The 64,410-nt window shown below is 48.8% G+C and overlaps 5 protein-coding genes and 1 long non-coding RNA gene across 26 annotated transcripts in view; 1 reads left to right on the top strand and 5 right to left on the bottom strand.

Moving 5' to 3' along the window:
- Positions 1-5,905: 5,905 nt before the first annotated feature.
- On the bottom strand, positions 5,906-21,248 carry LPAR5 (lysophosphatidic acid receptor 5). Of its 5 annotated transcripts, none has more exons than XR_003914730.1 (3): positions 20,839-21,090; positions 10,468-11,851; positions 5,906-6,661 (listed from the first exon to the last, which is right to left on the bottom strand). XR_003914730.1 is itself a non-coding variant. In XM_029955378.1 (3 exons), the coding sequence occupies exon 3, from the start codon at positions 11,640-11,642 to the stop codon at positions 10,542-10,544; it is 1,101 nt and encodes a 366-aa protein (XP_029811238.1). In that variant the 5' UTR covers positions 11,643-11,851; positions 20,322-20,457; positions 20,839-21,090; the 3' UTR covers positions 8,256-10,541. The 5 variants fall into 5 exon arrangements, 4 of the variants coding, with proteins under 4 accessions (XP_029811238.1, XP_029811239.1, XP_029811236.1 ...); XM_029955378.1 differs by lacking the exon at positions 5,906-6,661 and adding an exon at positions 20,322-20,457 and having other exon boundaries at positions 8,256-11,851; XM_029955379.1 differs by lacking the exons at positions 5,906-6,661; positions 20,839-21,090 and adding an exon at positions 21,198-21,248 and having other exon boundaries at positions 8,256-11,851.
- Positions 21,249-22,466: 1,218 nt separating this feature from the next.
- Positions 22,467-31,622, bottom strand: ACRBP (acrosin binding protein). Of its 3 annotated transcripts, none has more exons than XM_029953968.1 (10): positions 31,029-31,622; positions 30,198-30,416; positions 29,940-30,034; positions 29,337-29,454; positions 28,238-28,706; positions 27,619-27,751; positions 24,888-25,067; positions 24,595-24,762; positions 23,372-23,455; positions 22,467-22,798 (listed from the first exon to the last, which is right to left on the bottom strand). In XM_029953968.1, exons 2-10 carry the CDS (start codon positions 30,265-30,267, stop codon positions 22,676-22,678), a joined length of 1,440 nt encoding a protein of 479 aa, XP_029809828.1. In that variant the 5' UTR covers positions 30,268-30,416; positions 31,029-31,622; the 3' UTR covers positions 22,467-22,675. The 3 variants fall into 3 exon arrangements, with proteins under 3 accessions (XP_029809828.1, XP_029809826.1, XP_029809827.1); XM_029953966.1 differs by lacking the exon at positions 31,029-31,622 and adding an exon at positions 30,730-30,851; XM_029953967.1 differs by lacking the exons at positions 24,888-25,067; positions 31,029-31,622 and adding an exon at positions 30,730-30,852.
- On the top strand, positions 30,923-39,155 carry LOC115304005. Of its 3 annotated transcripts, none has more exons than XR_003914298.1 (5): positions 30,923-31,045; positions 34,298-34,384; positions 34,546-34,740; positions 35,019-35,169; positions 37,895-39,155. It is a non-coding gene; the product is annotated as an uncharacterized LOC115304005 (long non-coding RNA). The 3 variants fall into 3 exon arrangements; XR_003914300.1 differs by having other exon boundaries at positions 30,923-31,127; XR_003914299.1 differs by lacking the exon at positions 37,895-39,155 and adding an exon at positions 35,436-35,667.
- Positions 31,737-38,518, bottom strand: ING4 (inhibitor of growth family member 4). Of its 5 annotated transcripts, none has more exons than XM_029953969.1 (8): positions 38,415-38,518; positions 35,673-35,744; positions 33,770-33,936; positions 33,476-33,590; positions 33,202-33,310; positions 32,811-32,958; positions 32,495-32,556; positions 31,737-32,387 (listed from the first exon to the last, which is right to left on the bottom strand). In XM_029953969.1, exons 1-8 carry the CDS (start codon positions 38,449-38,451, stop codon positions 32,348-32,350), a joined length of 750 nt encoding a protein of 249 aa, XP_029809829.1. In that variant the 5' UTR covers positions 38,452-38,518; the 3' UTR covers positions 31,737-32,347. The 5 variants fall into 5 exon arrangements, with proteins under 5 accessions (XP_029809829.1, XP_029809830.1, XP_029809831.1 ...); XM_029953970.1 differs by having other exon boundaries at positions 33,202-33,307; XM_029953971.1 differs by having other exon boundaries at positions 33,485-33,590.
- A 1,720-nt stretch (positions 39,156-40,875) lies between the features above and the next one.
- ZNF384 (zinc finger protein 384) lies at positions 40,876-60,146 on the bottom strand. Of its 7 annotated transcripts, none has more exons than XM_029954392.1 (12): positions 60,020-60,145; positions 58,823-58,882; positions 52,719-52,789; positions 52,194-52,431; positions 51,911-51,958; positions 51,373-51,706; positions 50,455-50,547; positions 46,506-46,730; positions 45,621-45,803; positions 44,028-44,106; positions 42,905-43,063; positions 40,876-42,240 (listed from the first exon to the last, which is right to left on the bottom strand). In XM_029954392.1, the coding sequence occupies exons 3-12, from the start codon at positions 52,782-52,784 to the stop codon at positions 41,854-41,856; spliced, it is 1,812 nt and encodes a 603-aa protein (XP_029810252.1). In that variant the 5' UTR covers positions 52,785-52,789; positions 58,823-58,882; positions 60,020-60,145; the 3' UTR covers positions 40,876-41,853. The 7 variants fall into 7 exon arrangements, with proteins under 7 accessions (XP_029810252.1, XP_029810257.1, XP_029810258.1 ...); XM_029954397.1 differs by lacking the exon at positions 60,020-60,145 and adding an exon at positions 59,753-60,008; XM_029954398.1 differs by lacking the exon at positions 60,020-60,145 and adding an exon at positions 59,359-59,490.
- A 2,318-nt stretch (positions 60,147-62,464) lies between these two features.
- The window catches only part of PIANP (PILR alpha associated neural protein), a 7,756-nt gene continuing 5,810 nt past the window's right edge, over positions 62,465-64,410 (bottom strand). For 2 of the 3 annotated variants that reach the window (XM_029955331.1, XM_029955333.1), the window contains exon 6: positions 64,060-64,410. This exon is cut by the window's right edge and continues 938 nt beyond it. Coding sequence is in view for 1 of the 3 variants with exons in the window: in XM_029955334.1 (XP_029811194.1) it covers positions 62,686-62,707 (22 nt within the window). In the remaining 2 variants the exon portion in view is untranslated. Of the gene's footprint in view, positions 62,708-64,059 lie in introns of those variants that run through there. The other variant, XM_029955334.1, reaches the window with a different exon arrangement.

Below are 64,410 nucleotides of genomic sequence, written 5' to 3'. Positions count from 1 at the left end.
CCCCCCCCCCCACACACACACACACAGCCCCCCACACACCCACTCTATACACCTATATGCCAAGACTGTTGACATCTCATAATATTGCAGATCTTTTGCAACTAACGCTTTCCCCACCTCAGACATCCCATAATAGCCATCCTTTGCCAACTTCTTCACTCTTGGCCCTAATGCTGACATCCCATAATAATTCGTCACCTCTCCCTCTCATGGCCATCCCATAATAAGCACCCCTCCCAGCACTTCAGCCGCACATCCCATAATACTCATCCCCATCCCCCACAGACATCCCATAATAACCACTCTTCATCCACCCCCAGTTTGATATCCCATAATAGTCAGAAACTCACCCCCCCACTACATTACAACAACGGACACTTCGGCCTCCTCCCACACACATCCCGTAATAATCAGTTTCCTACTTTCTATACTGGCATCCCATAATAACTAACCCCCTAGCCTGCAGGGGCTGAGAGCAGCTCAGGCTAGGGTCTAGATCCTCACACCAGCACCCTGAGCCTTCACACATTGATTCTAACTCCACAGCTCATGATAACCACTTCTCTGTCAAAGAGAGATTCCATAATGATCAGCACCCTACAGAGATGGTCATCTAGTCTCCTTTCCTCTAACACTGGAAAGATATCCCATAATTGTATTCCTCCTCCAACCCTGATATCCCATAATAATGACAAGGAGCCTGTGGTCCACCAGACATACTCTAATACTCCCAGCCTCACATCCCATAATGCTTCATCTCTAGCCACCACCCCTATACCTTTCCAGCCAGGCATCCCATAATATTCATATTCATACCTCCCCCACCTCCACTGGCTGTCAGTCTAACACCCAGAGCCACAAGGGTGAAGCAGGCTACCCACACTGCCCTGTGCCCGCCCCAACTTGTACACACCTTCATCCCTTTCTGGGCCAAAGCAGTGTCCTGGCATAAAGCCTCTTGCTGTCTAGGACAAACCCTACCTTCCCTCATCCCACCATTTCCAGACACTCAGGAACTGAGAGGACTAGGGTCCCACCCAATCCCACCAAAATCCAGTTATTCTCCAGATACTTACCACCAGCTCTTAAGTTTTGAGTAAAACCAATCAAATACCATGCTGGCCAGATGAGCCATTTACATAAAGTTTAATTCACCCCACAGCATCCCATAATAATTATAAACTCCTATCTTTAGAAAGGAGTCTTTAGACTATTTCTCAACATTCCAGCAGTCCTCCTCCCACCTCACCCTGCTTCCCCCAGGTCAAGTGGTCCATTCATCAACACACATGGGTCACTCCTATGGATGGACATTCCACCAAGATGTGAAATGAGGATCCTGCTATATAGATACCAAGAGCCAAGACCTGCTTTGCCTCTACTCTCACTCACTGCTACTCGTGTTCATCCAACAGACGTTGACACAGTACCTAGTAAGGCACCCAGCTGGGCACCATGGGGAATGCAAGGACCCCAGATGCCTCCCTTCAAGAAGCATAAACAATCCATCAATCTATGAGACAATATAGAATGTCTGGTGTCCAGGAAGAACTACTGAGTGCTATTTCCCAATTTCCTGTTACAGAGAATAAAGCAAATCACAACTGATCTCAGGAGAGATTAGATCCCAGAGCACCTAGGTGGCTCAGTCAGTTAAACATCCAACTCTCATTTCAACTCGGTTAGTGATTTTGTGGTTCATGAGTTCAAGCCCCAAATCAGGCTCTGCACGCACAGAGCCTGCTTGGGATTCTCTCTCTGTGCCTCTCTCCTGCTTGCATGCTCTCTCTCTCAAAATAAATACATAAAAAGTGAGAGAGAAGAGATCATATCCCAGTAGAGGTTCTTGATAGTCCTTCTAGAGGGTGGAAGGTATTCCAAAAGGATTTATAATAGATGGGTCACCAAAATATCTCCTATCTGTTCCCAGATAGGTGAACTATCTAAGAGATTTTGATTGGAAAGCAATGTTCATCTATCCAGTGTTTCTAGTACTGAAATCCTATAATATCATATGCCTCCTTTTGTTTAAAAAGTTTATTTTTATTTATTTTGAGAAAGATACACAGAGCAAGCAGGGGAAGGGCAGAGAGAGAGGGAAAGAGAGAGAATCCCAAGCAGGCTCCACGCTCAGCACAGAGCTGGATGAAAGGCTTGAACTTATGAACCATGAGATTGTGATCCGAGCCGAAATCAAGAGGGGGACGTTAACCGACTGAGTCACCCAGGTGCCCCAACTGCCTCCTCTTGAGATGCTCTTCAACATGCCAGAATTATCTCTATTCTTGAACACCAAATTCTGCCTACCATTCATGTTCTGTATTTTTTGGCCACTTTCTTGTTTATATCTTGAAGTCTCAAACTTCCAACTGTCCCCATCCTCATCTTGTTGTGGCCCCATTCTCCATCCAAACAAACAAACAAATCCCTTTGATGTATCATATTCACCATCTTCCCTCCTCCCAGTACAAGTCAGCATTCCAGAATGCCTTCTTCATTCAATTATGCCACAAGGTAGCCTTCCGACATATGCCTTCGCCTTCCCTAACTGGGCCTATCCTGCAGATACCTTGGGGACCCAGCCCTAGAAAGTCCAAGAGCCCACTCTTAAAACCCTTTAGCTCTCAGAGAACCTGAACTCATAAACCTGTCACTTTGTCCTCTTTCTGATCCCCAGGGAACCAGGATCCAATTGAAAACGAGTGTCTCATCACCACTGCCTGGCTGCCCCGAACCCCAAAGCCAGAGAGCATGTCTGTCTTTGCTCTCATGTGCCCTTTTTACATCCTTGCATTCCCCAGAGTGCCCAGCTGGGTGCCTTACTAGGCACTGAGCCAACAAATCCAAAACCTATGGCAGTGGGACAGGTTGAAGAGAAACTTGAACTTCCTCCTAGGAGGGACCTTCCTGATCAAAAGGGAGTAGGATCAACCTTATACCATCTCTGTGTTGCCCTTCAAATCTCAACTTTCCTAGAGAAAGGGCCTGGCCAGAGGACTCTGCCCTCCCCTGGAACCCAGGGCTGGAGATCTGGCAAGGAGAAGTAAGTTCAGGAGAGGCAAGAGCTTGCTTTAGGACCTCACCATCCCTTTGCTTCCAAGCAGAGCACAAGTGATGCTGATACATCTTTCCACCAACTCCTGCCTGACTTAACTCCCTGGACAATCCTTTTGCCACATTCATGTGGTGTGCAGACCTTTCCCCCATTCTGCAAGGCTGCCACAGTCTTCCTCATTCAATTCTCATGACACCGAGATTGGGCCCCATTCATTTGTGCATATCCTCCCCCATCATTGTTCTGAGTACTAAAGATGAACCTTGTACTCCTCATTGAGGGAAGAAGAGACAGCTCTTTTAAGATACCATAATGTGGGTATACCTTCTTTTAACTCCTTTGTATACAGAGCTGCCAGATACCTACTGTGCCCTCCTCTCTCCCCTTTTGTCTAGGGGATCCAGCCTGCCTCTTGGCCTCAAATTCCCTTCTGGAATATCTCCATCTGCCCCACAGCCTTTTCATTTCATATATATACCACATTACTACAGTGATTCGTAATATAAACCAGGAAGACAGTTTTATAATTGGGTAGTCACAGCTTTGTGCCTGATATAAACACTGATAGCTTTTGCACCCCCCCCACCACAGCCCTCTCTGCCCCATCCCTGCAAGTTCTACCCATTTATCCCCTTGTCATTTTATTCCCTGCCACTACCAACAAGGAAAATGTTAGAATCCCTTTCTCTCTTCTTGAATTCCAGAGAGGGCTAGGATGTGTGTGTTTATATGTTGCTTTTGTGACCTTTATGCTTCTATGCTCCCCCACTCCCTACCCTGGCCCCATGCTACCCTTTCAGATAAATTATAAATAAACCACTAGCATGATTGGCCTACAGAGACTAAGGGTGGGATAATCTCCTGATTAATGCACCCAGGGGGCCAGCCTCTCTAGCTGGTTACCTTAGAGTTCTGTTTCCATCCCATGGTACAGGAGAACCTAGAATAACACTCAGAGTGGGCTGTTCATGGAGTTCCCAGTACATCTCAGTTCTCTGCACATAAGAGGTCTAAGGGACCAGTGTTCTCCTGCTGTATCAGAAAAGGAGTTTGGAAAGACAACATAGGGAAGAAAAGCCACAGTGACAGTGCATTCTGATGGCTAGACAGGATGCAGGTCGCGCAGGGCTTGGGGGTCGTGGGGAAGGGGGGAGCGGTAGTGGCAGGCTAGGCATTTGTCCCTCAGGAGCCAACAGAGCCTCTGTTCCTGGGTATAGCTGCAAGGTTGCAAAGCCTCCCTGACCCCCCTTACCTGAGCTAAGGCTCAAATCCAGGAAGGCAAAGGGGCAGGAGAGTACTTGGGTACTGTATTCACCCAGGAGCACCACTCCTTCTGATGTGCCACACAGCCAGAACCCCAGAACGCTGGCATTCTCACTACCAGCCCAGTTCTGCTGGCCCTGGACTCAGCGGCCATGCAGCTCACAAGCTGCAAAAGGACCCAGGTGTCCAGGGTTCAAATTTGACCAGCTCTAGCCTGCCCCAGGGGCCCCTAGAAACATCTGTCACAGAAGAACCTCTCCAGCCAGTTACTCTTGCCAGGCCTCAGGTCTGGCTCCAGGGCTCACTCCACCCTCCATAGCTCCTTTCCCTCCCTCTTCCTTCCTTTCCTTCCCCCCCCCACCGCTTCCACCTCCCCAGAGCTTCACCTACTCAGGACAGCCCCACCCAACTGTGCAGGGCACATCCCATAATAATCCTTCTCCTTGCTAGCCCCCACCCCCCCAAAAGAGAGGCGGCCATCCCATAATAGCCACCCACAAGAGACATTCCGCCGTGACCGCCCCCTCCCTGCAGAGCTGCCGGGAGCAGCCATCCCATAATAGCTGGCCGCCTGTTTTACTGGTTACGGCTGTGGAGGGAGCTGGAGAGGAAATGGAGGGGAGGGGGGAGGGGAAGAGGATCCAGGGCCCCCACTTTGTGGAGGAAGAAGAGGGAGGAGAGTGGCCCAAGGGGATAGGGAGCCAAGGGGACACCGTGCAAGTGGGAGGTGTGGTCCACTGGTCACGACAGCCCTGCTTTGGGGCCTTCTTCCCATTCCTCAGGGGCAGCCTTTCCCCCTGGGCACCCAGGAGGTGTCTGCTAGTCAGAGGAGATGCCTAGGGTGGGTTGAGGTGCTCAAAGTGTGTGGGGGGGGGGGCGGGAGGGTGGATTTCAGGTGTTCTCCTTGGGCCGTTTAAGAGAGAAGGCAGACCTTAGAGAGGATGGAAAGAGAGTAAGGGGTGGGGGGACTGGAGAAGAGCTCCTCAGGCCCTCCCCATTCTGCACCAACATCCCATAATAATCCCCCCAGCCCCACTCCCCCTCCCACACACGACATCCCATAATATCTTCTGGAGAAGCAGTCCTCGCAGTAGGTACAAAGAGCTATCCCATAATATGCTCCCCCACCCCCACTCGCCACCCCCCCAACTTGGCCCCCCCCTCAGTCACATGCAGCCGGTGCCATCCCCCGCTGCTCCCCCCTCTGGCCACCGAAGGCCTTGCCAGCCCATAATACTCTTGCCTCTGGTCGCAGGAGGCCTCCAGCCCATAATATTCCCTTCCACCACCACCCCCCCCTTCCCGCCCCGCACCCCTTACTCCCGCCTCCAGTTGGATCCGGGCCTCACCAGCCCATAATATTCCCCAGTCTCCTAAGACTGTTCCAGCCCATAATACTCTCTCTGTCTCCTAAGGCCTCTCCATCCCATAATACTGCCAGACGCCTGACCTGTGGGCCAAACCCCAGCCCGTTCCACACATCGAGGCTGTGTCAGCGCCGCTGGTCTCCCTCCCTGTCCCTCCCTCCTCCCTCCTCGTCGCTTTCCCTCCCAGGCTCTCTCCTGCCCTCCTGCCCTAGGCCCCTCTCCGGGCCCCACCCTGTGCCTGCCTGGGCCCTTACTTCCCCTCCAGCCTTCTCTCTTGCCCTCTCTCCTTTGCGTGGTTCTTCATCCCATGCCCCCTCTCCTCTCTCTTTCAGGAACTTTTCTACCCACTTCTCTGTCTGTGGGATGGACATTAGGGCTAGTGGGGAGAGAGTGCCCCCAGAGGGCAACAGGCCAGTCACTGCCCCTGAAAACTGTCTACTTGACCTAGCACCAAGGAAATGCGAGTGCTGACCTAGCACTTGCCCAGCCTGCCTTGCCCACGTAACCCCTGGCCCTGGTTCCAATTGTTGGCAGAGCTCTGTCTTGGTGAGGATTCACCCTGGAACCCTTGCTGTCTTCCAGAAACACACCCCCTGGGCATCACAAACAGCCTTCATCAATAGCATCTCCTGCCCACACACCTGTTAAAAAGAGAGCTCCCCCTTATGGGATTTCTCTCAGGTGCCTTTCAAAGGTGATCTCCTTGATCTCACAACCCAACAGGTAGATACTATGACCTCCATTTCACAGAGGAGAAAACAGAGGTTCAGAGAGTTGAAGTGTCTTGCTAAAGTCACATTGCCAAGAAGTGACAGAGCGGAAATTAGTACCTGCCCAGATTGGTTCGATTCTGAAGCTCCGAGAGCCTTTGTGTTCCCCAAGGCCTGTGTAAGAAACTGGACTTTGCAGTGCTGTCTCCTCTGGAAAGGATATGGCATCCTGAGAGCTACCTAGACTCCCTCTGTCTCAGGATCTCCTAAAAAAATGAAGAAGGAAGGCCCTGCTGTGAGATTAACCTCCCTCTCCCATTTCCTCCATGGGACCCCAGGTGGCAACCCATTAGGAATTTTCCTCAAGGTGGTTCAAGACTAAGAGAGAAGCATCTCTGCCCCTTTGACCCCTTACCTTGGCTGTGATTCTCCTGAATTTGTTTTATTTCAAGACCAAGGCTTGTGTGTCTACTCCCAGCTACTCTCCTCATGTGGAGGGGCCATACAACAGAGGAGGCAGACTTTGAGGAGAACGGGGGTCCCTCTTCAGCCTTGTTGGTGGGCAGTCAAAAGTGCTGCCTTGTACATGTTGGGTACCTGCTGGCTGGGGGAGGGGAATCATGGCTAACTACACAAAGGCTGAGCCATCCCGCCTGGGTGTTCCACTAGCGTACTACTCCCTTCTGAAGCCTCGACTCGGTGTATCTCAGGGCTCAACACAACTGAAGCCTCAAATGAGTCCAGTTCTCTGCACTGACACAGCTGCATTGTGTTCTGCACAGGAATCCGAGGCGAGTGGAGGGGGAAGGGGAAGGTGTGCTGGAGGGTGAGTGGGTTAGGTGCATGAAGGAAGTGGTGGCAAGAGGGAGCAGGAAGGCACAGCAGGTTCAGGGTGAGAGAATCATTAAGAGGGGTGGCCTGCATGAGGAGGGAAGGAGTAAGGAACCCAGGGAGGGTGGATGTGATAGAGCCATAAGAAGGTGGGAATCCCAAGGAAGGGGAGACGCAATGGGATGTACTGCAAAGAGTAGGAGTTTGGGAGCCACATGGATACTGTGCCTCTTCCTGGTTGCGTGACCTTCAGACCAAAGCTTCTTTAGGGTGTTTTATTTGTAAAATGGGGATAATAATTGTCCCTAACTCAGAGGGTTATTATAATTCTCAGTCACTAAATAATATAATAATAAGCACTACATTGAGATCCTTGCAAGTATTTTTAAAACTTGTTAATGCTCTTCTCCCTCCACCTAGGATGTTCTCATTTTCCTCATTTGGATTTTCCTAAACCTCAATTAGGGTGACTCCAGGACATGGGACGAGGGCTTTGGATTTCCCCACATCTCACCTCCATCCTACTGTGTACTCGGTAATTGGAGAATTCTGTGAAAATGGCATCAGCCACAGGTGTTCTTAAACTTCCCCAGCCTGTTACTTGTCAGGTTTTTCTGTTCATTCCTCCTCTGCCTGTCACATCTCCTTAATCTAGTCTTTCCTCTCCATACTCATGATGGAGACTCCTTGGGTGTGCTGAATCTGGGGAAACAGTCCACCAGAACTTAGACACCAGAGATTTCACACTGGAGAGGACCCACTTCCATCGACCTCCACAGGCTATGGTCACACTTCTCCTTGACAGTTTTAACAGCAGTCTGACCAGTTTTCCTTTCCCTTTAGATTCCCCTCCTCACTTCCCTACAGTGTATCCCACACTGTTTGCCAGAGTGAGCAAAACCTCACTCAAGAACCTCTAGGGACTTCCCACTGCCCGCTAAATTAACACCTTACTCCGCATTCTTAAATCTTGCGTCTTGAATGGTAGTTGTTGACTAGTAACAGATAGTAAACTACTCCACACCAAAATTAACTGTTTATCATTCAACAAATATTTATTGAGCACTTCTTTTGTGCTAGGAGCTGTTCTAGATGCTGGAGATACATCAAAGAACCAAACAAAAATCCCTGCCTGGAGGACTTTACATCATATCTGGGGGGAAGGGGTGGAGAAACAGACAAGAAATTATAAAAATTATAAAAATAAATTAAATTATATAGTATATTAGAAGATGCTTGCTGGGTGAGTTTTTGTTACTTTGGAATCCATTCACATATCAGAATAGAAAAATACTCAGTAATTTTTAAAAATTGTGTCCAATTCAGTTCGGTTGGATAAGGCAAAGTTCTGAGATTTTGGACTACCATCACGTTTGATGCTCCCAGGGCTGGAAGGGCATGGGGTCTTGAACCCCAAGTATGAAGCAAGATGGAGCAGGTGCTAACCATCAGGCCTTTTCTAGAGCAACCAGAGGGCCTGGCCCAGGGCTCTACCCTCCCACCTGATGGTGGAAGACTCTACTTGAAAGCGATCACTGAGGAATCTGGGTCATTTCTCTGCTTTGGCCACCAGGGGTCATTTTACCCTTGTAAATCACCATCTGAAGCTATCTCTTAAAGACACGCAAAAGGGCTATTCCAAATCAAAACACACAGAGACACACACAGGAAAATTCTGACACTGTCTCAATCTTGTTCAATCTCTCTCACTTTCTCCCTCTCTCTCTCTCTCTCTTTCTCTCTCTCTCTCTCTCTCACACACACACACACACACACACACACACACATCACTGAAACACATAGACAAAAATGCATACAGGACACATGCATGGCAGCAACTTCGTCAGTTCCACAGAGTCTCAAGATGCCAACTCTACAGCCCCTCCCAGCCCAACTCCTGTAAAGAGGGAAGGAAACAGTAGGTAGCCCAGTAACCAGTCTTCCATTTCCCTTGCTTCCAGCTTGCGAAGAACAGCCAGCCTAGTCCTGTCCTCCCATTGTACTCTTATTTACCTGGAAATGTCTTTCCTGGCTGTGGCAATAGTCCCCTTTTCCCTTCCGAGGGAGAGAGAAGCCCCACCCGTCCTCCGAGTGATGTGTGACTAGTTCACCCGCTCCTCAGGGCTGCTGCTCCAGGAAGCCCGAGGTGGTGTTGCACCAGGTGTGCAACTCCTACCTACCCGCTGCAAACCCTCAAGCCTTCAGGACTACAGCTAGCAATTGATTTGCTGAGTATTGCCCTGTCCCTGGCAATAATAAGAAACAGTGTATATGTATGCCCTGGGAAGAAGTTACACATGAACTCTAATAGTAGCTCTTTAAGGATGTCCACAAGGTCAAAGTCATTTTCAGAATACCGCTTCTCCCACCATGTCATTTGTCCTTTGTATTCTCATCTCTCACAGGTATACAATGGAGTTTTCCAGAGGCTTCGTGAAATGTGATGACATTATTGCTGTCACAGCTAATGGAATGTGTGCTTGTGTGTTTCTATTGTTAAAACTTGTGAGTTTTAATTTCTGATATGTTTAAATATCAAAAGAATAAAGTGTAAGCAAATGCTCTTTGGAATCCTTGGTTTTTAAGAGTTGTTAAAGGGTCTGAGAACAAAGTTTAAGAACTGCTACTTTAGTACAAAGAATTTTCTCCTTAATTCTAGATGAAGCACCAGAGGCAGAGAGAGAGAATTTAGGACCTAGAATGGAGGAGTTCTCAAAAGCAAGGCAGGGTGGACAGAGAAAGGTGGAAAGGGCTACAGGGACTGGATCTGGGTGAAAATGCCCTCCAACACTCAAGTTTTGTCCTGCCCCCAACCACCCCATGGTGGGTGTCAGGGCCTGATTGTTACAAGTTACTAACCCAGAAGGAAACCAATTCTTTCTGTATCCAGTAAACTCATAACCTGCCTCAGTGCTGGGCAAGGGAAGCCCAGGTGGAAACAAGGATAGATAGCATCTGTGGTCCTGAGACTACTGTGGTCGGTATAAATCTGGGACACCCATTTTCTGTCATCCAGTCATCTGCCTTTGCATTGGGAAGGCTGACAGCATCACTTCCTAGGGACTGGGAAAGGGGTAGGTCTCGTGCTCACGGTCACCACCAAATTAAAGAAGGCAATTAACACTGGCGTTCCTCCTTCCTATGTCTGTGGCTCCCCACACTCTGTTCTCTTCCTCATTTATGGGCAGGAGTTGCCACCCAGAAGTCCCGAATGCCCAACCCACTTCCCTCATGTACAGACCCTGCGAGTGTGCACGTGTGAGCGGTGCTAGAGGGTGAGAGGTGGGGGTGACTGTGCGATGGCAAGATGCGCGTTCAGAGTGCCGAGTCCTCGGGGAACTGGGTCAAGGGCGTCCCGACGTTGGAGGGCCTGAGCAGCCCCTCTTCCACGGTAGCCGGCCTGGTGATGCAACTGGTCTCAGTGGTCTGTTCGGCGAGCATCGCCTGAGCCCCGTTCGTGGCCAAGGTCCTGGCGCGGTTTGGAGTGCCTAGGCCTCGCAGTGTGTTGCGAAAACCCTCGGCGCTGAAGTAATACACCAGCGGGTCCAGCACGCAGTTAGCGCCTGCCAACAGCACCATCACCATCAACACCCGGCGCACCCGATCGCAGGCGTCGCCGTTCGCCGCCACCAGGTTGCCCCGCAGCAGCCCGTACACGGCCAGCGTGGCGTTGTAGGGCACGAAGCACAGCAGGAAGATGACGAGGTTGGCCAGCAGGAGGCGCACGGTCTTCCGCCGCCGCTGGCTCCGCGTGGCGTCGGGCCGCGCCAGGGTCCAGAAGACGCGCCCTGACGAGTAGAGCACGGCCACCAGGGGCAGCAGGAAGCCCAGCGCCTCGGCCAGCAGCACGAGCGGCAGCAGCTCGCCCTTCCACAGCCTGTCGCCGAAGCTCTCGAAGCACAGGCGCACCTGGCCGCCGCCGTAGCTGCAGGACGACGGCCTGTGCACCAGGACGGTGGGCACGGCGAACACGAGGATGAGCGCCCACACCCCCAGGCAGAGTGTCCGCGCCACGCGGGGCCGCCGCAGATGGCGCAGTCGCAGCGGGTGCACGATGGCCGCATAGCGGTCCACGTTGATGAGCGTCAGGAAAATGCAGCTGCCGTACATGTTCGTCTGAAAGACGGCGCCCGCTGTCTGGCACAGGAGGTCGGAGAAGGGCCAGTAGTGCAGGGTGTAGTAGGAGACGCGCACGGGCAGCGAGAGGGTGAAGAGGAGGTCGCTGGCCGCCAGGTTGCACATGTACACGCTCACCACGGAGTGCACGCGCAGTGCGCGCAGGAAGACCCAGAGGGCCAGCGCGTTGAGGGGAAGCCCTGCAGCCAGCACCAGGCTGTAGGCCACCATGTGCAAGCGGTGGGTGGACCGGTAGTCCGGGCACGGGGGAACAGAGCTATTGGCAGAGTTGGGCAGCATCGTACTGAAGTGTGAGGAGGAGCTAGGCTGGGGGCATCGTGAGGCACACTAGGGCCCTGGCATCATATTCATCTCCAGGGCCGGGCCTGGAGGCCGCACAGAGAGAGCCCCAAGGTAAACAGGGCATGGAATGTGGGCTATGGCTGCAGGAAACAGATGGCTGCCAGGGGTTGGATGCGTTGGGTCACAGCTTCATCAGCAGAGGAGACCTGGAATAGCAAGGCAAGCCAAAGTCAAGATTATGCAGAGACAGGGTAGAAGTCACACATGTTTATCTGGCTAACCTGGCTGGCCTCTTGAGTCTTTACTCAGCCTCAGATCTTTCCCCCACCTTCTATCCCGCCAGAATAGCTTTCTGCAGGAAGGCTGTATAGCATAGTGTTAAATGCCCAGGCTTTGGAATCAGACTGCCAGGATTTAAATCCTCGTTTTGCCAACTTGCCTAGCTTTGTCCTTAGAAAAGTGACCTAATCTCCGTGAACCTCGTTTTCCTTACCTGGAGAAAAAAGAGGGGGATCCCTTCCTTCGTGAGGTTGTTAGATTAAATGTGTGTAAAGTGCACAGGTTGCTGTTAATATCAAATAGCATCTCTCCCTTTCTTCCTTTCTGTCTTCTACAGATGTTTACTGAGACTTTAGAAGGTTCCAGACATGTCCACAGCACTGAACAAAACAAAGGCCTTGCTTGCCCCCCATCTACTTTACATTCCATTGAAGGGAGACAGATAATAAAGTGCAAGTACATAGGTATTATGTCAGATGGTGAGAAATATGATGGATGGAGCACCTCTCCTGGAACTCCCCAGCCCTGCTGACTCCTGGTTATCTAAAGAATAAAGTTCAAAGTCACTCTTGCTCCTGTGTGGGCTGGGTTTGTGGTCAGAGTAACCCGGGTTCAGCTTGTGTGACCTTTCAGTTTTTTTAATGTAAACTGGAGATTCTAACCCAAGGGCTCTCATAGGCTGATCACACATCAGCACAGTCCTGCAAGTCCGGGGAAGGTTGTACTTTTCTAGGTGCTCCTCTGGCAGATCTAACTAGGGAGCTTCCTAGACAGGGCTCTGTGATGGAGGGAGAAGCTGGGTTTTTTGTTTGTTTGTTTGTTTGTTTAGTTTAATTTTTTTTTTAAGAGAGAGCAAGCTGGGGGGGAGGGGCAGAGAGCGAGAGAGACAGAGGTCCAAAGCAGACTGTGTGCTGACCGCAGAGAGCCCAATGTGGGGCTTGAACTCATAAACTGCAAGATCATGACCTGAGCTGAAGTCAGACGCTTAACCCAACTGAGCCACACAAGTGTTTTTTTAATGAGAGGTCAGAGGGGACCCTAAGTCCAGAAAGTGTGGCAGTGAGGCGAGGAGGTACCAAGGGCATTGCCAAGGCTGCTGGAGAGAGCAGACCACGGCAGCCACAGTGCTCAGGCAAAAGCTGGCGGACAAAGGATATGGCCAGGAGGTAGAGGAGCCAGAGGGACAGGACATGGTCACAAGATCCCACCTTCCTTAATGTCCTAATGCCACAAAAGCTACTCCTCCATCTTTAATTGCCAAATGTCATTTTGTCGGGGGGGGGGGGCACTGAAATATACAGAACTCCAAATTTACCATTTTAACGGTCTTTAAATATACAATCCAGTGACATTAAGTACGCTCACAATGGTGTGTGACCATCGGTACTATTTCCAGAACTTTTTCATCATCCCAAACAACTCTATACCCATTAAATAATAACTGCCCATTTTCTCCCCACATTCTCTCCAGCCCCTGGTAAGCTCTATTCTACTTTCTGTCTCCAGGAATTTGCCTATTCTATTTGAATTAGTGTTTTCATTTTCTTTGGGTAAATACCCAGCAGTGGGATTACTAGATTATATTGTAAATTATTTTTAACTACTTGAAGAACCTCCATATTGTTTTCCACAGTGACTGGGCCAATTTACATTCCCACTAACAGTGCAAAAGGGTTCCTTTTTCTCTGCATTCTTGACAGTACTTGTTATTTCTTGTCTTTTTGATACTAGCAATTCTGACAAGTGTGAGCTGATATCTCATTGTTTTGAGATTGACTTGCATTTCCCTGATGAAGAGTGAGGTCAAGCATCTTTTCGCGTGTCTGTTGGCCATCTGTCTGTATGTCTTCTTTGGAAAGATGTCTATTCGGGTCCTCTGCCCATTTAAAAAAATAGATTATTTGGTATTTTGGTGTTGAGTTGTATAAATTGAATTTGCCTATCCCAGCTACCTCATAGGAGTGGAATCACATAATATCTGTCCTTTTCTGTCTGGCTTATTTCACTTCACATAAGGTTTTCTAAGTCTACCCTTGTTGTAGTATGTATCAGAATTACAATCTTTTTTTTTTAACATTTATTTCTGAAAGACAGAGAGAGACCAGGCATGAGCAGGGAAGGGGCAGAGTGAGAGGGAGATGCAGAATCTGAATCAGGCTCCAGGCTCTGAGCTGTTAGCACAGAGCCCGACTCGGGGCTCAAAGCCACAAGCCGTGAAATCATGACCTGAGCTGAAGTCAGTTGCTTAACCGACAACCACCCAGGTGCCCCTACAATCTTTTTTTTAATAGACGAAGAATATATGTATAAATTTTTAAATGTATTCATCTGGCAATGGTTACTTGGAGTTTTACGTGTTTTGGCTATTGTGAACATGGGGTCCTCATGCCATCTGAGGGAGCAGAGTCATCTGAAGACCCTGAGCAGTTACTCCAAGATGCTGGATTTATTCCTTTCAAAAGAAACTGTTTAGGGGCCCCTGGGTGGTTCAGTCGGTTAAGCGTTTAACTTCAGCTCAGGTCATGATCACATGGTTTGTGAGTTCGAGCCCTGTGTTGGGATCTGTGCTGACTACTCAGAGCCTGGAGACTCCTTCAGATTCTGTGTCTCCCCCTCTCTGCCCCTTCCATGCTCATGCTCTGTCTCTCTCTATCCCTAAATAATAAATAAATATTAAAAAAAACCTGCTTAAATTCTTTTATTTTTAAGATTTTGTTTTTAAGTAATCTCTGCATGCAACATGGGCTCAAACTCACAACCCCGAGATCAAGAGTGTCCTGCTCCACCAACTGAGCCACCTAGGAGCCCTAGAACTGCTTAATTTCTTACAGGAAACCAAGTTGTAAACCTGACTCTAAGAAGTTTTCTTGTGGGTTTTTTGCTCATTTGTTCTCCTCCTCAACTACAACTCCCAGCAGTTTAAGACTTGTAAGAGGTCTTGTAGAATAAAGGAGATAAAAGTTTCCTCTGCAAAATATCCATTTCAACAATGAAAATAATACTAAATGAAGCTGAAACATGCTGAAAGTCAAATGAAATGAAGACTCCTTCCCTGACACATGCCCCACCTCCCATGCTTCTTTGCTCTGGTCACACCAAGCTAAGGATAATTTGGCACATGCCTTTGCACAAGCTCTGCCTCCCATTCTCCAGCTGGCAAAGTCAATCATTTCTAGGACTCTGGAAAACCTTGCCTGACTCCCTCTCTCCCCACAGGGCAGCTGTAGGTCACTCACAGGTGCTTCCACTCTGTGCACAGGTTTACCTCAGGTGTCCCACCTGTATTATCATTAGCTGTCCTTAGTCTGCCCCTCCCACTAGACTATGAGCCCTAGGAGGGAGGGGCTGTGGACTGTGCCTTAGTCATCGCTGTAGTCCGAGCCACTACCTCCATAAATGTTGCGTGAAAAATACTGGCGATCTGACCCAGGACTGGGTCAGTTACAAGACAGAGGGGGGAATGTAAGGACGCAGGTTTGAGACAATAGAAGGGCACACATTGCCCAAGGCAAGAGGGACCACCCTTGTAATACCCTTAACATTCCTAAGGGAAGGCTAGTTATACCCTATGTGAGGGTCCTGGGTCCTGGGTCTACTCTGTGATTGGTTAACACTCTAAATGTTGTAATTGGATAACCCTGTTGTATAATAATGATTGGATCACTATACCTGTGTCACAATTTCCTGTAAGTCCCCCTTCCCAAACTCATAAAAGCCCTGCCCGCCCCCCTTTGTTCGGGGCTCTCAGCACTGATCCACCATGCCAGTAAAGTCTGTGGGCCCGAGTTTAGGCCCCGGCGAGCCTAAACCCGTAATAAAGCCCTTTGCTTTTGCATGCGTGAAAAAAAAAAAAATACTGGCGATCATTTACTGATCATTCGCCACATCCCAGGGTATTTTATGTGCATAGTCTTGATTCCTTCCAACAGTCCTTTGAGGTAGGTGTTTATACTGATTTTTACAGGAGAGGAAACAGAAGCTCTAGAGCTCAGTTGGCATTCAAACCCAGGATTCAAACCCCGCGCCAAGCTGCCCCGCGCTGCTTGCAATAAGAGTGGATGGTTGGATCTGAGGATCTGGGCACTTGGTCCCTTACAACTGCTCCTAAGAAATCTCTGCCCATAGGGGCACCCGGGGGGCTCAGTCGGTCGAGTGTCCAACTTCAGCTCAGGTCATGGTCTCAGTTTGTGGGTTTGAGCCTTGTATCAGGCTGACTGCTGTCAGCACAGAGCCCGCTTCGAAATTCTGTCCTCCTCTCTCTGCCTCTTTCCCTGCTCATGGTCTCTCTAAAAATGAATAAACATTAAAAAAAAAAAGAAGAAATCTGTGCCCACAAATAAATTGTGTTTACTTCCTTATTTGTCCAGTTGAAATATATTCTTTTTTATTCACTTTTGAGACACAGAGACAGAGCGTGAGTGGGGGAGGGGCAGAGATTGAGAGGGAGACAGAATCCGAAGCAGGTTCCAGTCTCTGAGCTGTCAGCACGGAGACCGATGAGGGGCTTGAATTCAGGGACCGTGAGATCATGAACTGAGCCGCAGTTGGATGCTCAGACTGAGCCACCCAGGAGCCCTGAAATATATACTTTTTTTTTTATGTCTTTATTTTGAAAGAGAGAGAGAGACAGAGAGTGAGTGGGGGAGGGGCGAGAGAAAGGGAGATACGGAATCCAAAGAAAGCTCCAGGCTCCAAGCTGTCAGCACAGAGCCCAACGAGGGGCTCAAACTCACAGACTGTGAGGTCATGATCTGAGCCGGTCAGATGCTTAACCCACTGAGTCACCCAGTCCCTCCAAATATATACTTTTTAATAGCCCACTTCTCTTCGAATTTCAAACACTGGTAATAGACTCCTCTTGCTTTCACACACACAAAAGTTTGCCCCTCCTTCAGATGTTCTCTTACCTACTTAAGCACTTAGTTTGCTGCCTTGAACTCCTCGGGTTGTTTTATGAGTGTTTATTTGATTCCGTTATCCCCACCTAGATGGTAAGGTTGTGAGGTGGGGCCCTATCTTCCACTGCTTTATTCCCAAGCATACTCACACTTCAGTCTCTCTGCTTAGCAGGCCCTGGTGACATTCATTGGCTGCCTGGAAGAAAATCTTTCCCCTCTCCGATGTCCATCCGTCCTGTAATCTCACTGCAATATCTCTTGTTTCAATCTATCAGCCAACTGCTTCTCAACCACCCTCCCCCCATCTTGTCCACATGTCTAACTCACTTAGTAAAAGACCATGTCCCCTAAAAGGGCTGTTTGGGAACAGCTTAGATTAAATTTCTGAAAAAAGTTTACACTCTAATTACAGTAACACTTTATCATTCTTAACCATTACTTGAAGAATCAATAGCTTCTTACAAGTGGGGGGCACATGCCAGACAATGAATGAGTGAATGAGTAATTATTTTCCAAGAATCCCAAGTAATTCTGTCAATAAAGTTACAATGTTAAAGAGACCATAAAGTACTAGGTAAGCTGCTATTTAAAGGTACAGTTAGGAACCCTTTAGTAAGGCAGATGGCAATGCATTCATTACTGGATTCCAAAGTGAAGTCCTTTCTGTCAAAAAGTCACCCCTTTGTAACAGACACACACACAATGGCCCAGCCGGGCGCTGAGAGCTGCCAGGCCCTGCCCTGGTCCCCACCCCATCTGCCTGCTTCCCTGGGTCTCCTGTCAGTGGAGCTGAATGGGCACAGTGCCAGGCCAGATGGCAAAGATGGGAAAAACTGCCAAAAAGAAGGCAAACAGGAAATGGAAGGAGGTCTCTAGCTGGGGGCGGGGGGAGGGGCAGCCTCGGGATCTCTCCCCAGTCCTGGCTTGAGAAAGAGGTCAGGTTGTGGGGGAACCGTAGGAACCAAAAAACAGCAGCTGACACAAAAAAGAGCTCTGAGGCTTCGTTTCACCAGAGAGGAGGAGGGACATGGAGGCCCACCTAATCTTAGTAACCTCAACATGCACGGATGTGGTAACAATCACACCACTATGCACATGTGCATGTGCCAAGGACACACAGAGGTATAGATACACTAAGAGATGTGCACACGAGATCCCTCATAACATACAAATCACTATATACCCACACCCTCCACCACACAAGTATGTACATGCACAGAGGCATGGACAACTGGGCCAGAGGAGAAAGAAGAGCCACAGCCTTTGCCCTAGGGACAATATTCTTAACACAGCCAGACATAAAGAGTCAGGCAGCCTCAGGAGCACATACCCACACAAAGGTTCACAGACGGATCCCAGGGCCAAGACACTGAGGGACAAAGAAAGGACCCTGCAAATGAAAGCCCTGGAGACTGGCCATTCCATGCCACCCGCCCTCCACACCACTCACACACCAGAGAATGGACGGCCACCTTCCTCCTCCCTCGGTCTCTTTCAGCTTCCCATGGGCACATCCTCGGCCCAGGTTCCTTATGTCCTCAAGTCCTCTTGGACCTGTCTGACTGCCCTCTGAGCTGGGCTGGGCACTGCTCTTTGCTGAGATAAGCCAGAGGGGCAGAGCTATTTTCTGCCAGGCAGGAAGTGAGAATGTGAGTAAAAATGGGCAGGAGGCTAGGTCATGGCCATTCCTCCCTCTCCTCCCCACAACCTGCCCGTGCTATCCACCCTTCTGATGGCTGACCAACCACGTGGAGAGGGCTGAAGAGAATGGAATAGGTGATTTGGGATGGCGATAGGGGAAGGGCAGGAAGAGAAAGAACCCCTCTTCGCCCAGCTTCCTCCTGTCCACCACACTCTCCGTGTGCACCCCTCCCCCTTCCCTCCTGCATAGCCACCAAATGCCTTGCGCTCTCTCTGTCTCCTCTTTTTAGTAATTCCCATCCTCCAGAAGTTTGAAAAGAAGGGATGTCAGATCTCATCCTCCTTGCCCCTGGGAGATCCGTTCTAGAAGAGCCCCAAACCTCATTTTAGATTCCAGAGGCCACCGCTGGGAGTCATGGCCAGCCAGTGTGTCCCACCCCTACACGTGTGCTCTGACTGTCCTGTTAGCTAAGTCTGCTTCTGCTGCTGTACCCAGGCAGCAGTGGGAGGATGCACCCTTTACCCACGGATAGGCTTGCTTGTAACTTCTACCTCTCATTACTCGAATGTTCCCGCTCCTCCAATGGGTCCAAACCACGCTGGAGCCGCCAGCAGCTGCTTAACAAAGTCTGAAGGCTTTGTGAAAATTTCTGCCCTATAGCTACTTTGCAGACACAGATGAATTCCGCTAATCAGAGGGTCTGTGGGGTGGAGCTAGTACAGGGTCATCAGGCTGAGTGGATGGCCTCTTCCTACCTGAGGGGTCACATTCTTCTCAAGGAGAAGAGCTTCTGGCACATGGCACAGGCCTGGGGGGGGGGCGCGGGGGAGGAGTTGGGTCCTCTTTCCATCATCCGTCCTCCTGTTCCAGACCTGTTCTGCTTTCTCCAGCCCAAATTCCTGCACCCCTCCCCCCTCCCGGCCCCCCAAGTCTCCACCTGAGCCTGTGTCTTCCTGCATTTCCAGTACCATTCTTAGTCCCATCTTCTCCCTCCCTGAGTATTCTCACCTCATCTCTCACATTTGTCTCTGGGAAGAAGCAGAAGGCAAAGGTGGCCTACAGCTCAGTAATTCCTTTCCCCTTATGTGTGGATGTCACCTCCCCACCTGCACATCTCCCCTCCACCCTGCTTTCAAGAGCTGGAAAAACAGGAAATAAAGTTACAATCCAGAGAAGTCACTCAGACTGGATCAGCCCTCTACAGCCCTACACTTGGAGCAGTCTGTATGCATCTTACCCTTGCTTTGGGGCCTGGTTGGGTTCTGCCCCTTCAGAGAGATCTGGAGCCCTTTGGCCTCTTTGACCTTACTCTGAACTCGGGCAGCACTTGTGCACCCCGGCTTCCCCCTCTCCCACTCCTTCTCCGGGTTCCCAGAGCATACAAGGTTTCGTGTTGCTGGGGTAATGCTCTGAGGGCACCAGGCTGGAGAGGGCTGAGCACGTTAGGCAGAGACGGCAGGAGCTGGGCTCTGGTGTCTCCGAATGGCCAGGAGGTGAGGCTTACAGGTATGAGTAAGTTTCTATTTTCCCCTCAATCCTTGCCACCATCTCCCCCTCGGGCTAAGACTTTCTCACCCTAAAAGGAGCTGGAGATACAACCTGGTGGGAGGTCCCTCCCTAAACATGGGTAATAGGTAGGCAGCTGCCCTTAGTAGAAGGATACAAAGGCCTTGCCGACCCTCAAATATTTCCCCACCTGTGCTCAATATCTGAAATTTCACCCCCTTCATGCCACTCATGAGGCACATTCTAGCAGAATTACAGGGACATTAGAGACCAGCTCATCTAATATTCTCATATAGAAGATGAGCACCCTGGGTTAAGGTGGTGTTTCTCACAGACCCCATTAAAACGCACCTTGGTTAGCTGAGAAGGATGAGCATAAGAACACATCTGTGCCAGTGAACCCATGAGTGGAGTCTGATCAGATTGGTTGTCATCTAGCAGAGGACCCAGCCGCAGAAGGTGAATGGGTACGGGGGTTAAGCTTTATCTGAAAGTGGGAAAGGGCTGGACATTACCCGCAGAGAGCCCTCCTAAGTGGCTGTGTGAACCCCAAGGTCCAGCATAATGGTAGGGGCCTATACGGTGAAGGGGAGGACATGTCTTCCCCAGGATTCCCCAGCATGGGGGTTTCAGACTTCAGAGGGGACACTCCTGGGTGTGTCAAGCGTGGTGGCTGCCTCCCCTGCTCGGTCCGAAAAGGTCTGTCTGCCTGAGGCAGCCCCTTGTAGCTTCTTACTCTATTCCAAAGGTTTTTCAGGACCCATGATTCACCCTCATCTTTATCCCCACTCACCAACCCCACTCTGAAGGAGGGACGCTGCCCATCATGCCCCCTGCGAGGCTCAACCTCCCTTTGTCGTCCCCATACCTGTGTTCCTGTGGCTTCCGCTGCCTGCTCTGAGCTGGGCTGGGCTGGTAGGACCTGCTCCTGAGGTGGGTGGGGACACACTCTCCTGGCAGATCTCAACAGGCCCCAGCTCCTTGCACTCACCCAACCCCACACACAGGACAGGGAGACAGAGAGGAAGCAGTGCTCTCAGTGGCCTTCACAAGTGGCCAGAGAAGAAATTCCCAGCAGAGAATGGCACTTAACTCAGCGCCAGCTTTTGCCTATTAATGACTCCCCCCACCCATTGCTCACACACTCCCTAGCTTCCGGGAAGCTAAACTGGCACACCCACTCACTGATGCTAGATGACTAACCCACCAACCTCTCTCTGTACTCACCAGTTCCCCCTGGGTGTCTCTTTCTCTTTTGGGTTCCAGCAGGCGGTTTCGCTCTATCCACTCATGGCCATCCCCCTACCCTACCCAGGGCCATTCCTCCCTGCTTCTGTGCTCCCCTAGGCTGTGAGCTCTGGGGGCTGGCTGGGGGACAGTCCCTTGTTTCTGTGCCCTCTGCCTGAGTCCCTTGTCTTCTGTTGTCAACATGTTGTCCATGCTCAATACACAAAAACAAGTTAAAGTTTTTGAGTGGTAGGTGAAAAAGGATATCATAGTCAAATAAGTCTGAGAAACACTAGACTGAACACGTTTCTCTATTACAAGGCTTCTCAGAGCCTTTAACATGCCATTAAAAGACTGACCAGGTGTTCATAATTGAAGCAGGGTGAAGGGTGCATGGTGGTGCATAATACTATATTTTTGTGCATGTTTGGACTTTTCTGTTAATAAACAAGTTGGGGATTTTTGTTTTTTATTTTTAAATTTTTTTTTAAAGTTTATTTAGAGAGACAGAGTGAGCAAGCAGGGGAGAGGCAGAGAGAGAGAGGGAGACAGAGAATCCCAAGCAGACTCTGTGCTGTCAGCACAGAGCCTGATGCAGGGCTCAAACTCATGAATCATGAGATCGTAACCTGAGCTGAAACTGAGAGTCAGACACCCAACCAAGTGAGCCACCCAGGCGCCCCAATTTTTTTTTTAATGCTCCTAATCACTGTGCTCCTGTAGAAGGTAAGACTGTACAGGTTCTCGAACATACGTGTCCCTAGAACACATGTTGGGAGGGCCCAAGTTATTACAGGTCAACGCTGGAGTCACACTTTAATGTATATTGTCAAGATGTGACCACCTCAACCTTCAGACCATCTGCCCCATCACTGGATGTTTTTTGTTTTGTTCTTTCCATCACTGAATGTTAAATGAAGTGTTTCCTGAGCTCCTGGCCCCAGCCATTTCCTCTCTTTTAATAAAGTGCAAGTTCTGCCCTGCTTCCCTGGGGTTGTTCCCCCTGGGGCATTACCTCAGTCAGGCTCTGGCCTTTATCTTCCAGAGGGACAATCCTGTACTCATCCTGCAAGGCCCACACAAACCCTCAGACCCCAGCCGTGGCCTTCTTAGGTCTTCTCCTGGAAGATGGCTACTTCTCGGAGTACCATTCATGAGGCTCTTTCACCTTCAGATAGATCCACAAATCCCAGGGTTTGGAATGCTGATTCCCAAGGGGCAGGATGGCAGTGCTGAGGATGGGATTGGAACCAAAGTAGGCCACACAGGTTGAAAATAAACACTTTATATAAAGACATCCTTTAAGGTGGGTGGAGTTCCCATCATGGACCCTTCTGGGATTGCTGCCCCAACCCAAGGAAAACATGAGTAGAAGCCAGGTAGGAGATCCTGTCAGGAAGCAAACTGACAGATGGGGTCTAAAAGCAATGGAGAATGTGGAAGGGTCAGGCTGGGGTGGAGACAAGATGGCCCCCAGCTCATCCTGCTTGTCCTAGAGTCAAGGTGCTAAACTCCTGGCTCCATCGAAGCACAACGTCCTCACTTTTGGCCTGGCTCAAGGCACTGTAAGTCTCATTCTGCAGGCATCTCATGCGGGCCACCTACACAGGAATTGGGTACACACAGTCTGTGTCACAGACCCTGGAGGCAGAGGTGTGGGGGTAGGGAAGTGTCAGAAGTACCCACTAGAGCAAGAGGCGAGTGGGCATGGGTGCAGGGCAGTAGAAGGAAGGAGGAAACAGATGTGGGTTTTTTAGGCCACAAGAGACACCAAGTAGCCCAACCCCCTCCTTTAAGAAGCGAGGAGTCTGAAGATGGAGGAGGAAGTGACTTATTCCAGACTACTTGGTGAGTAAGAGTGGGAGGCGAGACCGAGACCTCAACAGCCAATGCCCAACCTGGCTAGGGATTCTTGCTGGGGTGCCCCCTGGGCCCTCACCTCTTACTTGCAGCATCCCTTCTGGACCCCTCTGGCCTGGGAGGGCCTCACTTACTCCACGACAGGAGTGGGAGAGAGCGCTCTGGTGCAGGCCTCTGCCCAGAGATGCAAACAAGGAACTGTCCTGATCCCTGCTTCTTGGAGCAGGGTGTGGGGGGTGCTCGGAATAGACCCCTCGATGGTCATGGATCGAGGAGCTGATGGGAGAAAAGGGTGCGCAAGGGGAGGAGCTCACCTTCCGATCTCGGCTTCTCATCAGGCACTGTTGGCTTTTGAAGGCACAGTAGTTTGGATACTGCACATAGTCTGTGTCACAAATCTATGCCAGGAGCCAGGAGTGGGGAGGCGGGGAGACATCAGAAGCCTTACAGGACACCAGCCCTCCAGTGAATGCCCAAAATGGCAGAACCAGGGCCAGGGGTATCATCCTCGAGAACCAGACCTTCCACACTGGGGGTACCCTCTCTCTGAGGAATAGACTTCTGTCCCCTCTGCTTTTCTTGCCCCACCTTCAGTCACAGTTTGGTGCCGAAAAAAAGCCAGGACCTGAGAATAAGTGGCTGCCCTGCTGGTTGGTCAGCTTGCTGGGAAAACAGCTGAGGAATGGGGAAGGGGGAAGGGGGCCCAATTCATGGTCCAATCTCAGGGACCCTTCTAGTGATGGGTAAATGAGGCAGAGAGTAGAATCATGTGTGACTTTGGGTGAATCACCTTTCTTAGTGGATCTCGCCTCCCCATTTTTACAAAAATCCAGGGGAGGACCAGGGCTGGTCTCTGAGAACCTTTTCAGATCTAGGGGCCCAGGGATAAGAGCTGGGCAGGGGGTCTGTCAGCTCAGCTACTAGCCCTTTCTTAAGGTGTTCTGGCTATTTCCTTGCCTTGATTTTTCCTGCTAAACCACACAAGGGAGGGACCTGGCTGTCAGTTACAGGGAGAGTTCCACAGGCAAGGTCACTTTGGGGGGAGGGGGAGCAAAGTTGATTCCATTGACCAGGGAAAGCAATAGAACTTCAGGGGAATGAGCCTGTTGGACTGAAGCAGGGAAACACTGGGTCACAGGTCAGTGACCCCTCGGCTATCACCTAGTCATTTGTTGTAGAGGTGAGCATACCTTTGGGCCAGTGTGGGAAGTGACTTGACCAAAGCCCCTTAGCAGCAGGTAACTGGCAGAGCTGGGAGCAGAATGTCTGTATCCTGCCTTCCTGTGCTCTCCCACCCTTCCGCCCCTCTGATTCTGACTCCTTTGACAAACACAATCCTGTTCTCTTTTTTGGAGGTGGGGGGAGGTAGGGATGGGTGGAAGGGTGTCTATTGGAAAGAGGCAGGAGGCTCAGTGAGGACTGGCTCTTCTAAGCCAGAGACCTAGCCCCCTTGCACACCCTAGGGCTACTTAGAGCAAGGAACTGGAAGGAACTGGGATAAGTGGGATGGAGTTGAACTTTGGGGAAAGGTTCTGACCTTGGTGGGGAAATCCCCATCCTGGAAGCTAAGGAACTCAGTCTGGAGCCAGCCGGACACTCGAACATCTTCACAGCCCTTTGTGGCTAGCCGGGCACACCAGAAGTCCATGCGGAGCCCGCCATACATATCCAGCCCGTAAAAGCGGCCTGATGTTGGGGTCCCTACCTGCGGCACAGAGGACAGGGGAGAGGTGCACATCCCTGCCGGCCCCCCGGCAGGCCTCCCTTCCTGCTGCCCAGTCCTGCCTGGAGCCTGAGGCCTCCCCCACTACAGACTGCCCAGAGAGGTACCTGGGTACCGATGGACATGCTCTGGGCTATGAGCAAGGGGCTGATGAAGGGTGTTTTGTGGGAGCTATCACACTGCTGCCGCTGCAGGACGGCCTCCGACTGGCACTGTTCCAGCTTCAGGGAGCAGAAGTCACAGAGGGCGCAGGTGGCTGAGTGTCGCCGCCCAAGGCTGTCACAAACCTGGGGCAGGAGTGTAGTTGACAGACTGAGGCTGAGACACTTTCAGCTCTGCAACGCCGTCCCTGCAGAACCTCTACGCATTAAGGCTCGTGCAAAGGCTTCTCTGGCTTTTCTCCCTTCCCACTCCCTGAGGGCTCCTCCAAAACCTCTCCTCAGCTCTCTATCTCTTCTCCCTCTTCCTGGATGATGTGTCTACGCCCAGGTAATCTTCATCTTTCTGCAGGCTACACCCAAATCTTCAGCATCAGTGCTGATCTCTCTCTTGAGCTCCAAATCCTCATTGCCACGTGCCTGACGGATGTCTACCTGTTACCTGACAGAGTGACCCACAATCACTCCCAACTGAGACTCTCTGCAAAGGACTCCTGACCTTCCCTTTCTCTGCTAATGATAATGCTAATATTTACAGAGTTGACACAGTGCTAGGCACCATGAAATGCTACTACCTCCTTTAGCTTTCATCAAAGCCCTGTTCTAGCCTAAGTACTAGTAATAGATCTCCATTTGACTGATGAGAAAATGGGCTCAGTGGTCCACGCAGAGGCTGAGTAGTCCCCTCAGAACCAGGTATCTAACAGATGGTAGAGCTCTATCCTAGCTAACTCTGAAGCCTACACTCTACCCAAGAACCTAGATCCCAAACCTCCAAGTTCTTGGAAGAACTTATTCAGAGTGGAGTTACCCATCTCCTAGCTGATGTCTGTGCCCTGGCTCGGCTTCCTGAAGATTCCCAGGAGGGTCTTGCTAACCAGGATGTTGGTCCTGCCATCCTCCCCCTCCTAGCCTGGGTACACACGTCACAGTGCACAAAATCTCTTACATCACCTTATTTACTCCTCACACAGCACTCCCTTAAAACCTCATCATGTCCCTGACTGAAAATCGTTATTGGGTTCGTTTTTCCTACCAAATTAAATATAAATGCTTCAGGCTGCTCTTTGAGATTTTTCACCTTATGGCCCTTTCTATTTCTCTGATATGACCTCCATGCTGAGTGTGAAGCCTACTTATTAAAAAAAAAAAAAGGCTCAAGACCTAGTCTGGAATCTGTTCCAGTCTGGAGTTCATTCTTCAGCTATCTTCTGCCATTCTGCTCCAGATAAAATGGGCTTCTCCCTGTCCCCTTAACCAAACCCTGATATCCAGACACCTTCCCATGATTCCTGAACTTCCTATACTCAAAAAAAAAAAAAAAGTCTCTCTCTCCAACACCTACCATACACTTCTTTTACAATCTTCATATACATTTTTTTTACTGAATAAATAAATTTTTACTTTACTGAATCCCTCATGGCTCCCGAACCCCTTAAGGGCAGGAGCCTATGCTCGGTCTTGGTCTCTCCTACCTTTGTGCCTACCAGGCAGGAACCTCTACTAAGCCCCTTTTTTTGCCTGCTTACCTTCTTTTATTTTCAGGTCTCCTGTTTGAATTTTTTTTTTTAATGTTCTTATTTATTTTTGAGAGAGAGAGAGAGACAGCATGAGCAGGGGAGGGTCAGAGAGAGAAGGAGTCACAGGATCTGAAGACAGGCTCCAGGCTCTGAGCTAGCGGTCAGCACAGAGCCTGACGTGGGGCTCGAACCCACGAACCATGAGATCATGACCTGAGCCGAAGCCGGACGCTTAACCGACTGAGCCACCCAGGCACCCCACAGGTCTCCTGTTTGAACATTGGTTTGTCTAAGAAGACTTCTCTGATCTTCCCAAACATGGACCGCAGGGCCCCCAATCAGCTGCCTGTGCATTGTGTACTTATCCATGGCTGCATTTATCACTCGCACGTTCTGCCAATTTCCTCACCTGTGTCTCCCACTAGATTCTAAGAAGACCAGGTCTAGTGTACTCACCACTACCATCTCAAGTACCTAGTACAGGGTTGGTACACCATGCACAAAACTCAATTATTTGTTGAACAAATGGATGAATGAATGGATGGCATGCCTGCTCTTAACAAAGGTTTGCTAACCTGTCTTCTTTGAAAACCTACAGAATGTCTTCCTGGGAATGGGGCTCACTCGGTGGTGAGTGCACCCTGAGACTGGGCTCTTTCTACATATCCTTGGAACGGGTTCCATCACTCCTCTGGAAATGGGAGCTACATCTAAGGCAAAGCCAAGTATTTAAGACAAACTAGATCAAGAGACGACTCAAGCCTCACAACAACTCAGAGAGCTGAAGAATGAACTCCAGACTGGAACAGATTCCAGACTAGGTCTTGAGCCTTTTTTTTTTTTTTTTTAATAAGTAGGCTTCACACTCAGCATGGAGCTCAATGCAAGGCTTGAACTCATGACCCTGTGATCAAGGCCTGACCTGAGATCAACATTCAGACTTTTAAGCAAGTGAGCCACTCGGGCACCTTACTGAGCCTTCTTCCTTTAAAGTGAAGTGAAGATGTCCTTCCAAGGAAGGAATTCTCACACAGAGAGAATCTAATAATGCCTGTGCTTTCTGTATCCCTGCCTTTCCCCCACTCTCAAGGCCCAGTCCAGTGTCAGGCCCAGAAGATGGCAGATGAGCATGTATCCATTAAACAGCATTGCAGGCATACCGGCTTCCCGAAACCAAGGATCTCCTCCTCTATGTACTGCCAGGCCTTGGCTGTGGGGGTTATGGTACAGGTGTTCTCCACAATCGAATAGCACAGCACCAACAAGGCCTCTATGTGAGGCATCTGCAGGAGGCTGCAAGAAGACAGCACCAGCTGGTGGGGATGGGCCAGAGGGCTGGAGCAGAAAGCCTCATCGACTCTTTCCCCCTCCCTTTGATGTCGGGTCTTAGTCACACACATTGAGCATGCTGGTGGGGCTTTACAGGCCGCCAGACCAACTGCCTCCTTTTAAAAATGAGGAACTGAGGTCCAGAAAGGGGAAGTAATCTTCCTCAAAGTTGCAGTGTTAATCAGACGCAGAGACAAGACCAGACCCCAAGCCTGGTAGCTCCCAGTACAGGAGCTACATCATGGAGGGAATGGGCATCTTAGGGTAGCGCTTAAGCCAGTGACTGGCGACCAAACAGGTAGAGCAGACAGTTGCTAGGTGCGCCAGAAGCGGAAGCAGGCCTTAGAGGGTCTTGGAAGCTGAAGCTGAGGAACGGGAGCTTCTCCTTCCCCTAAAAGGCAGCAGGGAGGGTAGGGCTGGAGGGGAGGAGGGGGTCAGAACTATTTGTACCTGTCACGGGATGGCTTTTTCCAGATGGGTTCTTCATCATACAGGTCATTTATTTCATCCATTTCCTGGGCTGACCGAATGAGCTCCTGGATGTTCTCCATGATCATAGATGTGGACTCTACCTCCCGTACCCGGGGAGTGAAGGAGAAAGGGTTGGAAGACACAAATTCAGACTGGAACTTGAGCTCTGGGTCTGACTGCAGCCTGGTCATGGACTCCAGCCCCTCCTCTGTCCCTTGTCCTTCCTCCTGCTTTCCCTCCTCCTCCATCTCCTCCTCTTGCTCTTCTTGCTCCTGCCCTTCCTCTTGTTTATGTTCTTGCCCTTGCTTGTGCTTGTGCTCCTGCCCTTTCTCCTGCTTGTGCTCGGACCCCTGCTCCTGGCCCCCCAGGGACAGGGAGGATTGCAGCAGCTCCTCCACATTGTTGTTCAGCCTCTCCGGCCAGGGCTGGAAGGCCTGTCGTTCTGTGGCTGCAGCACAGGTTGGGGGCGGGGGTGCGAGAAAGAGAACAGAAAGGAATAGTTAGGCTTCTGGCCCTAGAGTGTCTTTGTTACAGAGGGATGCACACAAACACAAAGGCACGGGAAAGCAGCCCAAGTGACACCGTGCAGTATGCAAAACGTGGGGAATACAAACATCAAAATAAAAGAATGATTACCACGGCGATTGTGGTGTCTCCTTCCCACCTCCCTTACAAGTGCTCCCCTTCCCTAACCCCCACCTCAAATCCCACCTCCCATCCCTCACACTGAGGAAACACCAAAGGTTCTGAACAGCAAGCAACTAATCCTTTCTAGAGTGAAGATGTTAGCATATGAAAGTCCCAGAGGACTCCCAGATGAAGGAATGTTTGGGGGAGCTAGGTAACATGAGTTTTTCCTAGAATTGAAGTAATGTCAGAAGATATTCTGGGATGGGAAAGCCCCAACATGTATTCATAAAGAGCAGGCTCTCCCCCTTATGTAAATAGCTGCCTGTGGCCACCCCCTACCCTTGCCCAACATCCTTCCTTCCTCCCTACCATGGATGCCTTAACTCCGGGACTCTGGGATTTGTGGAAGGGCTTGATGGTAGCCTCCCAGGTGCTGGGAGGGTCTCACCTGTGACATGAGATGAGAGGGGGGAGGTCATCGTGGTGGGTGGGACGTCAGAGGAAATGTCAATCTCCTTGAGAGTGCTGGGAGAGAGGATTGAGACTGGCTGGGAGCACCGGACTCTCTGCAAGAAGATAAGGACAGTGGGCATGCCTTTCCCAAGGCCAGACTTCTACTCCCACGTACGTCTCAGTCCTCTTCTGGCATGTGTCCTCTCTCACGGTTGCTGGTCAGGGATGAAGGGATATGTTCCCTGGTGGAACCTTCTAGACCTGAGAAAGGGTTCTCCTGTGAGATAAGATTCTCTGTCTAGGCCACACCTCTGCCTTCACTCTGGTGTTCAACTTGAATGAAATCACTCAAGTATTGGAAGAAATGGGAGGCCTTGTCTCTTGGCCTCTTCCCTACTTTTCACAAGATTATTCCCCAAATCTGAAAGCCCAAGACAAGACCGTATACACAAGTAATCTGAGTACATGATTGACAAAGAGGCAGGGAGAGAGGATCTAAGTAAGGATGGCCCTCCTGGAGCCCTTCCTCAGCTCCTCATCCTCTCCACCTCTGCCGGGATCTTAGGAAACCAGATGCAACTTTCGTTCGGAGCCTCACCTTGGCATAGTAGACGTGGTTGGAGCAACGATACTGAGTAAATTGGCAGAAGGACTCAAACCAGGAGGCATAAGGGAGGTCGGAGCAGACAGCGCCTGAGAATGGGCAGGGGGTGCAGAAGGTGAACACACTAGGGGAACTCCCTCCAGGAGGGGGCAGTGGGCTCCTTGCGTCTGCAGTGTGGAGAATCTGGCCTCAGGGCAAGGTGCAGCCCATACCCTTCCCCAGTCTCAGGCGAGCACAGAGTCTGGTCCTCACCGTCGGGCACCAATCCATGATTTTCGTATTGGTCCAGCTGGACGAGGGTGGGGTTCCGGCAGCCATGCATTGCACGGAGCCGGCAGGTCGTCTCTGCCTTCCAGGTTGGGGTCAGTAGTGCAAAGAAGCGTTCATATTCGGTGGCAGAGAGGGGACTGCCTGGAGTGGAGGCCGAAACTGAATCTTGCGTTGGGGCAGAAGTCGGAAGCAGGAGCAGCACTGCGGGGCAGGGAAACAGACCGAGGGATGGACCGAACTCGAAAACCCACTCCAGTCCCTGGACAGACCAAATGGCAAGCAGGGTCCCGTGAAAATTAGAAACTGGGGGATGTCTGGCTGGCGATCCCAGGCCGGCAATCAGGGTGAGAAGATTCCAGGGGCAGAGGCTAAGGTCTGATCCCAGAAGCTAGGGAGCAAAACCAACGCGACCACCCAGAGAAAGCGTTTCAAAACCCTATAGCAAGGGCTCTTGGGGGGCGGAGGACGGAGCCCCGGGTGAAAGAGACTGCTCCAGCGGACGGGAACCTCTCACCCTTTAGGAATGAGAGAAGGAAGCCAGCGGGTAGCTTCCTCATGGCCCCAGTTGATCCGCCCGCGTTTCCCGGACCAAAGAGGCCTCTAACGGGCCAAGCCAGAGACTGCCTGCTGGCGCGGGCTCCCGACGGGAGTGGAAGGTGCAGCCCAGACGTCACAAAGGGCTGGGGGCGGAGCCTCGGAAACTGACATGCGCTCCGGGGTTAACCGTGCGGGGCAGGGGTGGATGGGTCCTCACGTGTGTCATATTCTAACTCAAGAGGATGAGGACGGCAAAAGCTGTCGTTGACCCAGTACCTTCGATGGAGGAGGACGTATGTTGTTCTTTATATGTGTTCCTTTATTTCAATTCCAAGGTCATCCCAAAAAGAGGATACTACTATCCCTGAATTACAGGTGACGAAACTGGGGTTTGGAGAGGCCTAGATGTGAATGGAGGCAGCGCTCCCGGGGCAGGCAGGGACGGAATGTACAAAACAAAGGGCCTACCTGCGGGGGAAATAAAGAGGGAGCCTTTAGTTAGGAAATGTGCCTAAAGGGGAAGCAGGCAGGGTTCAGGTGAGGAGGTGCTCCGGCAACAGGATGGCTCAGTCCGAGGAAGTGGTTTCCCAGGGGGAGGTGAGCAAGACTGATCCATCCTCGTCTGGGAAAAGTATTTTTCTGTTTTGTGTTTAAAGCAAGAAACCAAACTAATCGTATAATAGTGCATGCATAAAACACAAATACACATTTATTGGAAATCAAGTGAAAGATATTTTATGGAGAAAAGATGCATAATTTTAAAAAGTTTTGGAAAGCCCTGGTCTGAGGCACACCTCCCAGCCAGCTCTGTCCTTCCCAAGTTGAGAAGTTGTGGATTCTGGTGCCGAGGTACCACTTCTGGCTCTAGGTCTTGTTCTACTTTTGGCATGTCATCCTCCCACCTCTAATCCAACCCAGAGGATGCAAAAAAACATGTTTAATTAGCACATGTACTAAACAGTGTCTACAATAAACACAGCAAGCCAACACATATAGTTTTTATTCACCTACTCAAATTCCTTTACATGTGAGTGATCTGCATTCCACCTTGCCCCTCTCCCATTCACAAGGCCAGGATGAATCCTCTTGGCACAGAGGAAGCAGTGCCCCTTCAACTAAGGCCACTGCCCAGATGCTCTGGGGGAGCCCCTACCATGGAAAAAACAGGAAGAGAACAAAGAAAGCTTATCACACCATGGCTCCCCACAGGGGGAGGGATTTAGGAGGGTTGGGAAGTGCCCCCATGCTACTGCCCCAACTCCTTAAATACAAAGCAAGGGGAGTAAAGAGGACCATCCCTTGGAAATACAGCACCAACCTCAGCATGGAGGCAAAAGGACAGTGGGCAAGACCACTTCCCTCTGAGGGGGGCAGGCTGAATGAGAGCACAAACAGTTATCGGCTGCGGCACCCCTCCCGACCAGGGTTTGGGTGCAGCCTCAGCACCAGGAGTGGGGAGAGGGGAGGAGAAGGGATGACAACATCACGCCATCCACTCTCCCTGGGCCCCCGGGGCCCCAGCACAGGCTTTCCTCTCCCCACTAGCCCGGGGCTGGGGACGTGGAAGAAACTGTGTAGGAATCCAAAGCCCTTATCTATTTCTTCTTCCGTTCCTGGGAGCAACGTGGGCAGAACCTAGAAAGGGACATGACAGGCGGACAGAGAAAGTGAGTGAAAGGGAGAGTGTCCTCCTTCACGCAGCTCCTGGGCAGCCCAGTGCCTACTGTGACTCTCTCACTCACCATTTCCCCCGAGGCTTGGTCGTCAGCCCCACACAGGCAAAGTGGAACCACTCGATGGAACACTGAAAAGGATGGAAGAAGCAGTAGTCAGGGGCCAGGGTAGGGCAGAGGAAAGACACGAAGCTTCCTCCATAGATTCCTGAGAACAGTGTTCCCACATTCCATCCCTTTGGAGAAATCTTGGTAGTCCTGAGGCCAACCAACTCTACCTTCCTCTTATCCTGGAGTCCCACCATTCAACCATTTCTTCCCCTCTTGTACCCACTCCCTCATGGCCCCCAGAACCCCATCTGGAGGCAAAACGGTTGGTTCTCACATCAGGGTTGTCACAGCCAATCATCTCTCCATAGGAGACCTGGTGACAAAGGCAATAGGTGGGTTCGTTGGGATCCACAGGCATATCCAACACATCAGAGGGGTGGACACTGCCAAAGGTCACTGAGGGCATCCCATACTCAGGACTTCTGCATGCCAAGAGGAAGAGAACATGTCATCTGCAGGAAGGGAAGCCACACAGGTGGTAGAAAGACATCCTGGTGGGGCAAGGGATTTGTGGCTTCTCTCCTCTATCCAGCAGATCCCACAATAATAAGGAGAAGTTACTGGCACAGAAGATGGAGAAAGTGGCAAGGGGCAGTGTGGCGTGCAGAGCGTGGGGCAGGAGAGAAAACTAAGTCATTTGGCAAAGTGGTCCCTTAAACACTCACGTGCGCACAAGTTTTAACTTCTTTTGGGCAGCCTTGGGAGCTTCCTCATCTGAGTTTTTCCCTTTGGAACGAGCACGGGCAGCTTTCTTCTCCTTTTGGGTCCGGCCTTCTAGGAGAGAGGGGGGGGAAGCCAGAAGGCAGGGAGACAGAAAGATGGGTTAACTCTTCCTTCCTCCTCCTCCTTCCAAGCTGCTGCCCCTCCCTGGTAGCTGAAGAGTGGCTTCTTCACCCTCTGAATCCTCGCCCACCTCTCAAGCCCCGCCCCCCTCCTCACTCTTTTTGCCTTTGCTAGAAGAGCTGTCATAGTCACTTGACTCAATCTGCTTCTCCTTCAAATCAGCCTCAAAACGGGCCAGGTCTGTGTCCAGTCGCCGAATGTGTTTGTCCACCTGGGTGGAAAGAAGGAAGAGAGAGGGGTACAAGGGTGGTTCCGGTAAAAGACAGTAAAGCTAAGGCGGATTCTCTGTATCTCCCAGACCCAAAACAGATCCCAATATAGCTGAAGGAGGGGTCTATGACCCCAAGGATTAGATGGGAGGTAAGTGGGGAGCGGTGAACAGGGCCATACCATCTCATAGGTCTGCATGGCAAGCTGCACCTTGTCGTCACCAAATTCCTTGCACTTGCCATAGGCTTCCTGGATCTGTTTGAGAAGGGCCAATTTTTCCTCGGAGCTCAGGCTGCGGGCGCTACTCATATATTCAGTGGCCAACTTGTCAATTTCAGCCTTCAGGTCTACAACAGAGACAGAGGCCTGGTCACTATGGCCCCTGGGTGGCTAGGTGAAACACACTTCTTCCTCTTGTTTCTTGGACCTTTTCCATTGACCATCATAACCTTCGAACTAAAATGCCCTGAAAGTTCATAGGTACTGTGCCATGTACTCAAGTAATGCAACATATCGACAGTGTTTGTTTTATAGGTGCCTTCAGGTGCCGAAAACCTTGCTAGCACAGTCGGAACTTAAATTATTGAAACATAAGGAGGGAGGGAGCCTTTGCACACCACACTAACACAGAAGTTTATTTTTGTTGATGTCCAAAGATGTTTCTTTGCAAGGCCTGTTGCTTCTCAAACCATGAATTTTGTTTCACAGCCTCCTGATTCCTTGTCTCAAAAACATTCCACAACAGCTCTGAGCACTACGGACCCGGCTGGGTCATCTGCTGCTGCCGGCTTCCAGGTCTGTACAGCTGTGACTCATCATTTAAAACTAGGCCCTAGTACATTTATATAACAGCTCTTCTACCCTATTTTGCTCATCAACCTGTTTATATCTCCTATCACTTTTTTTTTCCTGTTTGTTCACCTTCGACATTGCTCCAAACATTCTCATATTGGAAGGTTGGCGATGTCCCAGGACACTGAGAGTGTAGGTATCTACTGCCTAATATTTGGTAAGGCTCCTGAAACATGTCGATGAAAAGAGACCAGAGAAGGACCGTAACATGGTGCAGCGGCAGACAAGCAGCAGGATCTGTGTATACACTGTTTGTGCCCCATTCCATCTGAGGCCTTTGGAGGAAGCTGAAAATGTAGGTAGGTCGATAATTTCCAACTGCCTTTCTGCGCATGAACTCAAGAGCTGGAACCATGTTCCAAAGGACGCAAAGCTGGTTCTCAGCATTTGGCAGGCAGTTCTCAGGGGTCTGCATCTGGGATTTTAGATGACGTTCACCTTTTCATGAGTAAACTTACCCAGGGTAACTGAAACCACAGCTCTGGGTATTCTAACACCCGCCTGTCACATCTTTGAGCTATGGCTACATACGGATGGAAGATAAGACCTAAGATAAGACCTACATATCCTTTGGCAGGTATGGGGGATGGCTCCAACAGATGATATCTTTGACCTTGAAGAGACCAATCTGACCACTGTAGAGTAGCCTCAGGCTCCAAGTGAATGCCTCAATGCAGCCAAACTTGCTCAACATCCAAGGGAGGCCACAGATGGTATCTACTGCTTCGGTAAGGTTGAAGAATATGGTGTAGAGATCTTGATGTTAATTGCTGCTTTTCCTTCTTTTTGTTCTTTTTCTTTCTTTCTGTTTAAGAACGTCTGTCTCTATCAACATGACTTGTGGTCTATAGCCACAATGAGTTTTTTGATAGTAACATTACCAATCCAGTGGAGTGGAAACTTCCTAGTCTTCCAATTGTCTTCCTATAGACATATTGAACATAGAGAACAGAAATGATTCTAGAGTTGCCTTCCTTCTCAATTCTTTTTGCAGATATAAAGCACATAGCATCTTTGAATTCTTGAAGCATTGTTCCAATACTCTCTTTACTATGAAAAGCTGATACAGAAATGCAGATCATCACTGCTGTCCTTTTAAGAGTTGCAAGAGAGTAAAAAAGAGAGAAGCCACTGTTCTCCAGATCAGACCAGATGATATGGTAACACCAAGGAGAAAAAGAAATGATCATCCATACTCATTATACACATAAACCCCTTACTCTGTACATACCCTCTGTTCTTTGGTCCAGGTCCCTCATGAGCTGAAAATTTCTCTGCAGTTCAAAGGGAAGGTTTTCGATACCTAGGGAGAAGAAGAGAAACTGAGAATCACTGGACTTCAGAAGCCTAACAGCTGTTTATAAAGCACAGGTCCAAGACGGGACGCAGTTTTCCCTCCTTGGAACCACTGGATTTATCTGGAACAGCACTCATCATTCCTTTCTCAGAGGAGGCTGTGTCTGTGTCTTTCCACAACTAACTGCACAGCTTTCCCACCATTTGCCCCTTCAAGGACTTTACAAATCAGCCCCTCCCTTTCCTTGATTTTTGATCTTTGCCTCTAAGCTTCTTGCCTTTAACCCAAATACCCTCCTGGGATCCTCCAGCACTCCTCACACACACTTCCACTCTCCAGAGAGTAGTCAGGATGTTCTCTTCGAGAATGTAAACCTCCTGCTTTAAAACCTCCTGGGGACTTCCTATCACACAATTCCTATTCCCATTTTGCACTTCCTGGCCCATGCTCGCCTTACACCAGTCTTAATTCACGTCAGTCCCCCTGTCTGATCTGACCGGACTGGCCTTCTCCGAGTGCCCCCAACTTGCCAGGGCTTGTCCTGCCACCCAGCTTTCCACTTCCTGCTTTCTCTGCCTGGATTGCACTTTGGGGTTCTTCATCTCACCTCCACCATTACCTCTTGGCCTACCAAACCCCTCTTAGTTCTTCAAAATTCAGCCCAACCCGGCCTTCTCCAGGCTCCTGGACTATGCTCTCAAGTAATCCTTCTTCGCATTTATCCAACTGCAATGAATAATTAATTGTGGAACCAGTTATTTGGTATCTATCTCCTAGCCTTCCAGGGGGCTAGATGTGTCTGTCTTCTCTCTCATTTTGCTATGGCTTGCATACAGAAGGTCTTCCATAAATACTCAAATAAGTGCATCTATACTTAATTCTCTCCACAAAAGAAAAATCTCTTCCCGTGACTCCATTTCAAACTTCTAAAATGCCTCCACTGCTTTAACCTATAACCTCAGGCCTACCACCACCAGTTTACGGAGATTACTTTGAGCCACCAATGACTTACCAAATCAAACGATCTGTTATTAGTCCTATCTTAAAAATTTTATCTGCAGCAGATAACACCACCACCTTGCCTTCAGTAACTTTCTTCCTCTTAGGAATCCAAATCTCATCACATACTCTCTGATAATTCCAATAGTGACCAGTTTCTTTAGCCTGTCCCTTAAATGTTAATGTTTTCTTGAGATTATACTTCAATCCTCTCATTTTCTCACTTTACTTGTATCCCCTGAGTGAACTCAATCTCATTCACTAATACAATTACCATGCCCATGCTTAAGTCTAAATTGAATTAAGCATATTGCTATACTCCTGAAGTTGAACTAGATATATTGCTGATGGTATGCTGTCTACCTCATTTCCCAAGCCTGAGATCAATGAGTCACCTTAGATTCTTACTTCTCTCTCAACTACTCATTCAATCAGTGCACTCCTTTTCGCTCCTAAATATTTCTGTCACTGTCTGAGACTGGACCTTATCATATATGAGTTATTTTCCTTTATTAAAATCACTTTACTTAAGAAAATCTGTTGGTTCTTCACTATCTAAAGTGGAAACCTCTTAGCTTGGCTGAAAGGACCTTGCACAATCCAGGTCCAGCCTCTTTTTCTAGCCTCAGTTCCACCTTAGAGTCCTATGTATCAAAACTCTGACTTCACTTTTCCTTCACCTGCCACAAAGTCATTGTAATGCTTTTGCCGATGCTTTTCCCAACCAGCAATTTCCTTTCTTTGTCCACAGTGGCAAATAAACACTCAGCCTTCAAAACTCTATTCAAATATCACATCTTCTGGTAAAGCTGTACTTACATCCCCAGGTAATTAGCCCTTCTTTCTCCAGTGCTACTAAGTCTGTCCTTTTGATGTATTTCTATTATTACACTTGTCACACTGTTTTCTAATTACTTATTAGCAGAATCTGTTATGAGCACTTGAGAGCAGGGGCTCTGTCTTACTCATTTTGCTATATCCAGAGTAGCTGCCATTAACATCTAACCCAGAGCAGGGCCTCAATAAATGAATGAATGAATGAATGAATGAACGCTTCGCAACACTAAGACAAACGTAAGTGCACAGGGGTGAAAGGCTTTATGAAGGGGTGGGTTACACAAATGGCATAAACATAACACCAGATTTCTATTTGAAAGGAATTGGATCTTTACTCCAAGAAGAGAAGCGTTCCAGTTTATCACCTGACAGTGGTCACTCATAGCCCCTATCCCCAGGAGAGACCGCTTCTGAGAAAGAACTGAGCGGAGTAGCTGCGAGTAGGTCTTTGTCGCCGCTCCAAATAGCAGTGGGTAATATGCTAACACAATCGATTCTCAACGATTCGGGGTGAAAAAAAAAAAAATCCTGAGGCTGGAAACCCTGTAGATGGGATCGGAAAATATCTTCCCAGCCCTGCCCATTAGCCCTTCAAGAGCCATCCCCACAGTCCTACCGCGCAGCAGCCCCTCCCTTGTCTACACCCAAAAGCCAGGCCTCGACCCTGCTGCCCCGCCCCCTCTTTCTTCACACCGTTCAATATATTCTCTTCACGGAACCCCTTCACAGTTGTGACTTTCTGACCACCGGAGCTTCGGGTCTGTACAGATCCTCAGTCTCGATCCACCCCCACCACCACCACTCTATGACCCCTGACCCCCTCCTCCAGCCTGCTCTTACTGTCCAGATAATGTTCCAAATACATCCCCGCAGCCATCTTGAAGCAAAACAAAGCAACTTCCGATCCGCCCCGGAAGCGACTGAAATGCAACAGGCGCTGAAGCTATTATCCTTGGGTTGCAGCCTTTCCGCCCTTAAAAGAAGAGCTTCCGCCCTCACTAAATTGTCCGCTGGGACACATCCGCCCGACGTTGAAACTTTCCCTTTTGCGTAGGTAGCCGGGGCCGCCCATACTGAGGCGCCTAGAGGGTAGTTTTGCCCGCTTCCGCCCTTACTGAGTCCCCAGTACGCGACCGAGGCAGGCATGACGTCACTGCAGGTCGCCATTTTGCATTACCTATCAAACTTTTTTTCCCTCCAAAAAGGGGATGTGCATTAATGCGGGGTAAAAAAAACCCCTTCTCTCTTTAGGATTGTATTCCACAAATACCCCTTTTCAGGGACTGAAGACTCTTTTTTCCTTTTTGCTGGGTATGAATCTAGTGACCAGAGCAGGTCTCGGCTGAATCAAGGTAGCTAGTATCAACGAAGTTGGGGAGACATAGTTGATGTTGCGAGATTTAAACCCTTCGCTTTTCCACTCACACGAGCATCAGCTCTCCTGGATTATTTTTTTTTTATAATCTCTACTTATAAATACAAAGAATTACACAATAAAGCTATAATTCTCCACACCTCTTGTCCAGGTTCCTGTCCTTTTGCACTCGAATACGTATACACACATAAAATGACATAGTACTTCTAGCCTTGCCCTCATTTTTGTCTATCCCCACCTCCCCACACTTTCCCTCCCTAGTTTATATATGATATATGATGTTAACACCAGGATTTGTAAAGGACTGGAGTACAGAGTTCTGTCACAACTGGACCAGGTAGATGACAGCTGTCATCCTAGTCAGCTACAGAAATGAGGACTCTTCATCAGGATGGAAAGCAAGTGCGCGCCAGATTGCCACCACACTGGGAAACAAGGTGAAGCCTATAACCTAATAGTGGCGTTAGTAAGATCGCTTTATGGAGATTGTAACCCCTCACACATTCTTGATAATTACCAATGCCACAGAGCAGGGCTTTAATTTAGACCTACTTTAGACCAAGTATGTGAAGAAGGGTAAGGTGAAACCTCAGGTGTGCCACAGAGCAAGTGGTAAGATACAGCAGTTGGATCTAAAAGACTACACTCTGCCATGCCCCTGGATAAAATATTTAATCTCTGTGCCTATGTCCTTGATAAAATGAGAATATCAGTACCTACCTCACAGAGTTCCTGCTATGAGTGAGTGTGAGTGAATCCTTAAAGAGTAGATTCTGGTTCTAATACTTGGGGTGAACATAGGACAGTCAGGGCATTTTCAGCAATTGTTCAAAGCAGGGGGGAAAAAGCATTATTTAGGAAGCTAACACACATATTTTGTCATATGGATACATTCATTGGTGTCACACCGCAGATTGAGAGATATTGGATTCCACCCAACAAACTAGCGGAGCCCAAATTTTAACTGGGCATGATTTCATTGGCTATATAAATCCCACTAGGTAAGGAGCACAGTTCCCCAGCAGTGCAGAGGATAGCCACACGGTTGATGTTGGAACTCCACCACAACTTTTTCAGTGCTTAAAGGTTTTTAATTCTCAAAAAGGAACCTTGGAGGTGATCTGGTCCAATCCTTTTAACAGCTGAAGCTTCTTGGTCAACACCGGTTGGCGGTAAAGCCAAGGCTAACGTCCAGGTTTCTTGACCACATTCTGCTCAGCACTACAACTGTCCTGCACCGTTACTCAATTCTGGTTATGGCTTCCACCACTGCAAACCTATGTATATGGATAAGATAATAGGTACATGTATGTGCACAATTGCCAGCTGGATTACAACTGAGCCCAGTGATGCTCAGGCAGGAGTGGAGGCCCTTTCAAGAGGGCATGCTTCCATTTCTTTGATAGGGAGCTTAGTGGTTTTATTAACATGACTGAAACCTTGCTGTCAGACAGGCATCACAGTCCCCTTGACAGGATTAGTATGTAGAAACTCTCATAAACCAAGATCTCACTTGAACTATCAAAGCTGTGCCCTTCTACTCTTGGGGATACACACACCGAGCCTCAGCACACAGCATTCGTTCTCCACACACACACTCTAGTGTAATACTGTCCTTGAACATCTGCCCAGAGAGCTTCTTCCCAAGCTCACTCACACCAGTAGCTCCACTGCCTCTGATCCTTTTACACGAATTTATTTCTATACAAGGTTCTAAAAACACCCCTTGGTTTGTACATAAGTTTTTTTTCTTCATTTTAAATTGCTTTATAACAACTGGTTTCCTGATTTTTTTCATTTTGTCTTTTCTCTGAAATCTGCCATGATTTAAAAACAAACAAAAAGGACAAAAGGAAATAAAAATGCTGTTGGCCAGAAGACAGGGTGGAGGAAAACAAAAAGGACAAAAATAAACAAAACATCAAATATGAAAATTCTCAGAGATAATGCATTTATAAACACAGAAATGGTTACAACAAAGATGGCCGTGATGAGTGGGTATATATATATATTTATATATATATATTTATATATAAATCCGTGTCCGGCAATTGACCGTGGCACCTAGGGAGCTAAGTCCAGTCCTTGTTTTTGCCCTGAACTCTCCCTTCTCTGCAACACCCTTTGTTTTGGGCTTTCATAAAGAACACAAAGCTCCCACAGCTCCTCTGGCTTTGGGTCTGGGAGACTGAGTATAGGGCCTTGGCTGGCAGAGAAGGGGAGAGGCTCCAAGGAAAACCATAACCCACACTTCTAAGCCACCCCTGACCATTTTAGGGATCTCCGGCCCCTTGGGGACCACATCTCAGCCCTTGCCCCTTTACAAATAAAGGGGGTCTGACCCCCACCGAGATCTCCCTCCTCCAGCATTAGGTAGGAAGTGAAGTGAGACCATGAGGGGATGACAGCTCCCGGGTATCAGGGGGTATGAAAAACCTCTGCCCTTTTGCAGGCGAGAATAGAACAGGAGGCTGGTTGCATTTAGGGCTCCCTTCTCTCAGAGATCTGGGAGGACCAGCCTCTAGTCTTCCACCAGCCCCAACTTTTGAGGATTATGAGGGTAACGAGAGGGTAAGTGCCCACACTGGAAAAGTTTCTATGAGGTCATAGCAAATCCCTCCCTTGAGCACCAACCCCCAATTCTGAAAAGCTATGCTTGGAAGGGGAGGCCGCTGGATTACACTACCAGCTCATTATTCCTTTGCCAATCAGGAGGGCTGATATTCCTTTTGAAGAGGAGTTGAGAATAAGCATGGTATCCTGTGTAGGAAGGCTGTGCCTGAGGCCCAAGGAGATGGAGGCAAGGCCTGTCAAGGAAGAATACTTTTCCCACCAAGACAAGTTGGAGAAAGAAGGGACCAGAACTTCTTTCCCCTCTTCTCAGTGGGTGGCAGCACAGGTCTCTTAAGAGCTGGCCAGGTGTTCCACCTGGATGGTGCTGGTGGTGACAGTGAGGCAGATGTCCTTATGATGCTCCGCCGTCTTGTAGGGGGTGAGGTCAAAGGAACACTGGGGTGGAGGGTTGGGGTTGCTGTCCCCACCACCCCCACCCTGGGGGGCTGCCCCAGGGGACTGGAAGTGTGGTGGCTGTGGCTGCTGTTGCTGTTGCTGCTGCTGCTGCTGCTGCTGTGATGCCTGGGAGGCCTGGGCTTGGGCTTGGGCTTGAGCCTGAGCCTGGGCCTGGGCCTGAGCCTGGGCCTGGGCCACTGCCGCCGCCGCCGCCGCCGCCTGCACTTGTTGTTGGAGATCAGGAGGGTTGTGTTTGCGCATATGTTTCATAAGGTACGTTTCCTGAAGGAGATGTGAAAAAGAGTTGAGGGATGAAATAGAAGGAAAGAAAGAAAAAAAAAAAAGAGAAGGAAAGAGGTTACTCATAACTGGCATCCTGGGCTCTTATTTTACTTAAAATAGAGCCATACTTATACACAGACATTCTGGAGCTGTGGGCAAATTCTCTCCAGAATCCTCTTTCAGTGCTCACTACTGGGCAGAAAGAAGAGGGGGACCTTCAGAGTCACAATGGGCATTCAACTGACACAGGGAAAGCTGTCATTTTCTCAAAGATCTCTGGATGCAACAACTTTACCACCTTTTCCTAGAGCCTAATGGAAAATATTTTAAAAAGCTTTCTCCCCAAATTACAAGTTGCAAGTTGCATTATTTTGCCTTATATTTAAGTAAAATTAAGAATCACTGTTTAGCAAAAAAAAAAAAAAAAAAAAAAAAGATTCCTTGCTTAGGAATCTTGTTCTACAGGCTTAAGGGATCAGGCATTCCCCTAAATTCCTTAGCTATACATCTGTTTAATTTCTGTTCTCTTTATTGATTCTGGTAAGTTGGGAGCTAGGGAGCAAGCATATTCAAGGCCACAGCTCTTTATCCAGAGTGATGGGGTGAAGGGGACCATGGTCTCACAGGCCCAGAGGGAAGTCAAGGGAAGGTGCGGTGCACTCACCGACGTGTATGCCCGACTACAGATAGTGCAGGTGTACACCTTGGCATGCTTCACCGTATGCGTAGATAGATGCACCTCTAGCGAGGCTGCGTCCGTGTACGCCCGGTGACAGTTGTGGCACTTGAAGGGTTTATCTTTGTTGTGCTGCCGCCTGTGGGACTGGGAAAATGGGGAAACATCAGATGAGTACATTGGACTCTTCCTTCCTGGCTCTGTGACCTTAATGGAAAAGCCCTGAGCTGGGTGTCAGCCTCCCAGGTTCTCTTTCCATCTGAAGGCAATAGAATTTTTTTTTTAATATTTGCTTATTTTTCAGAGAATGAGAGTGAGCAGGGGAGGTGCAGACAGAGGGAAGAGAGGATCTGAAGCAGGCTCTGTGCTGTCAGCAATGCAGGGCTCGAACTCAGGAACCATGTGATCGTGACCTGAGCCGAAGTCAGATGCTAAACTGACTGAGCCACCAGGCGACCTGAGAAACTTTCAGTAAAACTTTAGTAGGAGTTACAGGCTGAGGGAATAGGTGTATGTGTCCCCTATAGCACATGCCAGGATCCTGGCAAGTGAGAAGGATGGCTCTCCTGGCTCCACTGGCCCAGTGGTTCCCAAAGTGAGGCAGAGGGGACACTAGGGAATACCAAGACTTTTCCACAGGGCCCCCAAAGTCAAAACTATTTTCAAAATTATAATAAGACTACGTTTGCCTTTCCCTTCTCATTCTCTCGTGACTATACAGAGACTACACAATGCATAATGTCACAAAGACTCGACGCAGCAGCTATGTAGCCACCTTCTGGTAAGCTAGACACTAAAAAACATGCAAAATGTAAACCGATGCCATTCTTTCAATGTTGGTGGGAGCAGGTGTGTTTGGAAACAGGTTACTTATGTTAACATGCAATAGGTTTGTTACTTCCAAACAAATCACTAAATACTCTTTCAAGTTTTTCAGTTTTACATTGTCTGTGCAGATAGGTATTTCTCATGTCAACAAAAACTCTTTGGGTTTCCCAATAATAAGGGTATAAATGGGTCCTGAAAAAGTTTGGGAACCACTGTACTAGTCAAATGGCACTCTGAGCGCAGTCTCAGACACAAGGCCCCACGTGGAGGGTGAAACATTTACCTGCAGATTGGAGAGCTGTGTGAAGGCTTTCTCACAGCCCGGGTGTGCACATTTGTATGGTCTGTCACCGGTGTGGATTCTGCACGGGATGAGAAAAGAAGAAAGGAGGAGGATATCAGCAAGGCCACTCAGGAACTGGTTTCGTAACAAACCTCCTCCAGGCCAGGCCTGCCCTCCTGCAGGAGTTCAAGCTGGGTATCCGGAGGTCCCAGCCTTAGCTCCTCTCGGACACGGACCACACCACAGTGCCTGATCTCTGCTCACTGCCTCCATCACTCAGCTCAAGCTGGGCTCCTCTGCCAGGGGGAGGAGGAATCAGGCGCTTGGCAGCCAAGAGACAGGCAGGCCATAATTTGGCATACAAGTCAGCACCTACAGTAGCTGTCCCTGATGAATGTTCAAAAGCATGGTGAGCACGCTACAGGTAAGGAAAAAGAAACACAGAACACTTCTTCCTTGGCCCCCACCATACAACCAGAAGCTATGCCTTCAGCCTTGAGCACCACTCCCAGAAAAAGTTCTGGTGTCGAAGAACAGCAGAGAGTTACGCTAATTATGGAGAGCAGCAGCGATATTAATACTCATGGCAACTACTTGGGGCTTTTCCCAGACCAGCCTCCTAACAGCAGGAGATGCCTACTTTAGAACCAACTTGACCTCTTTCCCAAACACTACAGGGCCCTCCACTGAGATGAGCCAAGGACCTGAGAGTCTGAGGACACCTGCTACTTATCAGGGACTTCAGAACTATCTTTGTGACCAGCTGCTTCTGGACCTCCAGTATAAATAAAATCTTGGAAACATCACAGGACAGGTTCATCTCCTTGTGAGGAAAGCCCGACTTCTCCTCTTCACAAAGCAAGATGTCTGACCACTTTGAGAGGGATCGTGATGTCCAGAAACAGCCAGGTGAGAAGGCTTCTGGCCAGTAAGAGTTCGGACTGCAGTTGGACTTGAGATACCGATGAAGGTCGGCATCGAGTCTTCCAGGTGGCAGGTTCACTTCCTCCTAGTCACTCCAGATTCATGGGACAAACGGTGGGCATCCTTATGAAGCAGGAAGTTTTTCGTGTTGTTTGCCCGTTCTCTGTGACCATTTCAGACATGTTTTGTTCTGTTCTCTATTCCTGGCATCCGTCGGAGCCTTGCTTGTTGCTGTAGGTGTCACGAGGCTGAGACCCAGCTAAAAAAGTCTGATTACATCTGTTCATCAACAGTGCCCTAAGGGCTAGAGGTCTGGTCTTCTCCAACCACATGCCCTTGCTTTGGTATCAAGGAGAAAATCTTGCAAGATGTGTACTGGTGCTTCCAGGGAGAGAAATGAAGGCAGCAGTGGTCTCTGCTCCAGCTGAGTCTCTTCCTCCCGTGTCACACAATCATTGCATCTCCCCAGTGCAGCTTGTGCCCCAGAAAGGTTCTCTCCGAGCATCCACTCCAAGGCTGTCTTCTCTTCTTCTCTCAGGCGCCAGTCGTGTTCTCCTCCAGCCAGGTCTCTCCCCCGCCCCCCGCATGCGGGTTGTTGTGTGTGTCCGGGGCGGGGGTGGGGAGGGCATGCCAGCGGGGCGGGGGCAGTAGCCTGCCACTCTCCCTTACCGTGTGTGCTGCTGGAGGTGGGAGAGCTGGCGGAAGGCCTTCTGGCAGTAGGAACAGTTGTAGGGCTTGGCCCCCGAGTGGATTCGGAGGTGCTGGGCCAGGTAGGAGGTGTTGGCGAAGGTCTTGGAGCAGTGCGGGCACTTGTGGGGCTTGATGGTCTCCGTGTGCATCTTGGAGTGGATCCTGCCGGAGAGGAGAGGAGGGAAGGGGGGAGGAGGAAGCAGTTCGACACCACGGGCTCAGCTCTCTGCTGGGTGAAATGATGTTGCTTGACGGATGAGAGCACCCCCTCCTCCCTCCTCCCAAACACACTCCGGCCTGGAGAGGCTAATGGCGAGGACACCCAGATCTAGGTCGCTGCTGTTCTTATGTCGGTGTCTAGAATGGCAGTGAGGTGATGCAGAGCCACGGCCCCTGGCTCCTGGTAACCTTAACGGTCTCAGTCTTGTCAGCCCTCTGCTTTGCTCTAAGCTTTTACGCACTCACCACACATACCCTAATTGCAAACAGTAATTTCAACAAAAACCAAATACCGCCTGTTCCCCATGGACCTGAGGTTGAATGCACACCTTGGATCTGAACTGAAGCATACAGTATAAGCAGGGCCTGCTCTGCAGAAGATTTCCAAACACAGACACAGAGAGAAACCACAAAAACCGCTCCAGACTTTGGGATTGGAGACCACAATTTCCCAGGCCCCTGCAAACTGCTAAAATACATAGTTTATTTTTCACAGACAGTAATACGAGCAAACTGAGGCTCCCAAAGGGCAAAGTAAAAAGGGAAAAAAGAAACCATGAGGACAGAAGAGTTGGCTCAGGCAACGTGGCCTTGGGGTAAGGGGTCCGCGGCCGGGTGGCAGGGTAAAAGCAAGAGCAGCCTTACCGGGTGTGCTGCTGGAGGTGGGAGAGCTGGCGGAAGGATTTCTCACAGAAGTTACAACTGTAGGGCTTGGCCCCCGAGTGGATTCGGATGTGCTGGGCCAGGTAGGAGCTGTTGGCGAAGGTCTTGGAGCAGTGCGGGCACTTGTGGGGCTTGGTCTCGGTGTGTGACTTGGAGTGGATCTGCATCTCCGACTTTGAGTAGAATGTCAGTGAGCACATCCGGCACCTGGGCCAAGTGAGGACAGTGGTTAGAACCTTCCCACTGACGGGGCACTGCTGAGCCCTCCCTCCACTTCGACAGAAGCTGGCCTATCTGACCTCTCTCACTGCAACTATGTTGTAAGGCCCTTGAGGGGAGGATCTGTTCTACTCCTCTTTACAGACTAAACTTCTAATACACACCCGCACAATACAGATATTCCATGAATGTCTGCTGAATGACTGGACTCCCTAAGTATGTACAGAAACAAGACTTCGACCAGAAAAGACAGGAAGATCTCATTACCGGCTTCAGGCTGATGGGGATTTCATTGGGCCAGGAGTATCAGCTAACTTCTGTTTTCCTTCTGCCTATAACTTTGTATCAGACTTTTAAAGAGCTCCTTCCCCCCAACTTCCCATGTATAAAGTACACCCCGCAGATATGTCTCAAGTTCCTGAGATGATAATGAGGACAAACTGACTACGTTCCCCAGAAGGACTTCTCTATCTCCTCAGATCATTGTCTTCTCTCAGATTCTCTCCTACTTCCTTTTTGCCAATGATTTCTAGAGGGATGGGGGTGGAGAAGGATCAGAATTACATGGAAAGGGCTTTTCCAAATCATATACATCTGGCCTCCACCCTGCATCTGATGTCCCACCGAACACCACCATCCCCGAGCCCCCTGGCGATCAAATGAGAACCACTTTTGCAAAGAGCTGAGGTAGCTGTTGGGAGTGGGCTGTATCCCTTAAACATTTAGGAGGGAAAGATATGTGAAACCCTGAGCTGCCACGCCAAACCTTTCCTCTTTCCCAGCACCTAGAGCCCAAGTCAGCACCTGGGGTTAACATCAATCGCAGCTGGTACACTTTCCCCCAGCACCTGATTGATAATCCTTCCTGTTCTGACATTGCCCAACAGCATCAAGTAAGGCCTCCGAGCAAGATAAGCCACATCTATTCAGCCTTTATCAAGGAAGAGCTATCTTTGTGTGAGCTGGAATGCGCTCATTCCTAAACAACCCCACAGTGCCCAGTGTGAGCTAGCAGAAAGGGCAGCACCTGGAAGCCAGGCAACGGAGGAAAAAGTCCCTCTGCTTTGGTTCCTCCTCGATTTCTCTCTATAATCAGGGCTGGGGATGGTGAAGAGTGAGGATTTTTGCTTTTTTCTGATCCCAGGAGAATCTTTAGAAAATAACTGAGATCATGGCTTAAGAAAAAGAAACAAAACAAAACACCTCTGCATTCCTCAGAGAGAGAGAAAATCACATTATTTGGAGGGTATGGTTCCTATATTAATGTTTCTACTAAAATTCCAGTCATGAAGGTCAGTTTCTATTTCCCTGGTCACTTAACTATGAAAGAAATCCAATTCCCAGATTACCAATCCAATCCCTGGCTGTTGTCCGACTTGCCCAACCACTATATGGGTGGGGTGGGGGGTTCTGTTTATATGCAGTATGGCCAACGGACACAGCCAATGGAAGTCTGGACCCCTGGGCTCTCCTCGGGGTTCAGTTACAGGCTTGTTCACCAATCTAGACCTCAATTTTCTGGTCTGTAAAATGGAGAGATAAATATCTGCCTCCAGAGTGACCAGCAAACATCCAGAACAGTCAAAGGTAAGCCAAGTGTTCTCTAATAAGATCGCACTAATGCTAACATGCCAGTGCTGAAGGATGAGCTCATGCCACACTACAGTTCACTGAAGTTAGAAACTGGACACATTGTCACTTGGAGGGGAACAGTACTGAGGTTACAAAATAATTTCCCTTGGTTGCTAAAATTTCTCAGACAGGTGGAACAACACACAGTTTTAACTCAAACAAAAGCTCATAGTTTGTGTGTGAGTATTGGAACACACAATTGAACCCTCAGTATGAAATTAACTATGAAAGAGAAAGTAACCCTCTTTATCAAAGTTTTCAACTAAGAAAGAATCTGCAAAACTTTAAATTCATAACAATATAGACTGGCAACAAAACAAGCCCGTCTCAGAAGGTAGAAGGTAGAAGGTTCAGCAATGATCAGAGTAATGATAATCATAGTTGCCATTTGTTGTTACAGGCATCACATGAGTTAGGCCCCTTAAGCACACTGTTTCCACTCCTCACAACAGCAAGCATTATCCCCGTTTTACAGAAAGGATCACAAAGGCTCAGAAAGGTTAAGTAATTTGCCAAAGGGCAAACAGCTATTCACTATAAAGCTATGATTCTAACCTAATTTAAGATTCCTCACTCTAGAGGTATTCAAGGAGAGGCAGATTATCATCTTCCAGAAATGTTTAAAAGACTAAACTACAGAGAAGGAACTGGCTTAGGTGACCATTAAAGTATTTCCAAGTCTGAAATGCTATGAAGCCAGATAAAAGTACAAGTCTTTTAATGCAAAGTGTTGGGTAGTTGGAAAGAAATCTGATTTAGGAGTACTGTGGCAGGAGACAGAAAAGCCACCACCCCATATAGCTAGACACACCACCCCAGATAGCTAGGGACCATTCACATCCACATACAAATGGGGCCCTTTTGGACACACGCAGTGCAATGACCTTGTTCACAATAATAACTCTGAATTACCAACACATTTTTTCCCTAAGATAGTCAAAAACAATTTCAGATACTCTGATTTCCCCTCAAAAACACATGGTAAATGGGGGGCCATGACTGATCTTCCCATTTTACAGATGGGAACAAAGAGCTAGAAATAACTCAACTTGCCCAGACTAACAGAACCCAACTCCAACAATACTCAGTCAAATGTCACTGACCACAGGAATGGATGTGGTTGACTCAAACATGCATGAAAATAGGGATCTTTTTGTGTGATTAAAAAGATTGCTTTGAAAATCCAACGTTCTGAGTTTCTGAAGAAATTCCATTCACCTAGAATATAATGAGGTGCCCTTAAATTTCAGAGTTCTCTTTAGTCACCTGGGTGTGGGCCATGTCAAGAGTTCCAAATACACTGAGAGTGTAGAAAATGCTACCAGGACTTCTTTCCAATTGCCTAATTCACATTTCCTCCTGTAGACACACTTTGGAAGTCCAGAAATAGCATTAATGTGGATCCAAAAAATAAACAAGCAAAAAACAAAAGACATACACACACACACACAAACGAAAAACAAAACCCACGAAACAACAACAAAAAAACCCTTGACAGAATCAGTGGAGCCTGCTCCATGCGCAAAGCTGCACAGGGTGTTAGAGACGTGGCCCATCAGTCTTACAATGACACACTTTATACAGGTGGCTCTCCATGTCACAATGACCTCACTTTAAGCAAATACGGAAAAATCCAGATTTCTACAAAATAAAGGAGACTTTCATTTTATGAAATGATATATAGAAGATGCTTTTAAATGAATCAAACTTGTCAGGTACCTTTATAAAAGGATATGATGTAAACATTTTCCAGGAACACTTTTACTGTATAAAGTGGGACACACCTGTAATAATAAAGCTGCAATGAACTTTCGGATCATGGGCTGGGGTTATACTCCCTCCGCTTCACTTACAGAGAAGAATCTAAACACTCTGGAGCTGTGGCTACTCTCCGCAATAGACGTACAACAGAAACAGAACTAAATGCTAAATGACAACTATTTCTTATCTCTTCCTTTTGAAGTTCCCAACATTTCAAATCTTATCTGATATATACTCCCCACAAATGGGAGGCACAAACAAAATTCTCCCCATTTTACAGATGAGGAAACTGAGGCCCAGAGAGGGGGAAAGGACTTGCCCAGGGTCACACAGCAAGTTCGTGGTGGAGCCGGGAACTGAATCCATGAGCCCAAGGCTCTGTCCATTTCCTGTGCCGCAGTTCCCTTCGCTCCTAAAATGGGAACAACATTGCCCATCTCGGTACACTAAGGACACACCCAGTCTCCCAGCCATGCATGTCTGCCCCTGTCTGCATCAAAGCTGTGACAGTGGTCATCCCACTCTGTACACTGGGACCAAGCTACCCAATCCCACTAAGGCCCTTGATGGCTCTCTAGGGGATTAAAAGACTTGCAACTTTCAAAGGGCAGGGAGTGTACTTCTGTAATTATTTTTGTAGAGCACCACATGCAAACAGAATACTTTTTGGCAATGGACAACTTAAAGAAGTAGAGAATCAAATGACTTTCGTGAATTAGAAAGTGAGCAAACAGGCACTTTATAAGCATATATTCCAAGGGCCAAATCCTCCCTCCTTTTTATAGAGACCCCTCCCATCATCTCAACCATGCAGGGTCAGTGCTCCAATGTGGCCCAAGAACCAGTGGAGGGCACACAGGTCAAGGTTAGGGGCTTTTCAGAAAAGTTTCTTAGAAAAATAGGAATGGAAAATGCAGAAAGTAAAAAGGAGCTGGAGACAAGAGTCTGAAACCCAGCCTAAAACCTTATCATAAGAAAGAAACTCTTGTTATTCAAAAATCAGTCAATGCTGACTACCCCAAAAAGGAAGGAGTAAAATGGGTCTGCATCCTGGGGAAGAGTCACTCGAGGGGTGCTAAAAGTCCCACCTTCCTACCCCACAGGAGAACAGCTGACATGCAAGTGGATTGGAGGTGGGACGCTGTCAGCATGGAGCCTGAGCTGGGGCACGACACAAAGGGGTAGGTAAGCGGAGGCAGTGATCCTCACCCCTCACCACCCTGGCTCGGACTCTTACCTATAGGTCTTGCCGTCTTTCTGATGGTCATCGTCATCCTCAGGGGAGAGGACATAAGGGTCATTCATCTCGGGCAGCCCCGACTCTAGCATCCGCTTCTTCTTCCGGCCCCGAGGGGGCTTAGGAGCCACGCTGCCACCTCCACCACCACCTCCGCCTCCTTCCTCTGTTAGGGTTGATGCTACCTTCTTGGAGAGGTCAGGGACCACCTGCAGGGCTTGTGAGCCAGGGGGAAGAGCTGAGACAATCATGGGAGCCGAAATGGGGAAGGTCTGAGCTGATGAGGCTGTGGTCACAAGGGAGCCTGAGGGGGACGTGATTACCAAACCAGGACCTAGGATTGGGAGAAAAAGGAGATGGTGTCATGCTGCCCAGTCCTGATTCTAATCCTATTTAATTTCCCCCCAGATCATTGTCTAATCAACCCCTCACCACCACCACCCCAGCCCAGAGAATACAGGAAACCCCAAACCCTATAGAAAAATAATGGTCTCCTAACCCCTGTCCCCACCCCACCCCCAGTAACAGTGAGATTTACCCCTTGATTGACTCCCTTCTCTTCTCCACCTCTGAGAACAGGAGACTCCTTGATTCAGAGAAGGAAAGAATGTCACCTCCTCAAAGGCAGGGACCGCATCTTCTACTTCTTTGTATCCCCCACAATGCCTAGCGCATTGCTAGGCACACAGTAGGCACTTAATAAAAATGTGATTGAGTAATCAAACACATATCCCACTCCCCATGTCCTTGGAGCCCTCCAGCCTGGGGTACTGATCATAGAAGATCAACACCTCAGATTGGAGAAGAGCAGAGTGGCTCACCAGCAGTCATCAGTCCTGTAGACGGCACAGGGACCACAGTGATATTCTGGGTAACGGACGCCTGGCTATGTGGGGTCAGCTGGTCTGACTTGGACTCTGTGTCCATACTGATGCCTGAGGGCAGGGACACGGAGGCAGGCACAGTCAGCAAGGTGGGGTAGTGGGGTGGAGCCAGCCCACAGCCCTTCTCTGGCAGCAGCTGATCCTTCATCTTGTTGATGAACATTGTGTTCTCAATCTGAAAGGAAAGGAAAGGAAAGGGGAGGTGAGCGGCCTCTTCAGAAAGAGTCTGATTCCGTCTGTTCCCTAAGCACTTTGCGTTATCTGTCCTCCAAGGAGGGAACAGTTAATATCTCTGTGCTTTCAGAGAAGCCAAAACAGAAACGCTAGAATTCTCAGTGATGGGGGACCTGGTGAAACAGCACGTGACTTATGTTGCTTCAGTGTCCACAGTAATAGAACTTACTACTCAAAAATTGAAAAAACTACGTGATAGGGAAGGAGGAAAAAACCACCACCACCTACCTGTCCTGAGACTGTGGGGATAGAAGGCCAGAAGTACGGGTTAGAATTGAAGTGAGATTCTTCCATTCTACCTGAAGAAGGAAACAGAGATCACATCATACTGAGGAATAAATCTGAAGTAACTTGACGCTGAGCGGAAATGAGGAGTTCCTGACCTCCTCTTCAGGACCTGACCACATTGCTTGGAATTCACAGTGAAGATCGCCAAATCTACCATATTAGTCCCAGAGAGCCACTCAGCATGAAATCCAAGAGCCTATCCTTCTCAAGATGCTGGTGGAAGAACTTACGCACATCTCATTTACCTAAAGAGTGTATCCCATAAACAAGAGACTCGTATTACTTTTCTTTGGTGACAAAAACAGGAACTGAAGTCAGGGGCAGGGAAAGGACGTACCCAAGGTCACACAAAGCATATCACTGACTGGCTAAAAAACAGCTGGGGTACCTGTCCCGGCTCCTTTCCTTTATCCTTTCAAATATGTCTTCCTTGAGAAGAGTTCCACGGACATACCTGTTGTTCTACACAGCTTGGCCAGAACACAAAATGCCCAGTGGAATTAAAGAACGTAATTGGCAGGAATCACAACCAAGATATTTCCTCAGTACCAGATGCTACCTGGGGACCATGCCCTACCAATCCCACCAAGGTCCAAGAATGTCCACGGTGCAGCCCTGGGTACCACACATGCAGAGCCAAGCAGCGAGAACCTGGAATGAGCAGTTTAAAAAAGGGTTCCAGCACCAGCAGTAGTGGCGCCCCATATCTCTACCTACAGGGATTCAGAATAGGGACAGCGGTGCACCAGAACACATACACAGTACTAGACTCTTGCTCTGTATTTCTCACACTTGATGCTTCTAAGAGTTCGAGGTCTTCTCTGCATGTGGATGATAATTAAGCTTAAAACTCTGGGAGTGAGGAAGGAGCACGAAAAGCCATACCTCAGAATCCTGATGGGTACAGAACCTAGACACCCCACCACTCATTTTCCCACTCTGACCACTTTCCTAGTAAAACAGTATGTTAACTGTAGTTATTCAAGAGCAGCTTTCCCAGATCCTGGACGTAGAAAGATCCAGCCCAGCAGAAGGCAGGTGAAGAGGGAGTAAGAGATTGATGGAATGAGGAAATGGTGAATGACAAGAAATAAACATTATCATCAGGCTGCTTCTCGAACCAGAAGCAACCAAGGTTCAGGTGGGGAAGAAGGACCTGTGGCTACGGCCACAGGTGGGTCCTGCTGAGAATGTTCTGGAGGCAGATACTGGAGCTACTAAGTGCTGGAGGGGCACAGAAACTGGGTGTGAAGTAGATCAAGGAAACTAGGAAGGATCTGTTACCAAGGGGGAGAAACAGAACGGACCTCACACTAGATGTAACCCCATTCCTTCTCCTCCAGAAATCTCATCACATGTTTTGCTCTACGAAACAGCACTCTCACTGTTCATAAAACCTATAAAGGGAAGCAGAACTGAATTTCAGCCTACTCTTTCCTGAAAAGTAGCAAAGGAGAAAAGAGGAATGCATCAAATCTCTGACTACACCTTCACACAAATAAGGCTCATTATTAACTGACTTGAGAATCAACCCCAGACAAATCCTGCTCCCCAACTTATAAAATACACCAGAACTGTCTCCAACACACATGCTTTTTCCTTCCAGCATTAACTTTATTAAGGGGCCACAGGTTCTTCTTAGGCACCAGAAATCAAGAAATGACAGGGGCACCTGAGTGGCTTAGTTGGCTAAGCGTCCAACTTTGGCTCAGGTCATGGTCTTGCAGTTCATGAGTTTAAGCCCCCCACTTCAGATCCTGTCTCCCTCCCTCTCTCTGCCCCTCCCCTGCGAGCACTGTGTGCACTCTCTCTCAAACATTAAAAAAGAAACAATCAGATCACGGTTTGAGGGGATCCAATCTTGCCAAGCTTTTTGGGAAGCAGGGTCACACCTTGGACCTACCCACTGTCTTGAACATAGAACTCACCACCCGGTAAGCAATTCTGTATTTAGTGACCTGAAAAACAGTGGACTCCGTACACACAGATTTTGAAACAATGCTAGGGGCTCAAAACATAACCCACAACCCCCATCTGTCTAGCCTTCTAGCTGAGAGAAATGACAGACAAGAGTCGTGACATACAGTGGAAATGAGGTAGAGAATTAGGCCAGAGAATAAAGAAGAGGGTCTAATTATAATTTCCCCCTAAAAAGTCAAGGAAGTATTAAACACATTACGGATGTGAAAATTTAGGAGGGAGGAACTGAAAGCCTGAAAATAAGAATATCTTCAGATAGAATGCCTATGTACAACACCCCTCCCCACCAAAAAAGAATACATCCATTCATATTGTCCTACAAGTGGCTCAGGAGAAACATTCTGAGGAAAATAGCCTCTATAGGTTCTTATAAAGTGGACATACAAAGTGATGTGAATGACAGGACAATGTCAACATCACCATCAATATCTATTAAGTGCTTATTGTGTTCAGGGCACTGTTCTAAGCACTTCACAACTTTCGTGTCATTTAATTGCCACAACAACTCTATGAGGTAGGTACATTTCTATGAAGTAATCCCCATTTTTCAAATGACGAAACTGAAGTCACAGAGTCAAACAGTAAAGAGCAGAGAAGGGATCTGAATGCAGATACCAAAGAGCAAGCTAAGAATGGGGGTTCTACAAGAGATCAAAAGTCTACAACTGAAGTACATACTCTCTGATATTATGATCTGATGCATCAATTAAAACTACAGTATTTCCAGGAATGGATTATACATTTTCCAGGTAATTCTCTATAAATGTTTCCAAAAGTGGAATTTTTGATAAGAGCAAAATGCAGTTAAAAACTGTAGTTCTTGTCCACAACCTGTGAGACTTCACTTGGCCACCAAGACAACTAATTTTAGAATGACGGAATCGGGGAGCACCTAGGTGGCTCAATCAACTAAGCATCCAACTTCAGCTCAGGTCATGATCTTGTGGTTCATGGATTTGAGCCCCGTGTGGGTCTTTGTGCTGAAGCTCAGAGCCTGGAGCCTGCTTCGGATTCTGTGTCTCCCTCTCTCTCTGCCCCTCCCCTGCTCACACTCTATCTCTCCCTGTCTGGAAATAAACATTAAAAAAAAAAAAATCTTAGAGTGATGGAATCAGAATAAAAGGACCAGACCATCCAAAGGGGGTAAACTGAATAAAAGGCCCCTCTACTTCCCTGGATACCCAATCTCCCACTCTGCTTTCTTAGAGAAGAAAGCTGAAAATCAGAACCACAGCTGGTCTTAGGACAAAATGATAAATGTCCCTTCCAATAAGCATGTCCACCCAAGGATACATGGAGACTTCTGCTCACCCAACTAGAAGCAATATTTGCCTGCGAGGTGACACCTGAGAAATGCTATACTAATGTTCTTAAAGACTGACTTCAATCTCTAACCCTGAAATGAGGTCAAATGGAGAGCCAAGGAGGAAGGCTTTTGGCAGAATACCACATAAATGGCGCCCCCTTGAGTTGTGTAACAGGGTACTCCTGGTCCAGATCATTCAAATATGTGTTTACTGTCTGTTTTACCAATTAACCTCTTACTAGTCTGTCTTTTATGGAGGAATCCTCCCCAAACCATCCCAACATCCAAGCAGGTCCATACCAACATTCTTAAAACCTGAAGAAGCCCCATGATAGTACAGGGAAACCTCATTTCTACAGAGTGCCAGTTTTGATGATTATCCCAACATTTTATTAATAATAAAAAGGACTGGTTTGCCCTAGATTGGGAAGGAAGTGGAAGGCTTTTATTATAGATGCAAAGAGCAGAAAAGAAGGAAAAACGTATTAAGTAGAAAGAAGCATACTGGTAGATTGAAAATCTGGGTTCTAATTTTCTGGGTTTCAATCTATACCTTAACCATTCTGTTAATAAAAAAGGAGATTTACTATAATTAAGTTGGGTGGTATTTTTCTTTCAAGAGGGTCAAAGAAGTACCTATTTCTTTTCCAATCTCAGACAACATCTCAAAAGCACTGATGAGGTGCAGAAAAAAAGACATTAAGTAACACCCATAAAACACTTAGTAGGACCTGAACTCTTGCACCAGAGCTTTGTCCATCTTTCCACCCTTCCATAGTGCTACCAACCATCCAGAAATAAAGATGTCACTGCCTGCAGCATGTGGTTTTGGTAGACATGGTAAAGACCACAATCTCTTTCCTGGTACTTACTACATTCTTTACAATTGTTGTTTTTCAAATAAAGCACAGTATTTCCTCAGGAAAGCAATATTCTCTTAACACAACAAACCTTTAGAAAGTCTTGAAAGACTTGCGCCAACAAAGTATAGTACCTGGAGAATGAACCTAGAAATTAAGACTTCTGGAATTTAATTCCAGGTCCCACATCAATGGTTGACTCTGAATAATTTACTATTCTACTAAATTTCTATTTGAGTAGAGAATGGAGAAGAACAAACCCCTTAAAACAAATTCCTAAGGCACATGGTGATGGGAGGCAGCTCAAATATAAACAAATAGGGGCGCCAGGGTGGCTCAGTCGGTTGAGTGTCTGACTTTGGCTTGGGTCATGATCTCATGGCTCGTGAATTCGAGCCCCGCATCGGGCTCTGTGCGGACAGCTTGGAGCCTGGAGCCTGTCTTCAGATTCATGTCTCCCTCTCTCTCTGCCCCTCCCCTGCTCACACTCTGTCTCTCTGTTTGTCAAAAATGAATAAAAATTTAAATGAATAAACATTTAAATAAATAAATAAATAAATAAAATGCTTTCAGTGCTCCCGAATGGAAGAGAGTTAGAGAAATACTTCCACCAGACGAGCATTACTAGTGACAGTCACTGACAATTACATAAAGACCAGATAATTACAAAGGTACTACCCACAAGTATCAGATCTATAGCCTACAGCTTAATAATCATCAACCAGAAGCACTAACAATAGAGATGCAAAGAACAATCAGCTCAAATTTGACTACCGAAAGAACTCACAAATCTCAGACACTCTAGTGAGAAAAGCTGTCCCAAAAAGCACAATTGTAGACAGGCTGCAGGAGTAGCTAACGACTTCAAGAAACAGAGAATCATTTTCCTGCAGTTCTAAGGACATTCAAGAAGTTCAATAGAACTTGGGACCTTCCTACTACCTGTGAACTCTTCCAAGTACAAAATACCCCAGAACAGGTTTGTCCCAACCACACCAACAGGACCACTACCACCCCACAGCTGTCCCCGGGTCCTGCCCATGCCACTATAAATGATGGATCCAGGAAATGTGAGGGGAAAAAAGAAGTGGGCAGGGAAAGGGGGGAGGGGCGGTTGGACAAGAGGAGATGTGCACTTAATATTTAATTATCAACTTGGCTCAGAAACCTATGGGAAATAAACTTTATAAACCAGCCTGGAATCGGTTCTTAGAAGACTCTTCTAGGATTATAAGCTCAGAACTCAAACTCTTTTGGGTCTCAACATTGTCATTTTCAGACTACCTAAAACTGATTACCATCAAGCTTCATATTTTGAATTCTTGCAGACCTAGTTCCGGAGTCCACTCCATACAATTTTATCTACTTTACTTCAGACTACCCACGAACCATGGTTTTTGTTTTTCCTGAAAACTACATCCTGACACACCAAATTAAAACAACCCTGTGTCACAGATTCTAAACACTCAACAGGTCCACCTGAAGCACTCCACTGCAATGTTAAGAATATGAACCCCACTCTAAACTCAACGCTGCTTGTTCCAAATACAAGAAAGCAATTCCATAAGCTTCATGACGAGGACTATACTACCCATTTGTCCCCAAAGTAGAATAAATTTCTCCTTTGGACACAATGTAACCCTGCTTATTAGTGATTTCACTTGAGCATTTCATGATTCATTTCTGAGTATGAGTGGCAATGGATGGGATACAGTGCTAAATTTTTACACAAAAACGTCCTGGGTGTTGTCAGAAGATAATTTTTCTCTCTCAGCAAACACCAGTATTACAACTGCTATGACTTGAAGAATTCTGTCACGTTGTCCCCAAGAAGCCCATTTAATTATGACCCCTTCTCCCCCCAAACCAGAAAAGCCATTAAGCCAAAGTTGTCTTACCCTCTCTCTCTCTTCCTCCTGTCGTCTTATTCCTTCTCCTTTCCAGGGCTCCTGAACTTTCTGTAAACAAATTGTCTGGGTTACAGGGGCCAGAAAGGGTGCAGCCACCTGAGCCCTTCGAGAACCTCAGGAATTCTCGGACTGTCAGCAGTTAGTCTGGAAAGCAGGCGTACCCCCAACCAACAATCCAAAGATGCAATGGTATAATGAGGAGAGTCGTGCCAGCCACTATATGGATATAGGGAAATAAACCCAATTCTCAGGAACTACGATGAACTCTATCACCAGTGCTTGGGTTCCACTCCCCGGCTCAGGCACCGGTTCTTCTTCAGTCCCCAGGGCCACAGGTAACCAGCGGTCAGAGAACAGAAGAGGTGGAAGAAGAGAAGGGCCCCTGGCCCCTAAGGATTGGCTCAGAAGGCAAAGCTGAAGACTGGGGGGATGCACAAGCCCTTGTGTCAGGCACAGTGCCAGTTCAGGCCCAGCCACTTCCTCTGGCCTCCCCCCACTTCTGCGAGGACTTCGCCCCTGCCTACCCAAGGCCTTGCGCCAAGAAGTACCTCCCTCAGGCTGCACAGTGGTCTATCTACTGGAGACCCCAGCTGTCCCCAGAAAACCTTCGCTCCCCTGAGACAGCCCCTGGGAGCCTTCTCCTGATGTCGCCCCCCACCCCTTCCTCAAAGACCCTTTTTTGGGACGTCCGTCCTTCCCCTCACGGGAGCTGAACTCTGCCACCCACCAGACAGACACCCGCCCCCTAAGCCCCCCCATTCCTCCCCATCGCCCGCTCCTCCACAACCACTTCCGGTTCCGGGACGGACACACACAGAGTCACACCGAGGACCCCCCCTTCCACGCCCCCCCAAGAAAAAGGGGAGGGGGAGGAGCAGAGAGCTTGGCGCGCGCCGGCAGCAGCGGCGGGAGACTCACCCGGCGGCGACGGCTGCGGCGGCGCCAGAGCCTGAGCCAGAGCGCGGGAGGGGCGGCGTTTGCTGGGAAAGGAGGGAGCCGAGCGGGGCGGGAGGACCAGCAGGGGGCGAGGGGAGGGGGGAGTGCGAGGCGGAGCGCGCGGGCACGCACTTTCGGCGCGAGACAGACCCACACACTCACACACACGGAATGCGCGCGAGACACCCGCAGGGCAGGGGCGCGAGGCAGTGGGTGGCCCCCTCCCTCCCTCCGTCCCCTAACACTCACCCGGAAGTGGTGCTGCAGCTCGTGCTCCCGAGAACCCCGATTCCTCCACGCCCCCTCCCTCCCTCCCCCCACGGGCTCCGAGTAGAGCTGCGGCGGAGGGAAGGCGGGAGCGCCGGAAACGTAAAGGGGGGGAGGGAGGGAAATAGCAATGCAGGGGGGGCGGTAATGGGGAAGGGGGGAACGCAAAGGTCGAGTCACTTCCGGGAGCGGCAGAGCACATCCGGCGCTGCCTGCGCTCCGGGATCCTCAGGGCAGAAGTTACGACTAGAAGGGGCGGAAGTGGCTTCTGCCCAGCGACGCGGTAGAGCCCTGTGTGGATGTGACGCCACAACGGAAGCGAAGGCGGGTTCCGTTAAGGGCAGAAGTTGAACCTTCAGAACTGCAGTCTCGGGCTTCCGGAAGGGACTTCTGGGGAAATGGGAGGGTGGAAACCGACAGGTTTATGAATTATGCATCAGGTACGAGGGGAGGTAGGGATTCCTAAGAGACCATGGATCCGTTTCCGTTCCTTCAGGGTAGCAGAGGCTGATAGAGGAAGTTACCATTATTTTTTTGTTATACTCTCAAGAATGTTTCAGTGCTCTGAATATGCCGGAAAGGATAACAATGTGCCACTTCTTTCCTGAGGTTCCTACTTAGGCCTGAAGAGCAACTAACTGATAACCTCTCCTGACCACACCACGTACTCTTGGCTTTGGGTTTCTATATTCTTGTTGCCCTCATCCGCGTCTTGATCTTCTCACGCTGCTTTACTTTTAAATATTGTGCTCACCACCACCTGATATTATATTGTTTGCTGTTCACTTCTTCCCGCTGGAATATCGGAGTCCGTGAGGACAAGGGCTTGTCAATCGTTCACCGCTGTATCCTCAGAGACTGGCATTTAGTAAGTGGTCAGTAAGCGTTTGTCGCATAAATGAACACTTAATACGAACTCTTTCAGGAAGCCTTACCGGAATGCTTGAACGCATAACGGTTTCCTTTCTCAGAAGTTCCACAGCATTTAGTCTGTACCTTTTGTTGCTCTTTTAACTATTTCGTTAATAGGACTCTTAAGCAAAATTGGCAGTTCCTCAGGGAAGAAACGGTCTCCTATATGGTATCCTTCCTACTGCTTTGCTGAGTACATAGTAGATGCTGAATAATATATGCTATTTGAGTAAATGAATGCTGCCTCCAGCCTGATGTGACCAGAATCGACCTGGGCTGAGCTCTATTTTGACTGTAGCAGAATTGAAGTCCCTCCTATTGACAGTAATAGTCCCTTGCTTAGAGAGCAAAATAGTCCTCATAGAAACAATTGTAATGTCCACCTTACAAATAATGAAAATAAGATTCTGAAGATTTAAGTGATTTGTTTTTTCAAAGTCACACCAAGGAAGTAGCAAGGGGCACCTAAAAATAAACATTTAAGTTCAGTGTTTAAAGAGAAGATATGTATCTTTGGTTTTTCATTGTAGTTTGTATCCTTTTGGAAGTGTCTACTCTCTTGATAACATTTTGGGGCACTCATTCTATGTTAACTGGGTAGCAATAGTTGGCAGGATAAGATCTTAAGGACTCAGCTCTGACCAGACCTACTTGCTGCATGGGCTAGAAGTTGCTAATTCCAGAAACATCAACTTTGAGGGCTGAGATAGAGAAGTGAGAGCAAAATCATGATGGTCACTGTCAGTCCTGGTTCTCCTCTTGCTCTTTTCCTGTTTACATTAAATGGTGCTCCCTGAGCCTCAGTGTTTCCAACTGTCACCCCCCGATTCCTGCCCTTGCTATAAGAAGCAAGTTTTAAGTGCTTTGAACTCCTCAGAGAAGAGCTTTAGAGATAAATGTGGGGCGTAGGGGGAGGAGGGCTGTTAATTTTAGCCTGGGGTTTTCCAGCTGGCACACTGTTTCCATCTTGAATCACTTCCACACCCTGAGCTCCGCCTGGGAGATCCCTCCTCCTGGGGGCTTCCCCATTTCCTGGTTTGGTCTGAGCCATAATGGTAAGCATTACAGAAAAATGCTTAAGAGAAGCCTGGCTGAGTCATTTGATGCACAGCTCAGGAGACCAAAAAAAAAAAAAAAGGCGTAATGAGAGATGCTGGTCCCAGTGGTGCTTGTGAGGGATGGCCTCCCAAGAAGCAAAAGGGTAGCGTAGCCATTGTTTGTATTCTTGGTCTGTAACAAAGCAGTGACTCTCTGCCTCTACCACTTACAGCCAGCAAGGACCTCCAAAGGCCCCAGGGTCTGTTTCAACCTTATGAGAGATAAAGGTTAAGATCTGTCCCCAGTGCCGCCAAACACTTCATGGTTATCACTACAATGGGATTTAGTTTGGGATATTTCCTTTAGAACAACCGGAAAGACCAGGATGTCTCCTTTCTCCTCTGCCTCTGACTTTCCGTGGGTAAAGAGGCTATTTAGGGAGAAGGAACAGGTGAGGATTTCCCAGTGTCTTGTATTTTAATTTATTTAAATTTAGAGAAACAGCAGGCTAATCAGGCAATAATTAATTCCCTCTTCATTAGGGGCCTTCATGCGTGTCTTTTGCATATGGATGAGCCTCGGGGTCACACTGTCCCTCTGAAGAGCTACGGTTGCAGAGAGTGATAGAGTCCTGGGGTGCTCTCCAGGCCTTTGCGCTCCTTCCCCTTCTAAGCCAGTGCTCCTCTTTCCCCCCACCTTCACCTGACAAGGACTAGATTCCTGGGGAGAAAGAAGCTTAAGGTTAATGAGGCATCCTCCCATTAACCCTTTGGATCCCTCCCTCACTGCCCCAGATCCATGCCCTTAGCACCTCGTCCTGCACCTTCATACTCCATCCAGCCCTCTCCCTCCCACCAGCTGTTGCTGGGGTCTCTGGGTTGACTCGGAGTCCTCCTCAGCAGCTTGATGGCTTTGCACCTCTGCTTTTAGTTGGCTCATCACTCCTTGGCCCCTCTCTGCCCTTCTCCTCTGTAGCAGTATGTTTTTCTTAGAGAGTCTGATGCCCCGACTGCACATACTGCTCTGGTCCTGAGAAATATGCGCCTTCCTCCCCGCTCACCATTGTGTGCTGTATGGGTTCAGCTGCACTTACTTGAGTACACACAGTAAAGCTCCCGCACCTAAAACACACACCTACCAACACCTATGCGCTCCTAATTCTAGCTACAAAGATAAACACATGAAGGCATTCAGAGTTCAGGGCAGCCTAGACCGCCTTCCGGCACATTACTGTCTCCTCTCCTCCTTGGAGCTCCCCATTTCCCAGGGAGCAAGTGGGGCACAGATGGGGGCGGGAGGGAGGAAGAAATGGGACCTGGGTGGTTACCATGGCAAGAGAGCCTAGCAACAGCTGAGAAGCTGATGTGTGGGCTTCTGCAGGGCTGTCACTAGAGCCAAACCTAGAATGGGGGGCTCAGAGGTGACTGATCCCAGCTGGGCAGCCTGTGTTCCCTCCCTGAAACATAGTCCTTGATTCCACTCCCACACCCTAGCACACCTCTCTCAAGAGAGAGCAGAGTGGGGAAAGCCAATGAGAGTTAACCACAGGGGTTCCAGTGCTGCACAGCTTTTGGGGGTCAGCGGTGGATGGGGGCAAGTTAGGGAGCAAGGCTCAAAATAAACCAGGCAGAGCAGCTTCCTCTCTGTGGCCCCTCCCATCTCTTCAACGCTGCTCCATTTTTTTCTTCTCCTTTCATCCTTCACCCTCCATCTGTCTTATCAGCTTTCTCCTCCTTTTCTTGCTTGCTCCATTGCCTGTCCCTGTACATAATTTTTCCTTTCCTCTGTCTCCTTTCTCATGGTCGCTCTTGACCTTCACTGGCAAATTACAAGCAAGTCACTCTTCCAGTGTCTCCTATTCTGGCTGCTCCCTTCAGCTTCTCCTTCCATTCTGTCCCAAGTCAAAGCCCCACAATCCTAATTCCAGGTCAGAGCAGGCCAGGTCACCCTGGGTCTTATGAGGTTTCCCCTACCCCACCCACCCACCACCCTTCTTTTCCTCCCTTTTGGCTGCCTGTTGCTCCTCTCCCTCCCCTCTCTTCGGGGTTCAAAGCAGAACCAGGGGACTCAGGTATCTTGCAAAGGCTTTATTTGAAAATTTTTGAAACTTACATCCCACAAGAATTCAAGATTATCACCACAAGAAGAAAGAGATAATACAAAAATATATATCACAGCATAGGAGCCAGGTAAAGAAAGGAAGAAGGGAGGAAGGTGGAAAAATGGCGAGAAGTAGGGACAAATGTGAGGGGGGGGGGACAGGCAAAAGGAGGGAGAGTGGAAGAACCACACAGGGAGGAGAGGAGGAGGGTGAGGGAGCCCAGGAAAGGGAGGGAGAGATTTGGAGGCAGAGCTCCCAATGGCCTTGAACCAGCTGGCCCCAGTCCCTGGCAGCCTAGGTGGAGTTAGGGAGGCCCTTCGAG

This window comes from Suricata suricatta, chromosome 10, assembly GCF_006229205.1.
Source record: "Suricata suricatta isolate VVHF042 chromosome 10, meerkat_22Aug2017_6uvM2_HiC, whole genome shotgun sequence".
Classification (NCBI taxonomy): Eukaryota; Metazoa; Chordata; class Mammalia; order Carnivora; family Herpestidae; genus Suricata; species Suricata suricatta.
This window is presented reverse-complemented; position numbering and strand designations above follow the sequence as displayed.

Excerpts from the sequence above, each read along its gene's own strand:
- ZNF384 (XM_029954392.1), bottom strand. The coding sequence starts at position 52,784 with ATGGAAGAATCTCACTTCAATTCTAACCCGTACTTCTGGCCTTCTATC. Across the intron at positions 51,707-51,910 it reads AGAAGGGAGTCAATCAAGGG|GTCCTGGTTTGGTAATCACG; the intron begins GTAAATCTCACT and ends TCCCAATCCTAG. Across the intron at positions 43,064-44,027 it reads CACAGCTCTCCAATCTGCAG|TCCCACAGGCGGCAGCACAA; the intron begins GTAAATGTTTCA and ends CCATTTTCCCAG.
- LPAR5 (XM_029955379.1), bottom strand. The coding sequence starts at position 11,642 with ATGCTGCCCAACTCTGCCAATAGCTCTGTTCCCCCGTGCCCGGACTAC.
- ACRBP (XM_029953966.1), bottom strand. The coding sequence starts at position 30,772 with ATGAGGAAGCTACCCGCTGGCTTCCTTCTCTCATTCCTAAAGG. Across the intron at positions 30,035-30,197 it reads TCATGGATTGGTGCCCGACG|GCGCTGTCTGCTCCGACCTC; the intron begins GTGAGGACCAGA and ends GCCCATTCTCAG. Across the intron at positions 23,456-24,594 it reads ATGGGGATTTCCCCACCAAG|ATTTGTGACACAGACTATGT; the intron begins GTCAGAACCTTT and ends CTCCTGGCATAG.
- ING4 (XM_029953969.1), bottom strand. The coding sequence starts at position 38,451 with ATGGCTGCGGGGATGTATTTGGAACATTATCTGGACA. Across the intron at positions 35,745-38,414 it reads TTTGGAACATTATCTGGACA|GTATCGAAAACCTTCCCTTT; the intron begins GTAAGAGCAGGC and ends TCTTCTCCCTAG. Across the intron at positions 33,311-33,475 it reads TTCTAGCAAAGGCAAAAAGA|AAGGCCGGACCCAAAAGGAG; the intron begins GTGAGGAGGGGG and ends CCTCTCTCCTAG.